The sequence below is a fragment of the Diplotaxodon limnothrissa genome, linkage group LG8, assembly GCF_057381915.1.
Source record: "Diplotaxodon limnothrissa isolate DT_005_m linkage group LG8, D_limnothrissa_male_GT1.1, whole genome shotgun sequence".
Classification (NCBI taxonomy): Eukaryota; Metazoa; Chordata; class Actinopteri; order Cichliformes; family Cichlidae; genus Diplotaxodon; species Diplotaxodon limnothrissa.
The window spans coordinates 14,466,273-14,527,220 of NC_140603.1; the positions used below are offsets into that span (position 1 = coordinate 14,466,273).

Below are 60,948 nucleotides of genomic sequence, written 5' to 3' on the forward strand. Positions count from 1 at the left end.
TTGTAAATGAACCGCCCCATGTTGTGTAGCTTTCTGGATTTTATACTTATTGGGCTACATATCAATTTACTATACAGGCTATACAGTAGATAAAATCTAACCTCACATGTTTTATGTAACTAAAGTGTTTAATCATGTGGGCTACAGACAGTAATCAAGTTATGGACTATATTGATATGAAAAACATGCATACTTAGTGCATTTGAATCATTTTAACCATATGTAACCACCTGCATGTCATGGTCCTGGGACTTCTACCTGGTTTTTTGTGTGTCTTGTATTGTTGTTGTTTGATGTCAGCTTTAGGGTCCCTCGGTTGTTCTGTTAAGATGTTGCTTATTTGATTTCCCCTCGTGACTTTACCCCCTGTGTGCCCCCTCTGTGTATCTGCCAGCCCCCATGCCTCGTTTCTCCTCCTTGTGTTTTATTCCATGTTTTCCCAGCCCGCTATGTCTGTGTTCTCTTCCAATCTGGTCTGCGTCTCTGTGTGCTTCCTGTTTTACTTTGATAGTCTCCCGTCAGTGTTGTGTTACTCCTGCCGTGTCTCGTTATGATTATCAGTGTCGCCTGTGTTCCCCGTGTGCTCCCACTTCCCTCGTTAACCCTCTGTGTATTTGTGTCCACGTCTCCTACATTACCTACATAATAGAGCTATAATAAATGTTTGTTTGGGGTTTTTTTAAGTACAGAAATCAGCTGCTAAAATAATTGTTTTGACTTTTTGGGAATGCTTTACGGTCTGTTCTGTAGGAACGCTGAATTAATATATTGACTGTCTGGCCCCTTCTGGCTATTTAATAGTTGCTGAAGGAGATTTTGTTCATCCCCAGCTAATCTCATCCATATTTATATAAAATCTAGCATACTCCACACCACACAAAGTCAGAAGCCAGTTAAAATCTGTATGTGGTACCTGAGGCGGTGCTGCACTGACCAGTTGTTTCTGGCTATTTGCTGGTTCAGCCTGCCTATCACTGCAACTCTTGGCTCTTATTGGTCAGGCTGGTGTGTGTGTGTGTGTGTGTGTGTGTGTGTGTGTGTGTGTGTGTGTGTGTGTGTGTGTGCGTATTGTAAAGACTTGATTCCCACAGTCCAAGTCAGGGTTTTAAAATGCGTTGCTGTCTCCATCCAGCATCAAAGCTGCATTGAAATTTCCTTCAATGAAATTTTGGCTCAAAGAAAAACAGTGTTGTTACTGTCAATCTCCAGTTAAAATAAAAGTGTAATTAAACCAAACGAAAGTAATGTACTAATGCTGGTCAAGACATTACCTGTAGCTGAGTGACATTTCCTCCAATTTCTGTTGGTGTCTGCAGTTTCCACTGGGGCTTAGTGTCTACTGCTACCCGACTGCACCACCATCCTCCACATTGCTATGCGTCCATTGGTGGTGCCAGCTGCTAGGATTTCTGAGTGTTGCAGAATTTTTAAAAAAGCAACGAGTTTTGTTTTTTTTAACCTATGCATTTGGAAACATTCAGGAATATGGTGATGGGAAAGAAAAAGGTGGTTTCCATGAAGTCTCCCTCTCGCATCCACCTTCCATACTGCCAAAGCTCCAGACTGTCAATAACAATAATAACAGTAATAGTTAACAGTTAATTTGCCTAGCACTTTCAAAACAGTTACAAAGTGTGTTAAAGAACACAATAAAATCTTAGTTAAAAACTCAAAAGAAAAGTTCAAAGAGTTAAAACATGAAACGGTTTGTTTTCTTTTTGCATTGAGCCAGGCTGCACGGACAGCTAAGAGTGTCTGATGTGCAGAATGCAGGCAGTGACTTGGTTCATAAAAAGTGACCAAATCTGTAACAAGGCTTGTACCCATGTATCGTATACCCAAAAGGTTGTGAGGAGGAGAATGATGATTTATTTCTTTGAATTTGTTATAAGTCTGGCAGCTGAGATTTAAATGAGCTGGAGGTGAAAGATGGACTTCTGGCTGAGATCCCAGTAGAAGGAATTACAATTATTCAAACACAATGAGATAAAAGGATTTAATGGGTGTGATAAATGTGGTTGCACTCACCTGTTCACGGCACCTGATGTTAATGAGCAGAAAGGTAGGGTGAGCATGAGGCGAAACCTTCTGTTGACTGCAGCTTGAGCGCAGCTTGAATCATTTTGATGCATCTTTTGGTTTATGTATACTTCTGCACTAAGTTATGCAATAGGCCAATGTTGAAATTTGGCATAGTAAATGGTGCAGTTATTTGTGCAGTCTGTGCATTTGTTTAATGGTTTGAGGCCGTGTGCCGATTTGTACAGTGGACAGTTGTATGTGGAATAAAAGTAGCAAATAGTACAGAGGTGTATCTCATGGGGCGATCGTGGCTCAAGAGTTGGGAGTTCGCCTTGTAATCGGAAGGTTGCCGGTTCGAGCCCCGGCTTGGACAGTCTCGGTCGTTGTGTCCTTGGGCAAGACACTTCACCCGTTGCCGCCTGGTGGTGGTCAGAGGGCCCGGTGGTGCCAGTGTCCGGCAGCCTCGCCTCTGTCAGTGCGCCCCAGGGTGGCTGTGGCTACATTGTAGCTTGCCATCACCAGTGTGTGAATGTGTGTGTGAATGGGTGGATGACAGGTTGTGTAAAGCGCTTTGGGGTCCTTAGGGACTAGAAAAGCGCTATACAAATACAGGCCATTTACCATTTACTGTTGCACGTCATCTGTGTCCTCATGTTTAGCCTGCCGCGGCCGTTGGTTGGAGGAGCCGCAGTAGTTTGGAAAGGGAGGAAGCAGTAAGGTCAGTTTCCATTCTGGGTTTTCAGCATTAATAAAGAAACCTGCAACAAGGTGAGTAATGTTTGAGGTCCAAAAGAAATCAACACAGAGAAATTTTTACAGTGCTTTTCTACTCTACCTGAACATTCAAAGCGCTCTATACAGGTTGCCTCATTCACACCTGTTCATAGAAGCCCTTTTTCTGTGCTTTCTACCTAACATTCACACACATTCATACTCTGATGAATGCATCAGAGAGTGACTTGGGGTTAATGTCTTGCCCAAGGACAGTTAGCATGCAGTCTGGAGCAGCCAGGGATCGACCCAAAAACCATCTGATTAGTAGATGACCTGCTCCACCTCCTGAGCCACAGCCACCCCTTTCAGAGGTAAAGAATGATTTAGAAAGTAAGTACAGTAATTTTTTGAGGTGATTTGATTTAAAAAAAAATCATTTTTGCTTCTAATTACATAATTAAGGTGTAATTACATCTTCCAACAAATTGATACATAAACGTATCATTTATCTACTAAAAATACATAGGAGCTGGCGTCATGTTGTGGAAGCTGCCATCTTGCCCCACCATCATACACTGGCTGAGATGGGCATTGCTGCGCCGCCTTTTCATGTTTTATGTAAGTGGATTTATACATTACTTTGAATTTAAAGATGTCAAATAGCTCTTTCACACTACATATGACTATTTCACATTTGTACATGTATATTTTGGTGATCTCTTTCTCAGTATGTTTTTCTTCTTATGGAAATAAGCTAATTTTAAACCAGTTAATGTTAGGCTCCAGTGTCCTAAGAAATCACACCTTTCCCCTGATAAACAAATTGATTGGATTCTCTCATTGTGTGGGAATTGATTATCAATTACAACTTCAATGAGCCACTTCAAAGAAAGTTTCACCCGCGTGGGCAGCAACAGAAAGTCCAGATGTGGAAACAGAAGGTTTCCACATTAAAATATCGATATTTGAATCATTTTGGGGTAAATTGTAGTTTTTCATTAACAGGAACACAGTGGAAAGAAACTATCATTCAGATTGTCTACATTGGAAAGAACTACTCCCTCTTCCGCCTTTTATAGTCATGTGTGAAATACGGCTGTATAAATGTGTGGCAGCCTGTGGCGTGCGCACTCACAACAATGGCTGAGCGTAACTGGAGTCATGTTTTACATCCACAAACAGCCCAGACGTGGTTTGCGATACATGTGGCAAGAAAGTGAGGTGTTGTGGCAACACCACTAACCTTGTCAAACACCTCAAAGTAAATCATATCACAGAATATGACGAGCTTATGTTGAGGCAAACTGAAGAGGAGGAGAAGGACGGGTGCTGCTAGGGTGAGACAGACGTCTCTCAGGGAGTCCTTTAGTGCTGCAGGCAGGCAAGGTGTTCACATAGTGCACAACTTCAGGTTTTTGATTTCTATATGATGAATTCTGCATTATTAAGTGATAAGAACAAGTAATCTGATGTCCTGTAATGATTATGACGCTATAATTTGAGATACAATAAAAGAGTAAAGTTTTAGTACAAAGTATCGGAGCAGTATCGTCGATACCACCCTGAATTTTACTTGGTATGGGATCGGAAAGGAAATCAGTGGTATCACACATCACTAGTGATCAAATGTCAGGCCAAGCTGGAACTGATTCCTGTCTTCTGTAACTTCTACAACACTGTCCAATAGAGACACATGAATGAAATGCAGCGTCATTAAAAACACTGATGATCTTTATTTAAAAATGTAATACATTTACATCTGAATAAACTTTTAGGCATTACGCTGACGGAGGGATGGATGGACCATGAATGCTTTCTCATCCTTCTTGTCATGCACCATGGAAGTGTCTGAGGGGCTTTTCCACTTGGAATGGGGATACTGTGTCCACACTTCAGAGGTGGAGTTTCCAGCATCTCACCTGGGCCTCATCTGCAAACAATCAGCAGGAGGGCTTCTTAAACCAGCGCTGCCTGCTACTCCTCGCCAGTTTGTTCTGCCATCTCCAGTGGTAACTAGGCTTCCCCTCTGCTCCAGTTCTGGCGTGCTCCTTCCCTGTGTTTAACCTTGTTTTCCCTGTGTTTAGGTCTCCTCTGCCAATGTACTCATCCTACCCTCAAACTCCCTTACCCGTCCAGCAACTTCTTCTCCCTCTGTTGCAGAATTCCCGTTGGATTGTTCCCATCAGGAGCCAGGTGTTCAGTCTCTCGATAGCTTTTCCTCTGGTTCCTGCTGTCTGCTGACACTCCTAGCTCGAGCCACGTTCTCCATTCCCTCTCTAAAGTCTCATAAATAGTTTAACCATGTGCATTGAATCTGCATTTGGGTCTAAGCTTTCTATGCAGGGAAGAAATCATCACAGTGACATCTATTTAATTTTCAATTCAATTTTATTTAAAGAGCGCCAAATGACAGCAACAGTCACCTGAAGGCGCTTTATATTGTAAGATATACTTACAAAGAAAACCCCAACAATCATATGACCCCCTATGAGCAAGCACTTTGGCGACAGTGGGAAGGAAAAACTCCCTTTTAACAGGAAGAAACCTCCAGCAGAACCAGGCTCAGGGAGGGGCGGCCATCTGCTGCGACCGGTTGGGGAGGGGCAAGGAAAATAGTATAAAGACATGGAACAGAGACAGAGGTTAATAACAAGTACCATTCAGTGCAGAGAGGTCTATTAAACATAGTGGGTGAAGAAGAAACACCCAGTGCATCATGGGAATCCCCCGGCAGCCTAATGCTGGGCATACACTGTGCGATTTTTGGCCCATTTTGAGCCGATTTTTCAGTCGTGCGATCGTTTTGGGGATCGTCCCGAGTTTGGCCTTGATCAAACTTCTCACCCCTGCGAGTCAATCCTACAGTTTGATCAGGAGCCGAATAACGCGACTGAAAAATCGCAGCACAGTGTATGCCCAGCTTATTGCAGCATAGAGGATTCAGGATCACCTGAGTAGGCCATCAGATTACTGAAAGGATACTGAAAAAACCCGTCGAAGTAGTCTTAGTCTTCATTGCTGCTGGTCGACTCAATTGAACACCTCTGAAGTTTGCACACAGGCAAGTATTCCTCTTCTTGCTCAAAATCCTCTCGGGAACGCTTCCTCGAGCCTCCAGTTTCGTGTTCAAGCTCTTCGTGCGCATCTTCAAATACTTCAGAGTCATCATCGCTCCATCTCATTCTTTTGTTTGCTCCTAAATCTTCTTCATCCCTCTCTCTAGACCTCTTCCTGGAAACACCTGGCTGAGGGTCCTCTTCTGGGATGTACTGGCGAACATCCATGCGGCCTTCAAATGCCTCCTCATTTTCAATGCCACCAACATTGAAAATGATCACAACCACAGCATCCCCGTGCTGTTCATCGTTGTCACCATTGGCATTATTGTCCCTCACATGAATATTTTGAACATCGTCGTCGTCGTCATCGTCATCGTTGCCGTCGCCGTCGCCGCCGTCATTGTCGTCATCGTTGTCGTCGTCGTCGTTGTCGTTGTCGTCGTCGTCGTCATCGTCGTTGTCGTCGTCGTCGTCGTCATCGTCGTCATCGTCGTCGTCGTCATCGTCGTCATCGTCATCGTCATCGTCTTCGTCCCCGTAAAGGTAATTGTCATATTGTGCCAGTACTGAAGCTATTAGCTCATCTAGATAGCAACAATATTCATGGAGAGCGCGATACAGTCTGTTCAGGAAGCCATTAGCAGGTTCCTGATCTCCATTTGCCAACATTCGTGGGTTAACCTGTTGGCCTGCAAGATCATTAAATCTTTTAATTAACATCCATAACTATCTGCTGAAAATCTGTTTTTCATCAATTTCAAGACTGAGTACATGTGCTTACCGTTTTGGTTATTTTGTGGTCCGTCTCCACTTGCACTCATTTTGACTACAAGGAACACAAAACAACAATGATCACTAAACCTCAACCCAGAATGTTCAGAGAATTTGCTTTTTTTGTGATGACTTTAGGCTGCGTCCAAACGTACACGGCTATGTTTGAAAACGGACAATTTTCCTTTTTCGTTTAAAAAATAATAATCCAGTCCACATGTGCAGTTTTGAAAAAATATCTCCTTCCACATCTAAACACTAAAAACAAAGTGAAACGCTGTCAAGAACACGCCAAATCTTAACCGTGTAGAAATGTTGGCCAATCAGAAGTCTAGAAGCCTGGGTGGGAAAACCTCATAAAACCTTACGTACTTCTGAGAAGTTTTTGTCTTTTTCTGGAAAAGCAGCTAATTTTGTGTTACTTTCACGTGCCTTCATCGTTTCAAATGTTAATAACTAAAGACAGACTCACAACTTTGGAATGGACTAAATGCATACAGCATACATAAATGTCATTTTTTTAAATTACATTTCTTCCAAACCGACGTCAGGATTTGGGTTGGGAGAGCGTCTGTGTTGAATGTAGAATCCACGTCTGATGTAAGCGTGTAAAAACTGCAGATACTAAGATTAACAGACACAGTATGTTGTCTACATCTGCCATTGTAGAAATTGATCTCACGTAAACAATAACGTGGCCACAGCGTGACTTCAACAGCGGCGCACACTTTTGACATTGCCTGAGTAAATGTCCGTTTTCCTCGTCCACACCTGAACACAAAAACGTGCTTTTTAAAAATCTCACCTTTCAGTGACTCAATCTGCTGTTTAGGTGTGGACGAAAGGCCCAAATGCAGAGACAAAGCTGCGCTTTCAAAAATAGCCGTGTACATGTGCACGTAGGCTCAGTTTCTCAGAAATTCTAATAGTTTGTTTGAGAACAAAACTTACGTCTTCTCTATTTTCCTAAATGAACAAAATAATCTGAGAAATAATCGTGTTAAAAAGAGCTTCTGTCACTCTAAGATATGATTAAGAACATTTTCTAATTTATGTATCATTTGTCAAATATTACATCAGCTGACAAATAGTTAAGTCTTCATTTGTTTTCCTGAATAATAGATCCACATCATCCTCTCTATGATGGAAAATATAGTCTAGTCTTGCACAATGTAAAGTACATAAATACTGTCCTGGCAAGCAGGGAAATCAGGCTTTATATATTTAAGTAAATGATCTTGAGTTTATAAACTGAAATTTGAGCTTACTTTAGTTCTTGGTAGATTACACAGCAGTTAATCCTCAGGGAAACGTCCAAATGTCACTAAATAGTGGTCTGCTTTCATTCGGTTGCAGTGTCTCTTCAGTTTTGTGTTCATATGCTGATGTTTTCATTCAAACATGTTTAAATGCTGTGATGTCACTTTAGCAGCAAAGACTGCGGAATGTGCAGAGATTCTTTTGACATCAAGTTGTTTGCTCAGATTTTGATATCTTTTAAATGGAGACAAAACAAAACGCTATGGCAACAAAACAACAAGCTGTTTCCAGTGCTTAATATTTAACATGTCTTTGTTATAAATTTTATTTGTACAAATCTGTGATGTTGATGTGCACAACGTGGGATTTAGACCTCGGAGGGTTAATCAACAAATCACGAAAAATTAGGTTTAAATTTCTGTTCATGACGGTGCAGATTTCTGACATTTTGTGTACTTGAAGCATTTAACAATTTGATTGTTTTCTAATAAAAACTGTGTGAAACTCAAGTTAGAACTGTGTTTGTAAATGAACCGCCCCATGTTGTGTAGCTTTCTGGATTTTATACTTATTGGGCTACATATCAATTTACTATACAGGCTATACAGTAGATAAAATCTAACCTCACATGTTTTATGTAACTAAAGTGTTTAATCATGTGGGCTACAGACAGTAATCAAGTTATGGACTATATTGATATGAAAAACATGCATACTTAGTGCATTTGAATCATTTTAACCATATGTAACCACCTGCATGTCATGGTCCTGGGACTTCTACCTGGTTTTTTGTGTGTCTTGTATTGTTGTTGTTTGATGTCAGCTTTAGGGTCCCTCGGTTGTTCTGTTAAGATGTTGCTTATTTGATTTCCCCTCGTGACTTTACCCCCTGTGTGCCCCCTCTGTGTATCTGCCAGCCCCCATGCCTCGTTTCTCCTCCTTGTGTTTTATTCCATGTTTTCCCAGCCCGCTATGTCTGTGTTCTCTTCCAATCTGGTCTGCGTCTCTGTGTGCTTCCTGTTTTACTTTGATAGTCTCCCGTCAGTGTTGTGTTACTCCTGCCGTGTCTCGTTATGATTATCAGTGTCGCCTGTGTTCCCCGTGTGCTCCCACTTCCCTCGTTAACCCTCTGTGTATTTGTGTCCACGTCTCCTACATTACCTACATAATAGAGCTATAATAAATGTTTGTTTGGGGTTTTTTTAAGTACAGAAATCAGCTGCTAAAATAATTGTTTTGACTTTTTGGGAATGCTTTACGGTCTGTTCTGTAGGAACGCTGAATTAATATATTGACTGTCTGGCCCCTTCTGGCTATTTAATAGTTGCTGAAGGAGATTTTGTTCATCCCCAGCTAATCTCATCCATATTTATATAAAATCTAGCATACTCCACACCACACAAAGTCAGAAGCCAGTTAAAATCTGTATGTGGTACCTGAGGCGGTGCTGCACTGACCAGTTGTTTCTGGCTATTTGCTGGTTCAGCCTGCCTATCACTGCAACTCTTGGCTCTTATTGGTCAGGCTGGTGTGTGTGTGTGTGTGTGTGTGTGTGTGTGTGTGTGTGTGTGTGTGTGTGTGTGTGTGCGTATTGTAAAGACTTGATTCCCACAGTCCAAGTCAGGGTTTTAAAATGCGTTGCTGTCTCCATCCAGCATCAAAGCTGCATTGAAATTTCCTTCAATGAAATTTTGGCTCAAAGAAAAACAGTGTTGTTACTGTCAATCTCCAGTTAAAATAAAAGTGTAATTAAACCAAACGAAAGTAATGTACTAATGCTGGTCAAGACATTACCTGTAGCTGAGTGACATTTCCTCCAATTTCTGTTGGTGTCTGCAGTTTCCACTGGGGCTTAGTGTCTACTGCTACCCGACTGCACCACCATCCTCCACATTGCTATGCGTCCATTGGTGGTGCCAGCTGCTAGGATTTCTGAGTGTTGCAGAATTTTTAAAAAAGCAACGAGTTTTGTTTTTTTTAACCTATGCATTTGGAAACATTCAGGAATATGGTGATGGGAAAGAAAAAGGTGGTTTCCATGAAGTCTCCCTCTCGCATCCACCTTCCATACTGCCAAAGCTCCAGACTGTCAATAACAATAATAACAGTAATAGTTAACAGTTAATTTGCCTAGCACTTTCAAAACAGTTACAAAGTGTGTTAAAGAACACAATAAAATCTTAGTTAAAAACTCAAAAGAAAAGTTCAAAGAGTTAAAACATGAAACGGTTTGTTTTCTTTTTGCATTGAGCCAGGCTGCACGGACAGCTAAGAGTGTCTGATGTGCAGAATGCAGGCAGTGACTTGGTTCATAAAAAGTGACCAAATCTGTAACAAGGCTTGTACCCATGTATCGTATACCCAAAAGGTTGTGAGGAGGAGAATGATGATTTATTTCTTTGAATTTGTTATAAGTCTGGCAGCTGAGATTTAAATGAGCTGGAGGTGAAAGATGGACTTCTGGCTGAGATCCCAGTAGAAGGAATTACAATTATTCAAACACAATGAGATAAAAGGATTTAATGGGTGTGATAAATGTGGTTGCACTCACCTGTTCACGGCACCTGATGTTAATGAGCAGAAAGGTAGGGTGAGCATGAGGCGAAACCTTCTGTTGACTGCAGCTTGAGCGCAGCTTGAATCATTTTGATGCATCTTTTGGTTTATGTATACTTCTGCACTAAGTTATGCAATAGGCCAATGTTGAAATTTGGCATAGTAAATGGTGCAGTTATTTGTGCAGTCTGTGCATTTGTTTAATGGTTTGAGGCCGTGTGCCGATTTGTACAGTGGACAGTTGTATGTGGAATAAAAGTAGCAAATAGTACAGAGGTGTATCTCATGGGGCGATCGTGGCTCAAGAGTTGGGAGTTCGCCTTGTAATCGGAAGGTTGCCGGTTCGAGCCCCGGCTTGGACAGTCTCGGTCGTTGTGTCCTTGGGCAAGACACTTCACCCGTTGCCGCCTGGTGGTGGTCAGAGGGCCCGGTGGTGCCAGTGTCCGGCAGCCTCGCCTCTGTCAGTGCGCCCCAGGGTGGCTGTGGCTACATTGTAGCTTGCCATCACCAGTGTGTGAATGTGTGTGTGAATGGGTGGATGACAGGTTGTGTAAAGCGCTTTGGGGTCCTTAGGGACTAGAAAAGCGCTATACAAATACAGGCCATTTACCATTTACTGTTGCACGTCATCTGTGTCCTCATGTTTAGCCTGCCGCGGCCGTTGGTTGGAGGAGCCGCAGTAGTTTGGAAAGGAAGGAAGCAGTAAGGTCAGTTTCCATTCTGGGTTTTCAGCATTAATAAAGAAACCTGCAACAAGGTGAGTAATGTTTGAGGTCCAAAAGAAATCAACACAGAGAAATTTTTACAGTGCTTTTCTACTCTACCTGAACATTCAAAGCGCTCTATACAGGTTGCCTCATTCACACCTGTTCATAGAAGCCCTTTTTCTGTGCTTTCTACCTAACATTCACACACATTCATACTCTGATGAATGCATCAGAGAGTGACTTGGGGTTAATGTCTTGCCCAAGGACAGTTAGCATGCAGTCTGGAGCAGCCAGGGATCGACCCAAAAACCATCTGATTAGTAGATGACCTGCTCCACCTCCTGAGCCACAGCCACCCCTTTCAGAGGTAAAGAATGATTTAGAAAGTAAGTACAGTAATTTTTTGAGGTGATTTGATTTAAAAAAAAATCATTTTTGCTTCTAATTACATAATTAAGGTGTAATTACATCTTCCAACAAATTGATACATAAACGTATCATTTATCTACTAAAAATACATAGGAGCTGGCGTCATGTTGTGGAAGCTGCCATCTTGCCCCACCATCATACACTGGCTGAGATGGGCATTGCTGCGCCGCCTTTTCATGTTTTATGTAAGTGGATTTATACATTACTTTGAATTTAAAGATGTCAAATAGCTCTTTCACACTACATATGACTATTTCACATTTGTACATGTATATTTTGGTGATCTCTTTCTCAGTATGTTTTTCTTCTTATGGAAATAAGCTAATTTTAAACCAGTTAATGTTAGGCTCCAGTGTCCTAAGAAATCACACCTTTCCCCTGATAAACAAATTGATTGGATTCTCTCATTGTGTGGGAATTGATTATCAATTACAACTTCAATGAGCCACTTCAAAGAAAGTTTCACCCGCGTGGGCAGCAACAGAAAGTCCAGATGTGGAAACAGAAGGTTTCCACATTAAAATATCGATATTTGAATCATTTTGGGGTAAATTGTAGTTTTTCATTAACAGGAACACAGTGGAAAGAAACTATCATTCAGATTGTCTACATTGGAAAGAACTACTCCCTCTTCCGCCTTTTATAGTCATGTGTGAAATACGGCTGTATAAATGTGTGGCAGCCTGTGGCGTGCGCACTCACAACAATGGCTGAGCGTAACTGGAGTCATGTTTTACATCCACAAACAGCCCAGACGTGGTTTGCGATACATGTGGCAAGAAAGTGAGGTGTTGTGGCAACACCACTAACCTTGTCAAACACCTCAAAGTAAATCATATCACAGAATATGACGAGCTTATGTTGAGGCAAACTGAAGAGGAGGAGAAGGACGGGTGCTGCTAGGGTGAGACAGACGTCTCTCAGGGAGTCCTTTAGTGCTGCAGGCAGGCAAGGTGTTCACATAGTGCACAACTTCAGGTTTTTGATTTCTATATGATGAATTCTGCATTATTAAGTGATAAGAACAAGTAATCTGATGTCCTGTAATGATTATGACGCTATAATTTGAGATACAATAAAAGAGTAAAGTTTTAGTACAAAGTATCGGAGCAGTATCGTCGATACCACCCTGAATTTTACTTGGTATGGGATCGGAAAGGAAATCAGTGGTATCACACATCACTAGTGATCAAATGTCAGGCCAAGCTGGAACTGATTCCTGTCTTCTGTAACTTCTACAACACTGTCCAATAGAGACACATGAATGAAATGCAGCGTCATTAAAAACACTGATGATCTTTATTTAAAAATGTAATACATTTACATCTGAATAAACTTTTAGGCATTACGCTGACGGAGGGATGGATGGACCATGAATGCTTTCTCATCCTTCTTGTCATGCACCATGGAAGTGTCTGAGGGGCTTTTCCACTTGGAATGGGGATACTGTGTCCACACTTCAGAGGTGGAGTTTCCAGCATCTCACCTGGGCCTCATCTGCAAACAATCAGCAGGAGGGCTTCTTAAACCAGCGCTGCCTGCTACTCCTCGCCAGTTTGTTCTGCCATCTCCAGTGGTAACTAGGCTTCCCCTCTGCTCCAGTTCTGGCGTGCTCCTTCCCTGTGTTTAACCTTGTTTTCCCTGTGTTTAGGTCTCCTCTGCCAATGTACTCATCCTACCCTCAAACTCCCTTACCCGTCCAGCAACTTCTTCTCCCTCTGTTGCAGAATTCCCGTTGGATTGTTCCCATCAGGAGCCAGGTGTTCAGTCTCTCGATAGCTTTTCCTCTGGTTCCTGCTGTCTGCTGACACTCCTAGCTCGAGCCACGTTCTCCATTCCCTCTCTAAAGTCTCATAAATAGTTTAACCATGTGCATTGAATCTGCATTTGGGTCTAAGCTTTCTATGCAGGGAAGAAATCATCACAGTGACATCTATTTAATTTTCAATTCAATTTTATTTAAAGAGCGCCAAATGACAGCAACAGTCACCTGAAGGCGCTTTATATTGTAAGATATACTTACAAAGAAAACCCCAACAATCATATGACCCCCTATGAGCAAGCACTTTGGCGACAGTGGGAAGGAAAAACTCCCTTTTAACAGGAAGAAACCTCCAGCAGAACCAGGCTCAGGGAGGGGCGGCCATCTGCTGCGACCGGTTGGGGAGGGGCAAGGAAAATAGTATAAAGACATGGAACAGAGACAGAGGTTAATAACAAGTACCATTCAGTGCAGAGAGGTCTATTAAACATAGTGGGTGAAGAAGAAACACCCAGTGCATCATGGGAATCCCCCGGCAGCCTAATGCTGGGCATACACTGTGCGATTTTTGGCCCATTTTGAGCCGATTTTTCAGTCGTGCGATCGTTTTGGGGATCGTCCCGAGTTTGGCCTTGATCAAACTTCTCACCCCTGCGAGTCAATCCTACAGTTTGATCAGGAGCCGAATAACGCGACTGAAAAATCGCAGCACAGTGTATGCCCAGCTTATTGCAGCATAGAGGATTCAGGATCACCTGAGTAGGCCATCAGATTACTGAAAGGATACTGAAAAAACCCGTCGAAGTAGTCTTAGTCTTCATTGCTGCTGGTCGACTCAATTGAACACCTCTGAAGTTTGCACACAGGCAAGTATTCCTCTTCTTGCTCAAAATCCTCTCGGGAACGCTTCCTCGAGCCTCCAGTTTCGTGTTCAAGCTCTTCGTGCGCATCTTCAAATACTTCAGAGTCATCATCGCTCCATCTCATTCTTTTGTTTGCTCCTAAATCTTCTTCATCCCTCTCTCTAGACCTCTTCCTGGAAACACCTGGCTGAGGGTCCTCTTCTGGGATGTACTGGCGAACATCCATGCGGCCTTCAAATGCCTCCTCATTTTCAATGCCACCAACATTGAAAATGATCACAACCACAGCATCCCCGTGCTGTTCATCGTTGTCACCATTGGCATTATTGTCCCTCACATGAATATTTTGAACATCGTCGTCGTCGTCATCGTCATCGTCATCGTTGCCGTCGCCGTCGCCGCCGTCATTGTCGTCATCGTTGTCGTCATCGTCGTTGTCGTTGTCGTCGTCGTCGTCATCGTCGTTGTCGTCGTCGTCGTCGTCATCGTCGTCGTCGTCATCGTCGTCATCGTCATCGTCTTCGTCCCCGTAAAGGTAATTGTCATATTGTGCCAGTACTGAAGCTATTAGCTCATCTAGATAGCAACAATATTCATGGAGAGCGCGATACAGTCTGTTCAGGAAGCCATTAGCAGGTTCCTGATCTCCATTTGCCAACATTCGTGGGTTAACCTGTTGGCCTGCAAGATCATTAAATCTTTTAATTAACATCCATAACTATCTGCTGAAAATCTGTTTTTCATCAATTTCAAGACTGAGTACATGTGCTTACCGTTTTGGTTATTTTGTGGTCCGTCTCCACTTGCACTCATTTTGACTACAAGGAACACAAAACAACAATGATCACTAAACCTCAACCCAGAATGTTCAGAGAATTTGCTTTTTTTGTGATGACTTTAGGCTGCGTCCAAACGTACACGGCTATGTTTGAAAACGGACAATTTTCCTTTTTCGTTTAAAAAAAAATAATCCAGTCCACATGTGCAGTTTTGAAAAAATATCTCCTTCCACATCTAAACACTAAAAACAAAGTGAAACGCTGTCAAGAACACACCAAATCTTAACCGTGTAGAAATGTTGGCCAATCAGAAGTCTAGAAGCCTGGGTGGGAAAACCTCATAAAACCTTACGTACTTCTGAGAAGTTTTTGTCTTTTTCTGGAAAAGCAGCTAATTTTGTGTTACTTTCACGTGCCTTCATCGTTTCAAATGTTAATAACTAAAGACAGACTCACAACTTTGGAATGGACTAAATGCATACAGCATACATAAATGTCATTTTTTTAAATTACATTTCTTCCAAACCGACGTCAGGATTTGGGTTGGGAGAGCGTCTGTGTTGAATGTAGAATCCACGTCTGATGTAAGCGTGTAAAAACTGCAGATACTAAGATTAACAGACACAGTATGTTGTCTACATCTGCCATTGTAGAAATTGATCTCACGTAAACAATAACGTGGCCACAGCGTGACTTCAACAGCGGCGCACACTTTTGACATTGCCTGAGTAAATGTCCGTTTTCCTCGTCCACACCTGAACACAAAAACGTGCTTTTTAAAAATCTCACCTTTCAGTGACTCAATCTGCTGTTTAGGTGTGGACGAAAGGCCCAAATGCAGAGACAAAGCTGCGCTTTCAAAAATAGCCGTGTACATGTGCACGTAGGCTCAGTTTCTCAGAAATTCTAATAGTTTGTTTGAGAACAAAACTTACGTCTTCTCTATTTTCCTAAATGAACAAAATAATCTGAGAAATAATCGTGTTAAAAAGAGCTTCTGTCACTCTAAGATATGATTAAGAACATTTTCTAATTTATGTATCATTTGTCAAATATTACATCAGCTGACAAATAGTTAAGTCTTCATTTGTTTTCCTGAATAATAGATCCACATCATCCTCTCTATGATGGAAAATATAGTCTAGTCTTGCACAATGTAAAGTACATAAATACTGTCCTGGCAAGCAGGGAAATCAGGCTTTATATATTTAAGTAAATGATCTTGAGTTTATAAACTGAAATTTGAGCTTACTTTAGTTCTTGGTAGATTACACAGCAGTTAATCCTCAGGGAAACGTCCAAATGTCACTAAATAGTGGTCTGCTTTCATTCGGTTGCAGTGTCTCTTCAGTTTTGTGTTCATATGCTGATGTTTTCATTTAAACATGTTTAAATGCTGTGATGTCACTTTAGCAGCAAAGACTGCGGAATGTGCAGAGATTCTTTTGACATCAAGTTGTTTGCTCAGATTTTGATATCTTTTAAATGGAGACAAAACAAAACGCTATGGCAACAAAACAACAAGCTGTTTCCAGTGCTTAATATTTAACATGTCTTTGTTATAAATTTTATTTGTACAAATCTGTGATGTTGATGTGCACAACGTGGGATTTAGACCTCGGAGGGTTAATCAACAAATCACGAAAAATTAGGTTTAAATTTCTGTTCATGACGGTGCAGATTTCTGACATTTTGTGTACTTGAAGCATTTAACAATTTGATTGTTTTCTAATAAAAACTGTGTGAAACTCAAGTTAGAACTGTGTTTGTAAATGAACCGTCCCATGTTGTGTAGCTTTCTGGATTTTATACTTATTGGGCTACATATTAATTTACTATACAGGCTATACAGTAGATAAAATCTAACCTCACATGTTTTATGTAACTAAAGTGTTTAATCATGTGGGCTACAGACAGTAATCAAGTTATGGACTATATTGATATGAAAAACATGCATACTTAGTGCATTTGAATCATTTTAACCATATGTAACCACCTGCATGTCATGGTCCTGGGACTTCTACCTGGTTTTTTGTGTGTCTTGTATTGTTGTTGTTTGATGTCAGCTTTAGGGTCCCTCGGTTGTTCTGTTAAGATGTTGCTTATTTGATTTCCCCTCGTGACTTTACCCCCTGTGTGCCCCCTCTGTGTATCTGCCAGCCCCCATGCCTCGTTTCTCCTCCTTGTGTTTTATTCCATGTTTTCCCAGCCCGCTATGTCTGTGTTCTCTTCCAATCTGGTCTGCGTCTCTGTGTGCTTCCTGTTTTACTTTGATAGTCTCCCGTCAGTGTTGTGTTACTCCTGCCGTGTCTCGTTATGATTATCAGTGTCGCCTGTGTTCCCCGTGTGCTCCCACTTCCCTCGTTAACCCTCTGTGTATTTGTGTCCACGTCTCCTACATTACCTACATAATAGAGCTATAATAAATGTTTGTTTGGGGTTTTTTTAAGTACAGAAATCAGCTGCTAAAATAATTGTTTTGACTTTTTGGGAATGCTTTACGGTCTGTTCTGTAGGAACGCTGAATTAATATATTGACTGTCTGGCCCCTTCTGGCTATTTAATAGTTGCTGAAGGAGATTTTGTTCATCCCCAGCTAATCTCATCCATATTTATATAAAATCTAGCATACTCCACACCACACAAAGTCAGAAGCCAGTTAAAATCTGTATGTGGTACCTGAGGCGGTGCTGCACTGACCAGTTGTTTCTGGCTATTTTCTGGTTCAGCCTGCCTATCACTGCAACTCTTGGCTCTTATTGGTCAGGCTGGTGTGTGTGTGTGTGTGTGTGTGTGTGTGTGTGTGTGTGTGTGTGTGTGTGTGTGTGTGTGTGTGTGTGCGTATTGTAAAGACTTGATTCCCACAGTCCAAGTCAGGGTTTTAAAATGCGTTGCTGTCTCCATCCAGCATCAAAGCTGCATTGAAATTTCCTTCAATGAAATTTTGGCTCAAAGAAAAACAGTGTTGTTACTGTCAATCTCCAGTTAAAATAAAAGTGTAATTAAACCAAACGAAAGTAATGTACTAATGCTGGTCAAGACATTACCTGTAGCTGAGTGACATTTCCTCCAATTTCTGTTGGTGTCTGCAGTTTCCACTGGGGCTTAGTGTCTACTGCTACCCGACTGCACCACCATCCTCCACATTGCTATGCGTCCATTGGTGGTGCCAGCTGCTAGGATTTCTGAGTGTTGCAGAATTTTTAAAAAAGCAACGAGTTTTGTTTTTTTTAACCTATGCATTTGGAAACATTCAGGAATATGGTGATGGGAAAGAAAAAGGTGGTTTCCATGAAGTCTCCCTCTTGCATCCACCTTCCATACTGCCAAAGCTCCAGACTGTCAATAACAATAATAACAGTAATAGTTAACAGTTAATTTGCCTAGCACTTTCAAAACAGTTACAAAGTGTGTTAAAGAACACAATAAAATCTTAGTTAAAAACACAAAAGAAAAGTTCAAAGAGTTAAAACACGAAACGGTTTGTTTTCTTTTTGCATTGAGCCAGGCTGCACGGACAGCTAAGAGTGTCTGATGTGCAGAATGCAGGCAGTGACTTGGTTCATAAAAAGTGACCAAATCTGTAACAAGGCTTGTACCCATGTATCGTATACCCAAAAGGTTGTGAGGAGGAGAATGATGATTTATTTCTTTGAATTTGTTATAAGTCTGGCAGCTGAGATTTAAATGAGCTGGAGGTGAAAGATGGACTTCTGGCTGAGATCCCAGTAGAAGGAATTACAATTATTCAAACACAATGAGATAAAAGGATTTAATGGGTGTGATAAATGTGGTTGCACTCACCTGTTCACGGCACCTGATGTTAATGAGCAGAAAGGTAGGGTGAGCATGAGGCGAAACCTTCTGTTGACTGCAGCTTGAGCGCAGCTTGAATCATTTTGATGCATCTTTTGGTTTATGTATACTTCTGCACTAAGTTATGCAATAGGCCAATGTTGAAATTTGGCATAGTAAATGGTGCAGTTATTTGTGCAGTCTGTGCATTTGTTTAATGGTTTGAGGCCGTGTGCCGATTTGTACAGTGGACAGTTGTATGTGGAATAAAAGTAGCAAATAGTACAGAGGTGTATCTCATGGGGCGATCGTGGCTCAAGAGTTGGGAGTTCGCCTTGTAATCGGAAGGTTGCCGGTTCGAGCCCCGGCTTGGACAGTCTCGGTCGTTGTGTCCTTGGGCAAGACACTTCACCCGTTGCCGCCTGGTGGTGGTCAGAGGGCCCGGTGGTGCCAGTGTCCGGCAGCCTCGCCTCTGTCAGTGCGCCCCAGGGTGGCTGTGGCTACATTGTAGCTTGCCATCACCAGTGTGTGAATGTGTGTGTGAATGGGTGGATGACAGGTTGTGTAAAGCGCTTTGGGGTCCTTAGGGACTAGAAAAGCGCTATACAAATACAGGCCATTTACCATTTACTGTTGCACGTCATCTGTGTCCTCATGTTTAGCCTGCCGCGGCCGTTGGTTGGAGGAGCCGCAATAGTTTGGAAAGGAAGGAAGCAGTAAGGTCAGTTTCCATTCTGGGTTTTCAGCATTAATAAAGAAACCTGCAACAAGGTGAGTAATGTTTGAGGTCCAAAAGAAATCAACACAGAGAAATTTTTACAGTGCTTTTCTACTCTACCTGAACATTCAAAGCGCTCTATACAGGTTGCCTCATTCACACCTGTTCATAGAAGCCCTTTTTCTGTGCTTTCTACCTAACATTCACACACATTCATACTCTGATGAATGCATCAGAGAGTGACTTGGGGTTAATGTCTTGCCCAAGGACAGTTAGCATGCAGTCTGGAGCAGCCAGGGATCGACCCAAAAACCATCTGATTAGTAGATGACCTGCTCCACCTCCTGAGCCACAGCCACCCCTTTCAGAGGTAAAGAATGATTTAGAAAGTAAGTACAGTAATTTTTTGAGGTGATTTGATTAAAAAAAAATCATTTTTGCTTCTAATTACATAATTAAGGTGTAATTACATCTTCCAACAAATTGATACATAAACGTATCATTTATCTACTAAAAATACATAGGAGCTGGCGTCATGTTGTGGAAGCTGCCATCTTGCCCCACCATCATACACTGGCTGAGATGGGCATCGCTGCGCCGCCTTTTCATGTTTTATGTAAGTGGATTTATACATTACTTTGAATTTAAAGATGTCAAATAGCTCTTTCACACTACATATGACTATTTCACATTTGTACATGTATATTTTGGTGATCTCTTTCTCAGTATGTTTTTCTTCTTATGGAAATAAGCTAATTTTAAACCAGTTAATGTTAGGCTCCAGTGTCCTAAGAAATCACACCTTTCCCCTGATAAACAAATTGATTGGATTCTCTCATTGTGTGGGAATTGATTATCAATTACAACTTCAATGAGCCACTTCAAAGAAAGTTTCACCCGCGTGGGCAGCAACAGAAAGTCCAGATGTGGAAACAGAAGGTTTCCACATTAAAATATCGATATTTGAATCATTTTGGGGTAAATTGTAGTTTTTCATTAACAGGAACACAGTGGAAAGAAACTATCATTCTGTCATGGTTGGCTGTGTGGCAGGCGGGCAAGCAGGAGTGGTGGATCCAAAATGCAGGACTCAGACACAGAAATTCAACTTAAAGCGCAGCTTTAATGCTGGAAAACCTCTTACTAACTAAACTCACCAAAAGACAAACAAAAACGCTGGTGGACTAAAACACTGAAGCACAAAACACTGAACTGGAAACAAAACACTGGCAACACAGAGGCAAAACACACACAGCTAGTTGAGGGTACGACGCAACACTGACACAGAGAAACACAGGGTCTAAATACACTGGGAAGTAACGAGGAGAATGAGACACAGAAGGAGAGCACAGCTGGGGGAAATTAGAACTGACGAGACAAGCAAAGCAGGACACATTCACATAAGTCACGGACCTTCAAAGTAAAACAGGAAGGATCACACAGAGACGCGAACTTGACACAGTGGAGACTGCAACTAAGAAACACAGACATAAACCATAAGGCAGAGGACTCTAAGAACCGAGAGACACAGAGGGGAACTCAAACATGCAGACACAGACTTACACAGAACAGAGGGGACATAGAGAAACATGAAGGGCAAGGGATCGAAACTAGAAACCATAGAAACTCACACAAGTACAATAATACAAAAATTACAAAGAACTGAAACGCTGGGTCAGGAGACCCAGGACCCTGACACATTCAGATTGTCTACATTGGAAAGAACTACTCCCTCTTCCGCCTTTTATAGTCATGTGTGAAATACGGCTGTATAAATGTGTGGCAGCCTGTGGCGTGCGCACTCACAACAATGGCTGAGCGTAACTGGAGTCATGTGCGCACGTATTTTACATCCACAAACAGCCCAGACGTGGTTTGCGATACATGTGGCAAGAAAGTGAGGTGTTGTGGCAACACCACTAACCTTGTCAAACACCTCAAAGTAAATCATATCACAGAATATGACGAGCTTATGTTGAGGCAAACTGAAGAGGAGGAGAAGGACGGGTGCTGCTAGGGTGAGACAGACGTCTCTCAGGGAGTCCTTTAGTGCTGCAGGCAGGCAAGGTGTTCACATAGTGCACAACTTCAGGTTTTTGATTTCTATATGATGAATTCTGCATTATTAAGTGATAAGAACAAGTAATCTGATGTCCTGTAATGATTATGACGCTATAATTTGAGATACAATAAAAGAGTAAAGTTTTTGTACAAAGTATCGGAGCAGTATCGTCGATACCACCCTGAATTTTACTTGGTATGGGATCGGAAAGGAAATCAGTGGTATCACACATCACTAGTGATCAAATGTCAGGCCAAGCTGGAACTGATTCCTGTCTTCTGTAACTTCTACAACACTGTCCAATAGAGACACATGAATGAAATGCAGCGTCATTAAAAACACTGATGATCTTTATTTAAAAATGTAATACATTTACATCTGAATAAACTTTTAGGCATTACGCTGACGGACGGATGGATGGACCATGAATGCTTTCTCATCCTTCTTGTCATGCACCATGGAAGTGTCTGAGGGGCTTTTCCACTTGGAATGGGGATACTGTGTCCACACTTCAGAGGTGGAGTTTCCAGCATCTCACCTGGGCCTCATCTGCAAACAATCAGCAGGAGGGCTTCTTAAACCAGCGCTGCCTGCTACTCCTCGCCAGTTTGTTCTGCCATCTCCAGTGGTAACTAGGCTTCCCCTCTGCTCCAGTTCTGGCGTGCTCCTTCCCTGTGTTTAACCTTGTTTTCCCTGTGTTTAGGTCTCCTCTGCCAACGTACTCATCCTACCCTCAAACTCCCTTACCCGTCCAGCAACTTCTTCTCCCTCTGTTGCAGAATTCCCGTTGGATTGTTCCCATCAGGAGCCAGGTGTTCAGTCTCTCGATAGCTTTTCCTCTGGTTCCTGCTGTCTGCTGACACTCCTAGCTCGAGCCACGTTCTCCATTCCCTCTCTAAAGTCTCATAAATAGTTTAACCATGTGCATTGAATCTGCATTTGGGTCTAAGCTTTCTATGCAGGGAAGAAATCATCACAGTGACATCTATTTAATTTTCAATTCAATTTTATTTAAAGAGCGCCAAATGACAGCAACAGTCACCTGAAGGCGCTTTATATTGTAAGATATACTTACAAAGAAAACCCCAACAATCATATGACCCCCTATGAGCAAGCACTTTGGCGACAGTGGGAAGGAAAAACTCCCTTTTAACAGGAAGAAACCTCCAGCAGAACCAGGCTCAGGGAGGGGCGGCCATCTGCTGCGACCGGTTGGGGAGGGGCAAGGAAAATAGTATAAAGACATGGAACAGAGACAGAGGTTAATAACAAGTACCATTCAGTGCAGAGAGGTCTATTAAACATAGTGGGTGAAGAAGAAACACCCAGTGCATCATGGGAATCCCCCGGCAGCCTAATGCTGGGCATACACTGTGCGATTTTTGGCCCATTTTGAGCCGATTTTTCAGTCGTGCGATCGTTTTGGGGATCGTCCCGAGTTTGGCCTTGATCAAACTTCTCACCCCTGCGAGTCAATCCTACAGTTTGATCAGGAGCCGAATAACGCGACTGAAAAATCGCAGCACAGTGTATGCCCAGCTTATTGCAGCATAGAGGATTCAGGATCACCTGAGTAGGCCATCAGATTACTGAAAGGATACTGAAAAAACCCGTCGAAGTAGTCTTAGTCTTCATTGCTGCTGGTCGACTCAATTGAACACCTCTGAAGTTTGCACACAGGCAAGTATTCCTCTTCTTGCTCAAAATCCTCTCGGGAACGCTTCCTCGAGCCTCCAGTTTCGTGTTCAAGCTCTTCGTGCGCATCTTCAAATACTTCAGAGTCATCATCGCTCCATCTCATTCTTTTGTTTGCTCCTAAATCTTCTTCATCCCTCTCTCTAGACCTCTTCCTGGAAACACCTGGCTGAGGGTCCTCTTCTGGGATGTACTGGCGAACATCCATGCGGCCTTCAAATGCCTCCTCATTTTCAATGCCACCAACATTGAAAATGATCACAACCACAGCATCCCCGTGCTGTTCATCGTTGTCACCATTGGCATTATTGTCCCTCACATGAATATTTTGAACATCGTCGTCGTCGTCATCGTCATCGTCATCGTTGCCGTCGCCGTCGCCGCCGTCATTGTCGTCATCGTTGTCGTCATCGTCGTTGTCGTTGTCGTCGTCGTCGTCATCGTCGTTGTCGTCGTCGTCGTCGTCATCGTCGTCATCGTCGTCGTCGTCATCGTCGTCATCGTCATCGTCATCGTCTTCGTCCCCGTAAAGGTAATTGTCATATTGTGCCAGTACTGAAGCTATTAGCTCATCTAGATAGCAACAATATTCATGGAGAGCGCGATACAGTCTGTTCAGGAAGCCATTAGCAGGTTCCTGATCTCCATTTGCCAACATTCGTGGGTTAACCTGTTGGCCTGCAAGATCATTAAATCTTTTAATTAACATCCATAACTATCTGCTGAAAATCTGTTTTTCATCAATTTCAAGACTGAGTACATGTGCTTACCGTTTTGGTTATTTTGTGGTCCGTCTCCACTTGCACTCATTTTGACTACAAGGAACACAAAACAACAATGATCACTAAACCTCAACCCAGAATGTTCAGAGAATTTGCTTTTTTTGTGATGACTTTAGGCTGCGTCCAAACGTACACGGCTATGTTTGAAAACGGACAATTTTCCTTTTTCGTTTAAAAAATAATAATCCAGTCCACATGTGCAGTTTTGAAAAAATATCTCCTTCCACATCTAAACACTAAAAACAAAGTGAAACGCTGTCAAGAACACGCCAAATCTTAACCGTGTAGAAATGTTGGCCAATCAGAAGTCTAGAAGCCTGGGTGGGAAAACCTCATAAAACCTTACGTACTTCTGAGAAGTTTTTGTCTTTTTCTGGAAAAGCAGCTAATTTTGTGTTACTTTCACGTGCCTTCATCGTTTCAAATGTTAATAACTAAAGACAGACTCACAACTTTGGAATGGACTAAATGCATACAGCATACATAAATGTCATTTTTTTAAATTACATTTCTTCCAAACCGACGTCAGGATTTGGGTTGGGAGAGCGTCTGTGTTGAATGTAGAATCCACGTCTGATGTAAGCGTGTAAAAACTGCAGATACTAAGATTAACAGACACAGTATGTTGTCTACATCTGCCATTGTAGAAATTGATCTCACGTAAACAATAACGTGGCCACAGCGTGACTTCAACAGCGGCGCACACTTTTGACATTGCCTGAGTAAATGTCCGTTTTCCTCGTCCACACCTGAACACAAAAACGTGCTTTTTAAAAATCTCACCTTTCAGTGACTCAATCTGCTGTTTAGGTGTGGACGAAAGGCCCAAATGCAGAGACAAAGCTGCGCTTTCAAAAATAGCCGTGTACATGTGCACGTAGGCTCAGTTTCTCAGAAATTCTAATAGTTTGTTTGAGAACAAAACTTACGTCTTCTCTATTTTCCTAAATGAACAAAATAATCTGAGAAATAATCGTGTTAAAAAGAGCTTCTGTCACTCTAAGATATGATTAAGAACATTTTCTAATTTATGTATCATTTGTCAAATATTACATCAGCTGACAAATAGTTAAGTCTTCATTTGTTTTCCTGAATAATAGATCCACATCATCCTCTCTATGATGGAAAATATAGTCTAGTCTTGCACAATGTAAAGTACATAAATACTGTCCTGGCAAGCAGGGAAATCAGGCTTTATATATTTAAGTAAATGATCTTGAGTTTATAAACTGAAATTTGAGCTTACTTTAGTTCTTGGTAGATTACACAGCAGTTAATCCTCAGGGAAACGTCCAAATGTCACTAAATAGTGGTCTGCTTTCATTCGGTTGCAGTGTCTCTTCAGTTTTGTGTTCATATGCTGATGTTTTCATTCAAACATGTTTAAATGCTGTGATGTCACTTTAGCAGCAAAGACTGCGGAATGTGCAGAGATTCTTTTGACATCAAGTTGTTTGCTCAGATTTTGATATCTTTTAAATGGAGACAAAACAAAACGCTATGGCAACAAAACAACAAGCTGTTTCCAGTGCTTAATATTTAACATGTCTTTGTTATAAATTTTATTTGTACAAATCTGTGATGTTGATGTGCACAACGTGGGATTTAGACCTCGGAGGGTTAATCAACAAATCACGAAAAATTAGGTTTAAATTTCTGTTCATGACGGTGCAGATTTCTGACATTTTGTGTACTTGAAGCATTTAACAATTTGATTGTTTTCTAATAAAAACTGTGTGAAACTCAAGTTAGAACTGTGTTTGTAAATGAACCGCCCCATGTTGTGTAGCTTTCTGGATTTTATACTTATTGGGCTACATATCAATTTACTATACAGGCTATACAGTAGATAAAATCTAACCTCACATGTTTTATGTAACTAAAGTGTTTAATCATGTGGGCTACAGACAGTAATCAAGTTATGGACTATATTGATATGAAAAACATGCATACTTAGTGCATTTGAATCATTTTAACCATATGTAACCACCTGCATGTCATGGTCCTGGGACTTCTACCTGGTTTTTTGTGTGTCTTGTATTGTTGTTGTTTGATGTCAGCTTTAGGGTCCCTCGGTTGTTCTGTTAAGATGTTGCTTATTTGATTTCCCCTCGTGACTTTACCCCCTGTGTGCCCCCTCTGTGTATCTGCCAGCCCCCATGCCTCGTTTCTCCTCCTTGTGTTTTATTCCATGTTTTCCCAGCCCGCTATGTCTGTGTTCTCTTCCAATCTGGTCTGCGTCTCTGTGTGCTTCCTGTTTTACTTTGATAGTCTCCCGTCAGTGTTGTGTTACTCCTGCCGTGTCTCGTTATGATTATCAGTGTCGCCTGTGTTCCCCGTGTGCTCCCACTTCCCTCGTTAACCCTCTGTGTATTTGTGTCCACGTCTCCTACATTACCTACATAATAGAGCTATAATAAATGTTTGTTTGGGGTTTTTTTAAGTACAGAAATCAGCTGCTAAAATAATTGTTTTGACTTTTTGGGAATGCTTTACGGTCTGTTCTGTAGGAACGCTGAATTAATATATTGACTGTCTGGCCCCTTCTGGCTATTTAATAGTTGCTGAAGGAGATTTTGTTCATCCCCAGCTAATCTCATCCATATTTATATAAAATCTAGCATACTCCACACCACACAAAGTCAGAAGCCAGTTAAAATCTGTATGTGGTACCTGAGGCGGTGCTGCACTGACCAGTTGTTTCTGGCTATTTGCTGGTTCAGCCTGCCTATCACTGCAACTCTTGGCTCTTATTGGTCAGGCTGGTGTGTGTGTGTGTGTGTGTGTGTGTGTGTGTGTGTGTGTGTGTGTGTGTGCGTATTGTAAAGACTTGATTCCCACAGTCCAAGTCAGGGTTTTAAAATGCGTTGCTGTCTCCATCCAGCATCAAAGCTGCATTGAAATTTCCTTCAATGAAATTTTGGCTCAAAGAAAAACAGTGTTGTTACTGTCAATCTCCAGTTAAAATAAAAGTGTAATTAAACCAAACGAAAGTAATGTACTAATGCTGGTCAAGACATTACCTGTAGCTGAGTGACATTTCCTCCAATTTCTGTTGGTGTCTGCAGTTTCCACTGGGGCTTAGTGTCTACTGCTACCCGACTGCACCACCATCCTCCACATTGCTATGCGTCCATTGGTGGTGCCAGCTGCTAGGATTTCTGAGTGTTGCAGAATTTTTAAAAAAGCAACGAGTTTTGTTTTTTTTAACCTATGCATTTGGAAACATTCAGGAATATGGTGATGGGAAAGAAAAAGGTGGTTTCCATGAAGTCTCCCTCTTGCATCCACCTTCCATACTGCCAAAGCTCCAGACTGTCAATAACAATAATAACAGTAATAGTTAACAGTTAATTTGCCTAGCACTTTCAAAACAGTTACAAAGTGTGTTAAAGAACACAATAAAATCTTAGTTAAAAACACAAAAGAAAAGTTCAAAGAGTTAAAACACGAAACGGTTTGTTTTCTTTTTGCATTGAGCCAGGCTGCACGGACAGCTAAGAGTGTCTGATGTGCAGAATGCAGGCAGTGACTTGGTTCATAAAAAGTGACCAAATCTGTAACAAGGCTTGTACCCATGTATCGTATACCCAAAAGGTTGTGAGGAGGAGAATGATGATTTATTTCTTTGAATTTGTTATAAGTCTGGCAGCTGAGATTTAAATGAGCTGGAGGTGAAAGATGGACTTCTGGCTGAGATCCCAGTAGAAGGAATTACAATTATTCAAACACAATGAGATAAAAGGATTTAATGGGTGTGATAAATGTGGTTGCACTCACCTGTTCACGGCACCTGATGTTAATGAGCAGAAAGGTAGGGTGAGCATGAGGCGAAACCTTCTGTTGACTGCAGCTTGAGCGCAGCTTGAATCATTTTGATGCATCTTTTGGTTTATGTATACTTCTGCACTAAGTTATGCAATAGGCCAATGTTGAAATTTGGCATAGTAAATGGTGCAGTTATTTGTGCAGTCTGTGCATTTGTTTAATGGTTTGAGGCCGTGTGCCGATTTGTACAGTGGACAGTTGTATGTGGAATAAAAGTAGCAAATAGTACAGAGGTGTATCTCATGGGGCGATCGTGGCTCAAGAGTTGGGAGTTCGCCTTGTAATCGGAAGGTTGCCGGTTCGAGCCCCGGCTTGGACAGTCTCGGTCGTTGTGTCCTTGGGCAAGACACTTCACCCGTTGCCGCCTGGTGGTGGTCAGAGGGCCCGGTGGTGCCAGTGTCCGGCAGCCTCGCCTCTGTCAGTGCGCCCCAGGGTGGCTGTGGCTACATTGTAGCTTGCCATCACCAGTGTGTGAATGTGTGTGTGAATGGGTGGATGACAGGTTGTGTAAAGCGCTTTGGGGTCCTTAGGGACTAGAAAAGCGCTATACAAATACAGGCCATTTACCATTTACTGTTGCACGTCATCTGTGTCCTCATGTTTAGCCTGCCGCGGCCGTTGGTTGGAGGAGCCGCAATAGTTTGGAAAGGAAGGAAGCAGTAAGGTCAGTTTCCATTCTGGGTTTTCAGCATTAATAAAGAAACCTGCAACAAGGTGAGTAATGTTTGAGGTCCAAAAGAAATCAACACAGAGAAATTTTTACAGTGCTTTTCTACTCTACCTGAACATTCAAAGCGCTCTATACAGGTTGCCTCATTCACACCTGTTCATAGAAGCCCTTTTTCTGTGCTTTCTACCTAACATTCACACACATTCATACTCTGATGAATGCATCAGAGAGTGACTTGGGGTTAATGTCTTGCCCAAGGACAGTTAGCATGCAGTCTGGAGCAGCCAGGGATCGACCCAAAAACCATCTGATTAGTAGATGACCTGCTCCACCTCCTGAGCCACAGCCACCCCTTTCAGAGGTAAAGAATGATTTAGAAAGTAAGTACAGTAATTTTTTGAGGTGATTTGATTAAAAAAAAAATCATTTTTGCTTCTAATTACATAATTAAGGTGTAATTACATCTTCCAACAAATTGATACATAAACGTATCATTTATCTACTAAAAATACATAGGAGCTGGCGTCATGTTGTGGAAGCTGCCATCTTGCCCCACCATCATACACTGGCTGAGATGGGCATCGCTGCGCCGCCTTTTCATGTTTTATGTAAGTGGATTTATACATTACTTTGAATTTAAAGATGTCAAATAGCTCTTTCACACTACATATGACTATTTCACATTTGTACATGTATATTTTGGTGATCTCTTTCTCAGTATGTTTTTCTTCTTATGGAAATAAGCTAATTTTAAACCAGTTAATGTTAGGCTCCAGTGTCCTAAGAAATCACACCTTTCCCCTGATAAACAAATTGATTGGATTCTCTCATTGTGTGGGAATTGATTATCAATTACAACTTCAATGAGCCACTTCAAAGAAAGTTTCACCCGCGTGGGCAGCAACAGAAAGTCCAGATGTGGAAACAGAAGGTTTCCACATTAAAATATCGATATTTGAATCATTTTGGGGTAAATTGTAGTTTTTCATTAACAGGAACACAGTGGAAAGAAACTATCATTCAGATTGTCTACATTGGAAAGAACTACTCCCTCTTCCGCCTTTTATAGTCATGTGTGAAATACGGCTGTATAAATGTGTGGCAGCCTGTGGCGTGCGCACTCACAACAATGGCTGAGCGTAACTGGAGTCATGTTTTACATCCACAAACAGCCCAGACGTGGTTTGCGATACATGTGGCAAGAAAGTGAGGTGTTGTGGCAACACCACTAACCTTGTCAAACACCTCAAAGTAAATCATATCACAGAATATGACGAGCTTATGTTGAGGCAAACTGAAGAGGAGGAGAAGGACGGGTGCTGCTAGGGTGAGACAGACGTCTCTCAGGGAGTCCTTTAGTGCTGCAGGCAGGCAAGGTGTTCACATAGTGCACAACTTCAGGTTTTTGATTTCTATATGATGAATTCTGCATTATTAAGTGATAAGAACAAGTAATCTGATGTCCTGTAATGATTATGACGCTATAATTTGAGATACAATAAAAGAGTAAAGTTTTTGTACAAAGTATCGGAGCAGTATCGTCGATACCACCCTGAATTTTACTTGGTATGGGATCGGAAAGGAAATCAGTGGTATCACACATCACTAGTGATCAAATGTCAGGCCAAGCTGGAACTGATTCCTGTCTTCTGTAACTTCTACAACACTGTCCAATAGAGACACATGAATGAAATGCAGCGTCATTAAAAACACTGATGATCTTTATTTAAAAATGTAATACATTTACATCTGAATAAACTTTTAGGCATTACGCTGACGGAGGGATGGATGGACCATGAATGCTTTCTCATCCTTCTTGTCATGCACCATGGAAGTGTCTGAGGGGCTTTTCCACTTGGAATGGGGATACTGTGTCCACACTTCAGAGGTGGAGTTTCCAGCATCTCACCTGGGCCTCATCTGCAAACAATCAGCAGGAGGGCTTCTTAAACCAGCGCTGCCTGCTACTCCTCGCCAGTTTGTTCTGCCATCTCCAGTGGTAACTAGGCTTCCCCTCTGCTCCAGTTCTGGCGTGCTCCTTCCCTGTGTTTAACCTTGTTTTCCCTGTGTTTAGGTCTCCTCTGCCAACGTACTCATCCTACCCTCAAACTCCCTTACCCGTCCAGCAACTTCTTCTCCCTCTGTTGCAGAATTCCCGTTGGATTGTTCCCATCAGGAGCCAGGTGTTCAGTCTCTCGATAGCTTTTCCTCTGGTTCCTGCTGTCTGCTGACACTCCTAGCTCGAGCCACGTTCTCCATTCCCTCTCTAAAGTCTCATAAATAGTTTAACCATGTGCATTGAATCTGCATTTGGGTCTAAGCTTTCTATGCAGGGAAGAAATCATCACAGTGACATCTATTTAATTTTCAATTCAATTTTATTTAAAGAGCGCCAAATGACAGCAACAGTCACCTGAAGGCGCTTTATATTGTAAGATATACTTACAAAGAAAACCCCAACAATCATATGACCCCCTATGAGCAAGCACTTTGGCGACAGTGGGAAGGAAAAACTCCCTTTTAACAGGAAGAAACCTCCAGCAGAACCAGGCTCAGGGAGGGGCGGCCATCTGCTGCGACCGGTTGGGGAGGGGCAAGGAAAATAGTATAAAGACATGGAACAGAGACAGAGGTTAATAACAAGTACCATTCAGTGCAGAGAGGTCTATTAAACATAGAGGGTGAAGAAGAAACACCCAGTGCATCATGGGAATCCCCCGGCAGCCTAATGCTGGGCATACACTGTGCGATTTTTGGCCCATTTTGAGCCGATTTTTCAGTCGTGCGATCGTTTTGGGGATCGTCCCGAGTTTGGCCTTGATCAAACTTCTCACCCCTGCGAGTCAATCCTACAGTTTGATCAGGAGCCGAATAACGCGACTGAAAAATCGCAGCACAGTGTATGCCCAGCTTATTGCAGCATAGAGGATTCAGGATCACCTGAGTAGGCCATCAGATTACTGAAAGGATACTGAAAAAACCCGTCGAAGTAGTCTTAGTCTTCATTGCTGCTGGTCGACTCAATTGAACACCTCTGAAGTTTGCACACAGGCAAGTATTCCTCTTCTTGCTCAAAATCCTCTCGGGAACGCTTCCTCGAGCCTCCAGTTTCATGTTCAAGCTCTTCGTGCGCATCTTCAAAGACTTCAGAGTCATCATCGCTCCATCTCATTCTTTTGTTTGCTCCTAAATCTTCTTCATCCCTCTCTCTAGACCTCTTCCTGGAAACACCTGGCTGAGGGTCCTCTTCTGGGATGTACTGGCGAACATCCATGCGGCCTTCAAATGCCTCCTCATTTTCAATGCCACCAACATTGAAAATGATCACAACCACAGCATCCCCGTGCTGTTCATCGTTGTCACCATTGGCATTATTGTCCCTCACATGAATATTTTGAACATCGTCGTCGTCGTCATCGTCATCGTTGCCGTCGCCGCCGTCATCGTCGTCGTCGTCGTCCCCGTAAAGGTAATTGTCATATTGTGCCAGTACTGAAGCTATTAGCTCATGTAGATAGCAACAATAATCACTGAGAGCGAGATACAGATCGTTCAGGAAGCCATTAGCAGGTTCCTGATCTCCATTTGCCAACATTTGTGGGTTAACCTGTTGGCCTGCAAGATCATTAAATCTTTTAATTAACATCCATAACTATCTGCTGAAAATCTGTTTTTCATCAATTTCAAGACTGAGTACATGTGCTTACCGTTTTGGTTATTTTGTGGTCCGTCTCCACTTGCACTCATTTTGACTACAAGGAACACAAAACAACAATGATCACTAAACCTCAACCCAGAATGTTCAGAGAATTTGCTTTTTTTGTGATGACTTTAGGCTGCGTCCAAACGTACACGGCTATGTTTGAAAACGGACAATTTTCCTTTTTCGTTTAAAAAAAAAAAAATCCAGTCCACATGTGCAGTTTTGAAAAAATATCTCCTTCCACATCTAAACACTAAAAACAAAGTGAAACGCTGTCAAGAACACGCCAAATCTTAACCGTGTAGAAATGTTGGCCAATCAGAAGTCTAGAAGCCTGGGTGGGAAAACCTCATAAAACCTTACGTACTTCTGAGAAGTTTTTGTCTTTTTCTGGAAAAGCAGCTAATTTTGTGTTACTTTCACGTGCCTTCATCGTTTCAAATGTTAATAACTAAAGACAGACTCACAACTTTGGAATGGACTAAATGCATACAGCATACATAAATGTCATTTTTTTAAATTACATTTCTTCCAAACCGACGTCAGGATTTGGGTTGGGAGAGCGTCTGTGTTGAATGTAGAATCCACGTCTGATGTAAGCGTGTAAAAACTGCAGATACTAAGATTAACAGACACAGTATGTTGTCTACATCTGCCATTGTAGAAATTGATCTCACATAAACAATAACGTGGCCACAGTGTGACTTCAACAGCGGCGCACACTTTTGACATTGCCTGAGTAAATGTCCGTTTTCCTCGTCCACACCTGAACACAAAAACGTGCTTTTTAAAAATCTCACCTTTCAGTGACTCAATCTGCTGTTTAGGTGTGGACGAAAGGCCCAAATGCAGAGACAAAGCTGCGCTTTCAAAATTAGCCGTGTACATGTGCACGTAGGCTCAGTTTCTCAGAAATTCTAATAGTTTGTTTGAGAACAAAACTTACGTCTTCTCTATTTTCCTAAATGAACAAAATAATCTGAGAAATAATCGTGTTAAAAAGAGCTTCTGTCACTCTAAGATATGATTAAGAACATTTTCTAATTTATGTATCATTTGTCAAATATTACATCAGCTGACAAATAGTTAAGTCTTCATTTGTTTTCCTGAATAATAGATCCACATCATCCTCTCTATGATGGCAGGATGGTACGGCGCAGAGCGGATGTGTTTGACTCCATTAGCTTTCAGGAACACCCTGAATTCCTCAGAACAGAACTGCGGTCCGTTATCACTCACCAGGACGTGGGGAATGCCATGGCGACTAAAGAGACCCCGTAGCACTTGTATGGTTTTACCAGCTGTGGTGCTATCCATAATATGCACTTCAGGCCACTTGGAATGTGCATCTACCACCACCAGGTACATGTGACTTTCAAATGGACCCGCAAAATCCACATGGATCCGTTCCCATGGACAGGAAGGCCACAGCCAAGGGTGTAAAGGCGCTAACCCAGGCTCTTTTTGCACACGCTGACAAGAGTGGCAGGCTTTAGCTTGAAGCTCAATTTGAGAATCAATGCCAGGCCACCAAACATAGCTGCGAGCTAAGCTCTTCATCCTCACCATCCCTGGATGTGCAGTGTGGAGCTCTTTCAGTACATGAGAGCGCAGCTTAGGTGGCACAACCACCCTCAAGCCCCACATGAGGCATCCCTGCTGTATTGTGAGTTCATGTCTGCGCATCAGATAGGGTGACAGCTCTTGATCTGTGTCCTTTGTTGCTGGAAAACGTCCAGTTATTACCATTTCCAGCACACGAGACAAAGTGACATCAGACAAAGTGTCACGTCTGATCTCGGCGACACTGACTGGTAATGTGTCCAGCTGAGATGCGTAGAATACCTCAACTGCTCCCTGTTTCTCTTTCTGTGCAAGGGGCAGAGGTAAACGTGACAGACCGTCAGCATTGGCGTGATGTGCCCCCTTCCGATACTGTAAGGTGTAATTATGTGCTGACAGAAGGAGCGCCCAACGCTGCATTCGCGCAAGTGCCATTGATGGTGTACCTTTTACTGGACTCAGAATTGAGGTCAGTGGGCGATGATCAGTGAGCAAGGTGAACTTGTTACCATGGAGATACTGGTGAAACTTGCGCACTCCAAAAACAATTGCCAACGCCTCCCTCTCGATCTGAGCATAGTTTCGTTCTGCTTTGCTGAGGGTTCGTGAAGCATAAGCAATTGGCCGTTCTTGGCCATCAGGCATGACATGTGAGAGCACGGCTCCAACGCCATATGGTGAAGCGTCACATGCCAAATGGAGAGGCAGTTCAGGATTGTAGTGGGTGAGTATTTTTGGTGAGGCCAGACGTTCTTTAGCATTCTGGAAAGCTGACTCGCAGGCTGATGTCCACTGCCATTTCTTCTCTTTACTGAGTAGCTCATTCAGCGGCTTCAGGACTGTAGCTAAATCAGGTATGAAACGTCCATAATAGTTGAGCATTCCCAGAAAAGAACGTAACTGGCTGACATCAGCTGGTGCTGGAGCTTCCATAACGGCACGCACCTTTTCTGGTGATTTGTGTAACCCTGCCGCATCAATTATGTGGCCCAGGTATTCCACCGATTCTTGGAAAAACAGGCACTTCTCCTGTTTGAGACGCAGGCCATAGTCCTCCAGCCTGCCCAAAACTGCCTTAAGGGATCTCAGGTGTGTCTCTTTATCTGGACCACTGACGAGGATGTCATCCAGATAACAATGGGTGTATGGTAGGCCGAGAAGCACTTGATCCATAGCCTTCTGAAACAATGCAGGTGAAGACGCCACTCCAAAAGGCAAGCGATTGAAACGGAACAGCCCTTTTTGTGTCGAAATAGTCAGCAGCTTCTTAGACTCCTCTTCTACCTCCATCTGTAAGTAGGCATTTGCTAAGTCTAGCTTACTGAAATGCTGACCTCCTGCTAGAGAAGCAAACAGGTCCTCAATGCGTGGAAGTGGGTACTTATCCACACAGAGCTGCGAATTAAGAGTGACCTTGAAATCACCACAGAGTCTCACTGAGCCATCCTTCTTGTTGACAGGGACCACGGGCGTAGCCCAATCACTATGCTCCACTGGTGTGATCACCCCAAGCTCAGTCAGGTGTTTCAGTTCTGCCTCCACCCGAGGGCGGGGAGCATAAGGCACGTTACGTGGTGGACAGAATTTGGGGACACTATCAGGCCTAAGAGTCAATCTGGCTTTAATTCCTTTCATTGTGCCCAGCTCCTTAGAGAAAACGGCAGAGTGTTTCTTTAGCACAGCCTCCAGATTGTCATTTCCGCTTTGCTCTCTGGCATGGACCATCTTTAAGTCTTTCCAGTTCAGCTTAATCACTCTCAGCCACTCCCTACCAAACAGTGGTGGAGCATCCACCTTTACCACGTACAAGGGTAGAGTTGCACGCTGCTTATTCAGTTCAACTTGCACCTTGATGACCCCTTCTGGTGCCAGCGGCTCCCCAGTGTACGTTTTCAGCATGATGTCAGTGGGTTGCAGCGGCAACTGACTCAGCATACTTTTATATTGTTCCCATGGAATCAAAGACACAGCAGCCCCTGTATCCAGCTCCATCTCCATTTTCTTCCCGTTAACTACAGGCATTAGGGAGATACGTGAATATTTCTCTTTTCGTGACAAAGAATACAGCTCCAACTCACTATCAGTGTTGGGTCTGGTTCCTTCACTTTCACTCTCCTCAGCGGCAACATGATGAATTCTCCTCTTTTTGTCCTTTGCTCTGTTTTTAACTGCATTGCCTTTCAGCTCACGTTTCCCCTCTTTCTCTTTCCTGTTCCAATCTTGGCTGCTTCTGGCTCTACCTTTGCACATGCGTTTCGTGTGGCCCTTCCTTCCACACTGGTGACAGTCACGGTCTTTGTACCAGCAGTCATCATCAGTATGATTCATTTTCCCGCAGCGGCGGCATTTTTCACCTCTTTGTGACAGCACTGCATTCACTTTAAGGGAACCACTCAACTGCTGCACTTCACGTGTTGCTGTCTCTGCCGACACAGCATAATCAACTGCTTTGCGAAACGTGAGATCCTTCTCAGTCAAAAGACGCTTCTGCACAGTTTCACACTTTAATCCACACACAAATCTGTCTCGTAGAGCATCTTCCAGATACGCACCAAACTCGCAATGTTCTGACAGTCTTTTCAGCACCGCCACATACTGTGCGACCGTTTCTTCTTCCCCCTGATTCCTCTTGTGGAACCGGAACCTTTCAGCTATTACCAGCGGTTTGGGAGCAAAATGAGCTTGCAAAACACCCACAATATTGTCATACTGCATTGTCCCAGGCTTGCTTGGCGCCACTAGATTACGCAGCAGACTGTACGTCTTGGGACCCATCACACTCAGCAGCACCGGGACCCGTTTCTCAGGCTGAATGTCATTAGCAAGGGTGTAATGCTCAAAACGTTCAATATACGTCGCCCATTGCTCACCAGCATCATCAAAAGGGTCCATCTGTCCAATCATTCCAGCCATGATGTATCCGCTGTCCACAGCCAACACTGTCGTTTTTGACTCGTCGGCGAAAAGCAGCTAGCAGCTAGCTCCGATGCTAATTCACCACGCGATCGTCCGTTTTCCGTCCGAACTCGGCCACGCAGTCAGTTCATGCTCAGTAGACAGCCAAGTCTTCCAGACGTCACAACTCGTCGCCAATTTATGTTATATTTCCACTGTAGTGTCAATACACTATTAAGGATTATGCCGAGTCAGACTGCACATACAACAGTTTGTTTACAAGTTGACTTCTTCTTTATTGGGATCACACAGAAGTAACATACACACATAACTGGGCGTGGTGCCCCCTACTGGCAATGGCTTGCATAGCACACAATAATTCTTGGTTCATACATAACAGCTACATTGTAGCTTGCCATCACCAGTGTGTGAATGTGTGTGTGAATGGGTGGATGACAGGTTGTGTAAAGCGCTTTGGGGTCCTTAGGGACTAGAAAAGCGCTATACAAATACAGGCCATTTACCATTTACTGTTGCACGTCATCTGTGTCCTCATGTTTAGCCTGCCGCGGCCGTTGGTTGGAGGAGCCGCAATAGTTTGGAAAGGAAGGAAGCAGTAAGGTCAGTTTCCATTCTGGGTTTTCAGCATTAATAAAGAAACCTGCAACAAGGTGAGTAATATTTGAGGTCCAAAAGAAATCAACACAGAGAAATTTTTACAGTGCTTTTCTACTCTACCTGAACATTCAAAGCGCTCTATACAGGTTGCCTCATTCACACCTGTTCATAGAAGCCCTTTTTCTGTGCTTTCTACCTAACATTCACACACATTCATACTCTGATGAATGCATCAGAGAGTGACTTGGGGTTAATGTCTTGCCCAAGGACAGTTAGCATGCAGTCTGGAGCAGCCAGGGATCGATCCAAAAACCATCTGATTAGTAGATGACCTGCTCCACCTCCTGAGCCACAGCCACCCCTTTCAGAGGTAAAGAATGATTTAGAAAGTAAGTACAGTAATTTTTTGAGGTGATTTGATTAAAAAAAAATCATTTTTGCTTCTAATTACATAATTAAGGTGTAATTACATCTTCCAACAAATTGATACATAAACGTATCATTTATCTACTAAAAATACATAGGAGCTGGCGTCATGTTGTGGAAGCTGCCATCTTGCCCCACCATCATACACTGGCTGAGATGGGCATCGCTGCGCCGCCTTTTCATGTTTTATGTAAGTGGATTTATACATTACTTTGAATTTAAAGATGTCAAATAGCTCTTTCACACTACATATGACTATTTCACATTTGTACATGTATATTTTGGTGATCTCTTTCTCAGTATGTTTTTCTTCTTATGGAAATAAGCTAATTTTAAACCAGTTAATGTTAGGCTCCAGTGTCCTAAGAAATCACACCTTTCCCCTGATAAACAAATTGATTGGATTCTCTCATTGTAATTGATAATCAATTCCCACACAACTTCAATGAGCCACTTCAAAGAAAGTTTCACCCGCGTGGGCAGCAACAGAAAGTCCAGATGTGGAAACAGAAGGTTTCCACATTAAAATATCGATATTTGAATCATTTTGGGGTAAATTGTAGTTTTTCATTAACAGGAACACAGTGGAAAGAAACTATCATTCAGATTGTCTACATTGGAAAGAACTACTCCCTCTTCCGCCTTTTATAGTCATGTGTGAAATACGGCTGTATAAATGTGTGGCAGCCTGTGGCGTGCGCACTCACAACAATGGCTGAGCGTAACTGGAGTCATGTGCGCACGTATTTTACATCCACAAACAGCCCAGACGTGGTTTGCGATACATGTGGCAAGAAAGTGAGGTGTTGTGGCAACACCACTAACCTTGTCAAACACCTCAAAGTAAATCATATCACAGAATATGACGAGCTTATGTTGAGGCAAACTGAAGAGGAGGAGAAGGACGGGTGCTGCTAGGGTGAGACAGACGTCTCTCAGGGAGTCCTTTAGTGCTGCAGGCAGGCAAGGTGTTCACATAGTGCACAACTTCAGGTTTTTGATTTCTATATGATGAATTCTGCATTATTAAGTGATAAGAACAAGTAATCTGATGTCCTGTAATGATTATGACGCTATAATTTGAGATACAATAAAAGAGTAAAGTTTTTGTACAAAGTATCGGAGCAGTATCGTCGATACCACCCTGAATTTTACTTGGTATGGGATCGGAAAGGAAATCAGTGGTATCACACATCACTAGTGATCAAATGTCAGGCCAAGCTGGAACTGATTCCTGTCTTCTGTAACTTCTACAACACTGTCCAATAGAGACACATGAATGAACTGCAGCGTCATTAAAAACACTGATGATCTTTATTTAAAAATGTAATACATTTACATCTGAATAAACTTTTAGGCATTACGCTGACGGAGGGATGGATGGACCATGAATGCTTTCTCATCCTTCTTGTCATGCACCATGGAAGTGTCTGAGGGGCTTTTCCACTTGGAATGGGGATACTGTGTCCACACTTCAGAGGTGGAGTTTCCAGCATCTCACCTGGGCCTCATCTGCAAACAATCAGCAGGAGGGCTTCTTAAACCAGCGCTGCCTGCTACTCCTCGCCAGTTTGTTCTGCCATCTCCAGTGGTAACTAGGCTTCCCCTCTGCTCCAGTTCTGGCGTGCTCCTTCCCTGTGTTTAACCTTGTTTTCCCTGTGTTTAGGTCTCCTCTGCCAACATACTCATCCTACCCTCAAACTCCCTTACCCGTCCAGCAACTTCTTCTCCCTCTGTTGCAGAATTCCCGTTGGATTGTTCCCATCAGGAGCCAGGTGTTCAGTCTCTCGATAGCTTTTCCTCTGGTTCCTGCTGTCTGCTGACACTCCTAGCTCGAGCCACGTTCTCCATTCCCTCTCTAAAGTCTCATAAATAGTTTAACCATGTGCATTGAATCTGCATTTGGGTCTAAGCTTTCTATGCAGGGAAGAAATCATCACAGTGACATCTATTTAATTTTCAATTCAATTTTATTTAAAGAGCGCCAAATGACAGCAACAGTCACCTGAAGGCGCTTTATATTGTAAGATATACTTACAAAGAAAACCCCAACAATCATATGACCCCCTATGAGCAAGCACTTTGGCGACAGTGGGAAGGAAAAACTCCCTTTTAACAGGAAGAAACCTCCAGCAGAACCAGGCTCAGGGAGGGGCGGCCATCTGCTGCGACCGGTTGGGGAGGGGCAAGGAAAATAGTATAAAGACATGGAACAGAGACAGAGGTTAATAACAAGTACCATTCAGTGCAGAGAGGTCTATTAAACATAGTGGGTGAAGAAGAAACACCCAGTGCATCATGGGAATCCCCCGGCAGCCTAATGCTGGGCATACACTGTGCGATTTTTGGCCCATTTTGAGCCGATTTTTCAGTCGTGCGATCGTTTTGGGGATCGTCCCGAGTTTGGCCTTGATCAAACTTCTCACCCTTGCGAGTCAATCCTACAGTTTGATCAGGAGCCGAATAACGCGACTGAAAAATCGCAGCACAGTGTATGCCCAGCTTATTGCAGCATAGAGGATTCAGGATCACCTGAGTAGGCCATCAGATTACTGAAAGGATACTGAAAAAACCCGTCGAAGTAGTCTTAGTCTTCATTGCTGCTGGTCGACTCAATTGAACACCTCTGAAGTTTGCACACAGGCAAGTATTCCTCTTCTTGCTCAAAATCCTCTCGGGAACGCTTCCTCGAGCCTCCAGTTTCGTGTTCAAGCTCTTCGTGCGCATCTTCAAATACTTCAGAGTCATCATCGCTCCATCTCATTCTTTTGTTTGCTCCTAAATCTTCTTCATCCCTCTCTCTAGACCTCTTCCTGGAAACACCTGGCTGAGGGTCCTCTTCTGGGATGTACTGGCGAACATCCATGCGGCCTTCAAATGCCTCCTCATTTTCAATGCCACCAACATCGTCATCGTCATCGTCATCGTTGCCGTCGCCGTCATCGGCGTCATCGTTGTCGTCATCGTCGTTGTCGTTGTCGTCATCGTCGTCGTCGTCATCGTCGTTGTCGTTGTCGTCGTCGTCGTCGTCATCGTCGTCATCGTCGTCATCGTCATCGTCTTCGTCCCCGTAAAGGTAATTGTCATATTGTGCCAGTACTGAAGCTATTAGCTCATCTAGATAGCAACAATATTCATGGAGAGCGAGATACAGATCGTTCAGGAAGCCATTAGCAGGTTCCTGATCTCCATTTGCCAACATTTGTGGGTTAACCTGTTGGCCTGCAAGATCATTAAATCTTTTAATTAACATCCATAACTATCTGCTGAAAATCTGTTTTTCATCAATTTCAAGACTGAGTACATGTGCTTACCGTTTTGGTTATTTTGTGGTCCGTCTCCACTTGCACTCATTTTGACTACAAGGAACACAAAACAACAATGATCACTAAACCTCAACCCAGAATGTTCAGAGAATTTGCTTTTTTTGTGATGACTTTAGGCTGCGTCCAAACGTACACGGCTATGTTTGAAAACGGACGATTTTCCTTTTTCGTTTAAAAAAAAATAAAAATCCAGTCCACATGTGCAGTTTTGAAAAAATATCTCCTTCCACATCTAAACACTAAAAACAAAGTGAAACGCTGTCAAGAACACGCCAAATCTTAACCGTGTAGAAATGTTGGCCAATCAGAAGTCTAGAAGCCTGGGTGGGAAAACCTCATAAAACCTTACGTACTTCTGAGAAGTTTTTGTCTTTTTCTGGAAAAGCAGCTAATTTTGTGTTACTTTCACGTGCCTTCATCGTTTCAAATGTTAATAACTAAAGACAGACTCACAACTTTGGAATGGACTAAATGCATACAGCATACATAAATGTCATTTTTTAAAATTACATTTCTTCCAAACCGACGTCAGGATTTGGGTTGGGAGAGCGTCTGTGTTGAATGTAGAATCCACGTCTGATGTAAGCGTGTAAAAACTGCAGATACTAAGATTAACAGACACAGTATGTTGTCTACATCTGCCATTGTAGAAATTGATCTCACGTAAACAATAACGTGGCCACAGCGTGACTTCAACAGCGGCGCACACTTTTGACATTGCCTGAGTAAATGTCCGTTTTCCTCGTCCACACCTGAACACAAAAACGTCCTTTTTAAAAATCTCACCTTTCAGTGACTCAATCTGCTGTTTAGGTGTGGACGAAAGGCCCAAATGCAGAGACAAAGCTGCGCTTTCAAAAATAGCCGTGTACATGTGCACGTAGGCTCAGTTTCTCAGAAATTCTAATAGTTTGTTTGAGAACAAAACTTACGTCTTCTCTATTTTCCTAAATGAACAAAATAATCTGAGAAATAATCGTGTTAAAAAGAGCTTCTGTCACTCTAAGATATGATTAAGAACATTTTCTAATTTATGTATCATTTGTCAAATATTACATCAGCTGACAAATAGTTAAGTCTTCATTTGTTTTCCTGAATAATAGATCCACATCATCCTCTCTATGATGGAAAATATAGTCTAGTCTTGCACAATGTAAAGTACATAAATACTGTCCTGGCAAGCAGGGAAATCAGGCTTTATATATTTAAGTAAATGATCTTGAGTTTATAAACTGAAATTTGAGCTTACTTTAGTTCTTGGTAGATTACACAGCAGTTAATCCTCAGGGAAACGTCCAAATGTCACTAAATAGTGGTCTGCTTTCATTCGGTTGCAGTGTCTCTTCCGTTTTGTGTTCATATGCTGATGTTTTCATTCAAACATGCTTAAATGCTGTGATGTCACTTTAGCAGCAAAGACTGCGGAATGTGCAGAGATTCTTTTGACATCAAGTTGTTTGCTCAGATTTTGATATCTTTTAAATGGAGACAAAACAAAACGCTATGGCAACAAAACAACAAGCTGTTTCCAGTGCTTAATATTTAACATGTCTTTGTTATAAATTTTATTTGTACAAATCTGTGATGTTGATGTGCACAACGTGGGATTTAGACCTCGGAGGGTTAATCAACAAATCACGAAAAATTAGGTTTAAATTTCTGTTCATGACGGTGCAGATTTCTGACATTTTGTGTACTTGAAGCATTTAACAATTTGATTGTTTTCTAATAAAAACTGTGTGAAACTCAAGTTAGAACTGTGTTTGTAAATGAACCGCCCCATGTTGTGTAGCTTTCTGGATTTTATACTTATTGGGCTACATATTAATTTACTATACAGGCTATACAGTAGATAAAATCTAAACTCACATGTTTTATGTAACTAAAGTGTTTAATCATGTGGGCTACAGACAGTAATCAAGTTATGGACTATATTGATATGAAAAACATGCATACTTAGTGCATTTGAATCATTTTAACCATATGTAACCACCTGCATGTCATGGTCCTGGGACTTCTACCTGGTTTTTTGTGTGTCTTGTATTGTTGTTGTTTGATGTCAGCTTTAGGGTCCCTCGGTTGTTCTGTTAAGATGTTGCTTATTTGATTTCCCCTCGTGACTTTACCCCCTGTGTGCCCCCTCTGTGTATCTGCCAGCCCCCATGCCTCGTTTCTCCTCCTTGTGTTTTATTCCATGTTTTCCCAGCCCGCTATGTCTGTGTTCTCTTCCAATCTGGTCTGCGTCTCTGTGTGCTTCCTGTTTTACTTTGATAGTCTCCCGTCAGTGTTGTGTTACTCCTGCCGTGTCTCGTTATGATTATCAGTGTCGCCTGTGTTCCCCGTGTGCTCCCACTTCCCTCGTTAACCCTCTGTGTATTTGTGTCCACGTCTCCTACATTACCTACATAATAGAGCTATAATAAATGTTTGTTTGGGGTTTTTTTAAGTACAGAAATCAGCTGCTAAAATAATTGTTTTGACTTTTTGGGAATGCTTTACGGTCTGTTCTGTAGGAACGCTGAATTAATATATTGACTGTCTGGCCCCTTCTGGCTATTTAATAGTTGCTGAAGGAGATTTTGTTCATCCCCAGCTAATCTCATCCATATTTATATAAAATCTAGCATACTCCACACCACACAAAGTCAGAAGCCAGTTAAAATCTGTATGTGGTACCTGAGGCGGCGCTGCACTGACCAGTTGTTTCTGGCTATTTGCTGGTTCAGCCTGCCTATCACTGCAACTCTTGGCTCTTATTGGTCAGGCTGGTGTGTGTGTGTGTGTGTGTGTGTGTGTGTGTGTGTGTGTGTGTGTGTGTGTGTGTGCGTATTGTAAAGACTTGATTCCCACAGTCCAAGTCAGGGTTTTAAAATGCGTTGCTGTCTCCATCCAGCATCAAAGCTGCATTGAAATTTCCTTCAATGAAATTTTGGCTCAAAGAAAAACAGTGTTGTTACTGTCAATCTCCAGTTAAAATAAAAGTGTAATTAAACCAAACGAAAGTAATGTACTAATGCTGGTCAAGACATTACCTGTAGCTGAGTGACATTTCCTCCAATTTCTGTTGGTGTCTGCAGTTTCCACTGGGGCTTAGTGTCTACTGCTACCCGACTGCACCACCATCCTCCACATTGCTATGCGTCCATTGGTGGTGCCAGCTGCTAGGATTTCTGAGTGTTGCAGAATTTTTAAAAAAGCAACGAGTTTTTTATTTTTAACCTATGCATTTGGAAACATTCAGGAATATGGTGATGGGAAAGAAAAAGGTGGTTTCCATGAAGTCTCCCTCTCGCATCCACCTTCCATACTGCCAAAGCTCCAGACTGTCAATAACAATAATAACAGTAATAGTTAACAGTTAATTTGCCTAGCACTTTCAAAACAGTTACAAAGTGTGTTAAAGAACACAATAAAATCTTAGTTAAAAACTCAAAAGAAAAGTTCAAAGAGTTAAAACACGAAACGGTTTGTTTTCTTTTTGCATTGAGCCAGGCTGCACGGACAGCTAAGAGTGTCTGATGTGCAGAATGCAGGCAGTGACTTGGTTCATAAAAAGTGACCAAATCTGTAACAAGGCTTGTACCCATGTATCGTATACCCAAAAGGTTGTGAGGAGGAGAATGATGATTTATTTCTTTGAATTTGTTATAAGTCTGGCAGCTGAGATTTAAATGAGCTGGAGGTGAAAGATGGACTTCTGGCTGAGATCCCAGTAGAAGGAATTACAATTATTCAAACACAATGAGATAAAAGGATTTAATGGGTGTGATAAATGTGGTTGCACTCACCTGTTCACGGCACCTGATGTTAATGAGCAGAAAGGTAGGGTGAGCATGAGGCGAAACCTTCTGTTGACTGCAGCTTGAGCGCAGCTTGAATCATTTTGATGCATCTTTTGGTTTATGTATACTTCTGCACTAAGTTATGCAATAGGCCAATGTTGAAATTTGGCATAGTAAATGGTGCAGTTATTTGTGCAGTCTGTGCATTTGTTTAATGGTTTGAGGCCGTGTGCCGATTTGTACAGTGGACAGTTGTATGTGGAATAAAAGTAGCAAATAGTACAGAGGTGTATCTCATGGGGCGATCGTGGCTCAAGAGTTGGGAGTTCGCCTTGTAATCGGAAGGTTGCCGGTTCGAGCCCCGGCTTGGACAGTCTCGGTCGTTGTGTCCTTGGGCAAGACACTTCACCCGTTGCCGCCTGGTGGTGGTCAGAGGGCCCGGTGGTGCCAGTGTCCGGCAGCCTCGCCTCTGTCAGTGCGCCCCAGGGTGGCTGTGGCTACATTGTAGCTTGCCATCACCAGTGTGTGAATGTGTGTGTGTGAATGGGTGGATGACAGGTTGTGTAAAGCGCTTTGGGGTCCTTAGGGACTAGAAAAGCGCTATACAAATACAGGCCATTTACCATTTACTGTTGCACGTCATCTGTGTCCTCATGTTTAGCCTGCCGCGGCCGTTGGTTGGAGGAGCCGCAGTAGTTTGGAAAGGAAGGAAGCAGTAAGGTCAGTTTCCATTCTGGGTTTTCAGCATTAATAAAGAAACCTGCAACAAGGTGAGTAATGTTTGAGGTCCAAAAGAAATCAACACAGAGAAATTTTTACAGTGCTTTTCTACTCTACCTGAACATTCAAAGCGCTCTATACAGGTTGCCTCATTCACACCTGTTCATAGAAGCCCTTTTTCTGTGCTTTCTACCTAACATTCACACACATTCATACTCTGATGAATGCATCAGAGAGTGACTTGGGGTTAATGTCTTGCCCAAGGACAGTTAGCATGCACTCTGGAGCAGCCAGGGATCGACCCAAAAACCATCTGATTAGTAGATGACCTGCTCCACCTCCTGAGCCACAGCCACCCCTTTCAGAGGTAAGGAATGATTTAGAAAGTAAGTACAGTAATTTTTTGAGGTGATTTGATTTAAAAAAAATCATTTTTGCTTCTAATTACATAATTAAGGTGTAATTACATCTTCCAACAAATTGATACATAAACGTATCATTTATCTACTAAAAATACATAGGAGCTGGCGTCATGTTGTGGAAGCTGCCATCTTGCCCCACCATCATACACTGGCTGAGATGGGCATCGCTGCGCCGCCTTTTCATGTTTTATGTAAGTGGATTTATACATTACTTTGAATTTAAAGATGTCAAATAGCTCTTTCACACTACATATGACTATTTCACATTTGTACATGTATATTTTGGTGATCTCTTTCTCAGTATGTTTTTCTTCTTATGGAAATAAGCTAATTTTAAACCAGTTAATGTTAGGCTCCAGTGTCCTAAGAAATCACACCTTTCCCCTGATAAACAAATTGATTGGATTCTCTCATTGTGTGGGAATTGATTATCAATTACAACTTCAATGAGCCACTTCAAAGAAAGTTTCACCCGCGTGGGCAGCAACAGAAAGTCCAGATGTGGAAACAGAAGGTTTCCACATTAAAATATCGATATTTGAATCATTTTGGGGTAAATTGTAGTTTTTCATTAACAGGAACACAGTGGAAAGAAACTATCATTCAGATTGTCTACATTGGAAAGAACTACTCCCTCTTCCGCCTTTTATAGTCATGTGTGAAATACGGCTGTATAAATGTGTGGCAGCCTGTGGCGTGCGCACTCACAACAATGGCTGAGCGTAACTGGAGTCATGTGCGCACGTATTTTACATCCACAAACAGCCCAGACGTGGTTTGCGATACATGTGGCAAGAAAGTGAGGTGTTGTGGCAACACCACTAACCTTGTCAAACACCTCAAAGTAAATCATATCACAGAATATGACGAGCTTATGTTGAGGCAAACTGAAGAGGAGGAGAAGGACGGGTGCTGCTAGGGTGAGACAGACGTCTCTCAGGGAGTCCTTTAGTGCTGCAGGCAGGCAAGGTGTTCACATAGTGCACAACTTCAGGTTTTTGATTTCTATATGATGAATTCTGCATTATTAAGTGATAAGAACAAGTAATCTGATGTCCTGTAATGATTATGACGCTATAATTTGAGATACAATAAAAGAGTAAAGTTTTTGTACAAAGTATCGGAGCAGTATCGTCGATACCACCCTGAATTTTACTTGGTATGGGATCGGAAAGGAAATCAGTGGTATCACACATCACTAGTGATCAAATGTCAGGCCAAGCTGGAACTGATTCCTGTCTTCTGTAACTTCTACAACACTGTCCAATAGAGACACGTGAATGAAATGCAGCGTCATTAAAAACACTGATGATCTTTATTTAAAAATGTAATACATTTACATCTGAATAAACTTTTAGGCATTACGCTGACGGACGGATGGATGGACCATGAATGCTTTCTCATCCTTCTTGTCATGCACCATGGAAGTGTCTGAGGGGCTTTTCCACTTGGAATGGGGATACTGTGTCCACACTTCAGAGGTGGAGTTTCCAGCATCTCACCTGGGCCTCATCTGCAAACAATCAGCAGGAGGGCTTCTTAAACCAGCGCTGCCTGCTACTCCTCGCCAGTTTGTTCTGCCATCTCCAGTGGTAACTAGGCTTCCCCTCTGCTCCAGTTCTGGCGTGCTCCTTCCCTGTGTTTAACCTTGTTTTCCCTGTGTTTAGGTCTCCTCTGCCAACATACTCATCCTACCCTCAAACTCCCTTACCCGTCCAGCAACTTCTTCTCCCTCTGTTGCAGAATTCCCGTTGGATTGTTCCCATCAGGAGCCAGGTGTTCAGTCTCTCGATAGCTTTTCCTCTGGTTCCTGCTGTCTGCTGACACTCCTAGCTCGAGCCACGTTCTCCATTCCCTCTCTAAAGTCTCATAAATAGTTTAACCATGTGCATTGAATCTGCATTTGGGTCTAAGCTTTCTATGCAGGGAAGAAATCATCACAGTGACATCTATTTAATTTTCAATTCAATTTTATTTAAAGAGCGCCAAATGACAGCAACAGTCACCTGAAGGCGCTTTATATTGTAAGATATACTTACAAAGAAAACCCCAACAATCATATGACCCCCTATGAGCAAGCACTTTGGCGACAGTGGGAAGGAAAAACTCCCTTTTAACAGGAAGAAACCTCCAGCAGAACCAGGCTCAGGGAGGGGCGGCCATCTGCTGCGACCGGTTGGGGAGGGGCAAGGAAAATAGTATAAAGACATGGAACAGAGACAGAGGTTAATAACAAGTACCATTCAGTGCAGAGAGGTCTATTAAACATAGTGGGTGAAGAAGAAACACCCAGTGCATCATGGGAATCCCCCGGCAGCCTAATGCTGGGCATACACTGTGCGATTTTTGGCCCATTTTGAGCCGATTTTTCAGTCGTGCGATCGTTTTGGGGATCGTCCCGAGTTTGGCCTTGATCAAACTTCTCACCCCTGCGAGTCAATCCTACAGTTTGATCAGGAGCCGAATAACGCGACTGAAAAATCGCAGCACAGTGTATGCCCAGCTTATTGCAGCATAGAGGATTCAGGATCACCTGAGTAGGCCATCAGATTACTGAAAGGATACTGAAAAAACCCGTCGAAGTAGTCTTAGTCTTCATTGCTGCTGGTCGACTCAATTGAACACCTCTGAAGTTTGCACACAGGCAAGTATTCCTCTTCTTGCTCAAAATCCTCTCGGGAACGCTTCCTCGAGCCTCCAGTTTCGTGTTCAAGCTCTTCGTGCGCATCTTCAAATACTTCAGAGTCATCATCGCTCCATCTCATTCTTTTGTTTGCTCCTAAATCTTCTTCATCCCTCTCTCTAGACCTCTTCCTGGAAACACCTGGCTGAGGGTCCTCTTCTGGGATGTACTGGCGAACATCCATGCGGCCTTCAAATGCCTCCTCATTTTCAATGCCACCAACATTGAAAATGATCACAACCACAGCATCCCCGTGCTGTTCATCGTTGTCACCATTGGCATTATTGTCCCTCACATGAATATTTTGAACATCGTCGTCGTCGTCATCGTCATCGTCATCGTTGCCGTCGCCGTCGCCGCCGTCATTGGCGTCATCGTTGTCGTCATCGTCGTTGTCGTTGTCGTCATCGTCGTCGTCGTCGTCGTCGTCGTCATCGTCGTCGTCGTCATCGTCGTCATCGTCATCGTCATCGTCTTCGTCCCCGTAAAGGTAATTGTCATATTGTGCCAGTACTGAAGCTATTAGCTCATCTAGATAGCAACAATAATCACGGAGAGCGAGATACAGATCGTTCAGGAAGCCATTAGCAGGTTCCTGATCTCCATTTGCCAACATTCGTGGGTTAACCTGTTGGCCTGCAAGATCATTAAATCTTTTAATTAACATCCATAACTATCTGCTGAAAATCTGTTTTTCATCAATTTCAAGACTGAGTACATGTGCTTACCGTTTTGGTTATTTTGTGGTCCGTCTCCACTTGCACTCATTTTGACTACAAGGAACACAAAACAACAATGATCACTAAACCTCAACCCAGAATGTTCAGAGAATTTGCTTTTTTTGTGATGACTTTAGGCTGCGTCCAAACGTACACGGCTATGTTTGAAAACGGACAATTTTCCTTTTTCGTTTAAAAAAAAATAAAAATCCAGTCCACATGTGCAGTTTTGAAAAAATATCTCCTTCCACATCTAAACACTAAAAACAAAGTGAAACGCTGTCAAGAACACGCCAAATCTTAACCGTGTAGAAATGTTGGCCAATCAGAAGTCTAGAAGCCTGGGTGGGAAAACCTCATAAAACCTTACGTACTTCTGAGAAGTTTTTGTCTTTTTCTGGAAAAGCAGCTAATTTTGTGTTACTTTCACGTGCCTTCATCGTTTCAAATGTTAATAACTAAAGACAGACTCACAACTTTGGAATGGACTAAATGCATACAGCATACATAAATGTCATTTTTTAAAATTACATTTCTTCCAAACCGACGTCAGGATTTGGGTTGGGAGAGCGTCTGTGTTGAATGTAGAATCCACGTCTGATGTAAGCGTGTAAAAACTGCAGATACTAAGATTAACAGACACAGTATGTTGTCTACATCTGCCATTGTAGAAATTGATCTCACGTAAACAATAACGTGGCCACAGCGTGACTTCAACAGCGGCGCACACTTTTGACATTGCCTGAGTAAATGTCCGTTTTCCTCGTCCACACCTGAACACAAAAACGTCCTTTTTAAAAATCTCACCTTTCAGTGACTCAATCTGCTGTTTAGGTGTGGACGAAAGGCCCAAATGCAGAGACAAAGCTGCGCTTTCAAAAATAGCCGTGTACATGTGCACGTAGGCTCAGTTTCTCATAAATTCTAATAGTTTGTTTGAGAACAAAACTTACGTCTTCTCTATTTTCCTAAATGAACAAAATAATCTGAGAAATAATCGTGTTAAAAAGAGCTTCTGTCACTCTAAGATATGATTAAGAACATTTTCTAATTTATGTATCATTTGTCAAATATTACATCAGCTGACAAATAGTTAAGTCTTCATTTGTTTTCCTGAATAATAGATCCACATCATCCTCTCTATGATGGAAAATATAGTCTAGTCTTGCACAATGTAAAGTACATAAATACTGTCCTGGCAAGCAGGGAAATCAGGCTTTATATATTTAAGTAAATGATCTTGAGTTTATAAACTGAAATTTGAGCTTACTTTAGTTCTTGGTAGATTACACAGCAGTTAATCCTCAGGGAAACGTCCAAATGTCACTAAATAGTGGTCTGCTTTCATTCGGTTGCAGTGTCTCTTCCGTTTTGTGTTCATATGCTGATGTTTTCATTCAAACATGCTTAAATGCTGTGATGTCACTTTAGCAGCAAAGACTGCGGAATGTGCAGAGATTCTTTTGACATCAAGTTGTTTGCTCAGATTTTGATATCTTTTAAATGGAGACAAAACAAAACGCTATGGCAACAAAACAACAAGCTGTTTCCAGTGCTTAATATTTAACATGTCTTTGTTATAAATTTTATTTGTACAAATCTGTGATGTTGATGTGCACAACGTGGGATTTAGACCTCGGAGGGTTAATCAACAAATCACGAAAAATTAGGTTTAAATTTCTGTTCATGACGGTGCAGATTTCTGACATTTTGTGTACTTGAAGCATTTAACAATTTGATTGTTTTCTAATAAAAACTGTGTGAAACTCAAGTTAGAACTGTGTTTGTAAATGAACCGTCCCATGTTGTGTAGCTTTCTGGATTTTATACTTATTGGGCTACATATTAATTTACTATACAGGCTATACAGTAGATAAAATCTAACCTCACATGTTTTATGTAACTAAAGTGTTTAATCATGTGGGCTACAGACAGTAATCAAGTTATGGACTATATTGATATGAAAAACATGCATACTTAGTGCATTTGAATCATTTTAACCATATGTAACCACCTGCATGTCATGGTCCTGGGACTTCTACCTGGTTTTTTGTGTGTCTTGTATTGTTGTTGTTTGATGTCAGCTTTAGGGTCCCTCGGTTGTTCTGTTAAGATGTTGCTTATTTGATTTCCCCTCGTGACTTTACCCCCTGTGTGCCCCCTCTGTGTATCTGCCAGCCCCCATGCCTCGTTTCTCCTCCTTGTGTTTTATTCCATGTTTTCCCAGCCCGCTATGTCTGTGTTCTCTTCCAATCTGGTCTGCGTCTCTGTGTGCTTCCTGTTTTACTTTGATAGTCTCCCGTCAGTGTTGTGTTACTCCTGCCGTGTCTCGTTATGATTATCAGTGTCGCCTGTGTTCCCCGTGTGCTCCCACTTCCCTCGTTAACCCTCTGTGTATTTGTGTCCACGTCTCCTACATTACCTACATAATAGAGCTATAATAAATGTTTGTTTGGGGTTTTTTTAAGTACAGAAATCAGCTGCTAAAATAATTGTTTTGACTTTTTGGGAATGCTTTACGGTCTGTTCTGTAGGAACGCTGAATTAATATATTGACTGTCTGGCCCCTTCTGGCTATTTAATAGTTGCTGAAGGAGATTTTGTTCATCCCCAGCTAATCTCATCCATATTTATATAAAATCTAGCATACTCCACACCACACAAAGTCAGAAGCCAGTTAAAATCTGTATGTGGTACCTGAGGCGGTGCTGCACTGACCAGTTGTTTCTGGCTATTTGCTGGTTCAGCCTGCCTATCACTGCAACTCTTGGCTCTTATTGGTCAGGCTGGTGTGTGTGTGTGTGTGTGTGTGTGTGTGTGTGTGTGTGTGTGTGTGTGTGTGTGTGTGTGTGTGTGTGTGTGTGTGTGCGTATTGTAAAGACTTGATTCCCACAGTCCAAGTCAGGGTTTTAAAATGCGTTGCTGTCTCCATCCAGCATCAAAGCTGCATTGAAATTTCCTTCAATGAAATTTTGGCTCAAAGAAAAACAGTGTTGTTACTGTCAATCTCCAGTTAAAATAAAAGTGTAATTAAACCAAACGAAAGTAATGTACTAATGCTGGTCAAGACATTACCTGTAGCTGAGTGACATTTCCTCCAATTTCTGTTGGTGTCTGCAGTTTCCACTGGGGCTTAGTGTCTACTGCTACCCGACTGCACCACCATCCTCCACAATGCTATGCGTCCATTGGTGGTGCCAGCTGCTAGGATTTCTGAGTGTTGCAGAATTTTTAAAAAAGCAACGAGTTTTTTATTTTTAACCTATGCATTTGGAAACATTCAGGAATATGGTGATGGGAAAGAAAAAGGTGGTTTCCATGAAGTCTCCCTCTCGCATCCACCTTCCATACTGCCAAAGCTCCAGACTGTCAATAACAATAATAACAGTAATAGTTAACAGTTAATTTGCCTAGCACTTTCAAAACAGTTACAAAGTGTGTTAAAGAACACAATAAAATCTTAGTTAAAAACTCAAAAGAAAAGTTCAAAGAGTTAAAACACGAAACGGTTTGTTTTCTTTTTGCATTGAGCCAGGCTGCACGGACAGCTAAGAGTGTCTGATGTGCAGAATGCAGGCAGTGACTTGGTTCATAAAAAGTGACCAAATCTGTAACAAGGCTTGTACCCATGTATCGTATACCCAAAAGGTTGTGAGGAGGAGAATGATGATTTATTTCTTTGAATTTGTTATAAGTCTGGCAGCTGAGATTTAAATGAGCTGGAGGTGAAAGATGGACTTCTGGCTGAGATCCCAGTAGAAGGAATTACAATTATTCAAACACAATGAGATAAAAGGATTTAATGGGTGTGATAAATGTGGTTGCACTCACCTGTTCACGGCACCTGATGTTAATGAGCAGAAAGGTAGGGTGAGCATGAGGCGAAACCTTCTGTTGACTGCAGCTTGAGCGCAGCTTGAATCATTTTGATGCATCTTTTGGTTTATGTATACTTCTGCACTAAGTTATGCAATAGGCCAATGTTGAAATTTGGCATAGTAAATGGTGCAGTTATTTGTGCAGTCTGTGCATTTGTTTAATGGTTTGAGGCCGTGTGCCGATTTGTACAGTGGACAGTTGTATGTGGAATAAAAGTAGCAAATAGTACAGAGGTGTATCTCATGGGGCGATCGTGGCTCAAGAGTTGGGAGTTCGCCTTGTAATCGGAAGGTTGCCGGTTCGAGCCCCGGCTTGGACAGTCTCGGTCGTTGTGTCCTTGGGCAAGACACTTCACCCGTTGCCGCCTGGTGGTGGTCAGAGGGCCCGGTGGTGCCAGTGTCCGGCAGCCTCGCCTCTGTCAGTGCGCCCCAGGGTGGCTGTGGCTACATTGTAGCTTGCCATCACCAGTGTGTGAATGTGTGTGTGTGAATGGGTGGATGACAGGTTGTGTAAAGCGCTTTGGGGTCCTTAGGGACTAGAAAAGCGCTATACAAATACAGGCCATTTACCATTTACTGTTGCACGTCATCTGTGTCCTCATGTTTAGCCTGCCGCGGCCGTTGGTTGGAGGAGCCGCAGTAGTTTGGAAAGGAAGGAAGCAGTAAGGTCAGTTTCCATTCTGGGTTTTCAGCATTAATAAAGAAACCTGCAACAAGGTGAGTAATGTTTGAGGTCCAAAAGAAATCAACACAGAGAAATTTTTACAGTGCTTTTCTACTCTACCTGAACATTCAAAGCGCTCTATACAGGTTGCCTCATTCACACCTGTTCATAGAAGCCCTTTTTCTGTGCTTTCTACCTAACATTCACACACATTCATACTCTGATGAATGCATCAGAGAGTGACTTGGGGTTAATGTCTTGCCCAAGGACAGTTAGCATGCACTCTGGAGCAGCCAGGGATCGACCCAAAAACCATCTGATTAGTAGATGACCTGCTCCACCTCCTGAGCCACAGCCACCCCTTTCAGAGGTAAGGAATGATTTAGAAAGTAAGTACAGTAATTTTTTGAGGTGATTTGATTTAAAAAAAATCATTTTTGCTTCTAATTACATAATTAAGGTGTAATTACATCTTCCAACAAATTGATACATAAACGTATCATTTATCTACTAAAAATACATAGGAGCTGGCGTCATGTTGTGGAAGCTGCCATCTTGCCCCACCATCATACACTGGCTGAGATGGGCATCGCTGCGCCGCCTTTTCATGTTTTATGTAAGTGGATTTATACATTACTTTGAATTTAAAGATGTCAAATAGCTCTTTCACACTACATATGACTATTTCACATTTGTACATGTATATTTTGGTGATCTCTTTCTCAGTATGTTTTTCTTCTTATGGAAATAAGCTAATTTTAAACCAGTTAATGTTAGGCTCCAGTGTCCTAAGAAATCACACCTTTCCCCTGATAAACAAATTGATTGGATTCTCTCATTGTGTGGGAATTGATTATCAATTACAACTTCAATGAGCCACTTCAAAGAAAGTTTCACCCGCGTGGGCAGCAACAGAAAGTCCAGATGTGGAAACAGAAGGTTTCCACATTAAAATATCGATATTTGAATCATTTTGGGGTAAATTGTAGTTTTTCATTAACAGGAACACAGTGGAAAGAAACTATCATTCAGATTGTCTACATTGGAAAGAACTACTCCCTCTTCCGCCTTTTATAGTCATGTGTGAAATACGGCTGTATAAATGTGTGGCAGCCTGTGGCGTGCGCACTCACAACAATGGCTGAGCGTAACTGGAGTCATGTGCGCACGTATTTTACATCCACAAACAGCCCAGACGTGGTTTGCGATACATGTGGCAAGAAAGTGAGGTGTTGTGGCAACACCACTAACCTTGTCAAACACCTCAAAGTAAATCATATCACAGAATATGACGAGCTTATGTTGAGGCAAACTGAAGAGGAGGAGAAGGACGGGTGCTGCTAGGGTGAGACAGACGTCTCTCAGGGAGTCCTTTAGTGCTGCAGGCAGGCAAGGTGTTCACATAGTGCACAACTTCAGGTTTTTGATTTCTATATGATGAATTCTGCATTATTAAGTGATAAGAACAAGTAATCTGATGTCCTGTAATGATTATGACGCTATAATTTGAGATACAATAAAAGAGTAAAGTTTTTGTACAAAGTATCGGAGCAGTATCGTCGATACCACCCTGAATTTTACTTGGTATGGGATCGGAAAGGAAATCAGTGGTATCACACATCACTAGTGATCAAATGTCAGGCCAAGCTGGAACTGATTCCTGTCTTCTGTAACTTCTACAACACTGTCCAATAGAGACACATGAATGAAATGCAGCGTCATTAAAAACACTGATGATCTTTATTTAAAAATGTAATACATTTACATCTGAATAAACTTTTAGGCATTACGCTGACGGACGGATGGATGGACCATGAATGCTTTCTCATCCTTCTTGTCATGCACCATGGAAGTGTCTGAGGGGCTTTTCCACTTGGAATGGGGATACTGTGTCCACACTTCAGAGGTGGAGTTTCCAGCATCTCACCTGGGCCTCATCTGCAAACAATCAGCAGGAGGGCTTCTTAAACCAGCGCTGCCTGCTACTCCTCGCCAGTTTGTTCTGCCATCTCCAGTGGTAACTAGGCTTCCCCTCTGCTCCAGTTCTGGCGTGCTCCTTCCCTGTGTTTAACCTTGTTTTCCCTGTGTTTAGGTCTCCTCTGCCAACATACTCATCCTACCCTCAAACTCCCTTACCCGTCCAGCAACTTCTTCTCCCTCTGTTGCAGAATTCCCGTTGGATTGTTCCCATCAGGAGCCAGGTGTTCAGTCTCTCGATAGCTTTTCCTCTGGTTCCTGCTGTCTGCTGACACTCCTAGCTCGAGCCACGTTCTCCATTCCCTCTCTAAAGTCTCATAAATAGTTTAACCATGTGCATTGAATCTGCATTTGGGTCTAAGCTTTCTATGCAGGGAAGAAATCATCACAGTGACATCTATTTAATTTTCAATTCAATTTTATTTAAAGAGCGCCAAATGACAGCAACAGTCACCTGAAGGCGCTTTATATTGTAAGATATACTTACAAAGAAAACCCCAACAATCATATGACCCCCTATGAGCAAGCACTTTGGCGACAGTGGGAAGGAAAAACTCCCTTTTAACAGGAAGAAACCTCCAGCAGAACCAGGCTCAGGGAGGGGCGGCCATCTGCTGCGACCGGTTGGGGAGGGGCAAGGAAAATAGTATAAAGACATGGAACAGAGACAGAGGTTAATAACAAGTACCATTCAGTGCAGAGAGGTCTATTAAACATAGTGGGTGAAGAAGAAACACCCAGTGCATCATGGGAATCCCCCGGCAGCCTAATGCTGGGCATACACTGTGCGATTTTTGGCCCATTTTGAGCCGATTTTTCAGTCGTGCGATCGTTTTGGGGATCGTCCCGAGTTTGGCCTTGATCAAACTTCTCACCCCTGCGAGTCAATCCTACAGTTTGATCAGGAGCCGAATAACGCGACTGAAAAATCGCAGCACAGTGTATGCCCAGCTTATTGCAGCATAGAGGATTCAGGATCACCTGAGTAGGCCATCAGATTACTGAAAGGATACTGAAAAAACCCGTCGAAGTAGTCTTAGTCTTCATTGCTGCTGGTCGACTCAATTGAACACCTCTGAAGTTTGCACACAGGCAAGTATTCCTCTTCTTGCTCAAAATCCTCTCGGGAACGCTTCCTCGAGCCTCCAGTTTCGTGTTCAAGCTCTTCGTGCGCATCTTCAAATACTTCAGAGTCATCATCGCTCCATCTCATTCTTTTGTTTGCTCCTAAATCTTCTTCATCCCTCTCTCTAGACCTCTTCCTGGAAACACCTGGCTGAGGGTCCTCTTCTGGGATGTACTGGCGAACATCCATGCGGCCTTCAAATGCCTCCTCATTTTCAATGCCACCAACATTGAAAATGATCACAACCACAGCATCCCCGTGCTGTTCATCGTTGTCACCATTGGCATTATTGTCCCTCACATGAATATTTTGAACATCGTCGTCGTCGTCATCGTCATCGTCATCGTTGCCGTCGCCGTCGCCGCCGTCATTGGCGTCATCGTTGTCGTCATCGTCGTTGTCGTTGTCGTCATCGTCGTCGTCGTCATCGTCGTTGTCGTTGTCGTCGTCGTCGTCGTCATCGTCGTCGTCGTCATCGTCGTCATCGTCATCGTCATCGTCTTCGTCCCCGTAAAGGTAATTGTCATATTGTGCCAGTACTGAAGCTATTAGCTCATCTAGATAGCAACAATAATCACGGAGAGCGAGATACAGATCGTTCAGGAAGCCATTAGCAGGTTCCTGATCTCCATTTGCCAACATTCGTGGGTTAACCTGTTGGCCTGCAAGATCATTAAATCTTTTAATTAACATCCATAACTATCTGCTGAAAATCTGTTTTTCATCAATTTCAAGACTGAGTACATGTGCTTACCGTTTTGGTTATTTTGTGGTCCGTCTCCACTTGCACTCATTTTGACTACAAGGAACACAAAACAACAATGATCACTAAACCTCAACCCAGAATGTTCAGAGAATTTGCTTTTTTTGTGATGACTTTAGGCTGCGTCCAAACGTACACGGCTATGTTTGAAAACGGACAATTTTCCTTTTTCGTTTAAAAAAAAATAAAAATCCAGTCCACATGTGCAGTTTTGAAAAAATATCTCCTTCCACATCTAAACACTAAAAACAAAGTGAAACGCTGTCAAGAACACGCCAAATCTTAACCGTGTAGAAATGTTGGCCAATCAGAAGTCTAGAAGCCTGGGTGGGAAAACCTCATAAAACCTTACGTACTTCTGAGAAGTTTTTGTCTTTTTCTGGAAAAGCAGCTAATTTTGTGTTACTTTCACGTGCCTTCATCGTTTCAAATGTTAATAACTAAAGACAGACTCACAACTTTGGAATGGACTAAATGCATACAGCATACATAAATGTCATTTTTTAAAATTACATTTCTTCCAAACCGACGTCAGGATTTGGGTTGGGAGAGCGTCTGTGTTGAATGTAGAATCCACGTCTGATGTAAGCGTGTAAAAACTGCAGATACTAAGATTAACAGACACAGTATGTTGTCTACATCTGCCATTGTAGAAATTGATCTCACGTAAACAATAACGTGGCCACAGCGTGACTTCAACAGCGGCGCACACTTTTGACATTGCCTGAGTAAATGTCCGTTTTCCTCGTCCACACCTGAACACAAAAACGTCCTTTTTAAAAATCTCACCTTTCAGTGACTCAATCTGCTGTTTAGGTGTGGACGAAAGGCCCAAATGCAGAGACAAAGCTGCGCTTTCAAAAATAGCCGTGTACATGTGCACGTAGGCTCAGTTTCTCATAAATTCTAATAGTTTGTTTGAGAACAAAACTTACGTCTTCTCTATTTTCCTAAATGAACAAAATAATCTGAGAAATAATCGTGTTAAAAAGAGCTTCTGTCACTCTAAGATATGATTAAGAACATTTTCTAATTTATGTATCATTTGTCAAATATTACATCAGCTGACAAATAGTTAAGTCTTCATTTGTTTTCCTGAATAATAGATCCACATCATCCTCTCTATGATGGAAAATATAGTCTAGTCTTGCACAATGTAAAGTACATAAATACTGTCCTGGCAAGCAGGGAAATCAGGCTTTATATATTTAAGTAAATGATCTTGAGTTTATAAACTGAAATTTGAGCTTACTTTAGTTCTTGGTAGATTACACAGCAGTTAATCCTCAGGGAAACGTCCAAATGTCACTAAATAGTGGTCTGCTTTCATTCGGTTGCAGTGTCTCTTCAGTTTTGTGTTCATATGCTGATGTTTTCATTCAAACATGTTTAAATGCTGTGATGTCACTTTAGCAGCAAAGACTGCGGAATGTGCAGAGATTCTTTTGACATCAAGTTGTTTGCTCAGATTTTGATATCTTTTAAATGGAGACAAAACAAAACGCTATGGCAACAAAACAACAAGCTGTTTCCAGTGCTTAATATTTAACATGTCTTTGTTATAAATTTTATTTGTACAAATCTGTGATGTTGATGTGCACAACGTGGGATTTAGACCTCGGAGGGTTAATCAACAAATCACGAAAAATTAGGTTTAAATTTCTGTTCATGACGGTGCAGATTTCTGACATTTTGTGTACTTGAAGCATTTAACAATTTGATTGTTTTCTAATAAAAACTGTGTGAAACTCAAGTTAGAACTGTGTTTGTAAATGAACCGTCCCATGTTGTGTAGCTTTCTGGATTTTATACTTATTGGGCTACATATTAATTTACTATACAGGCTATACAGTAGATAAAATCTAACCTCACATGTTTTATGTAACTAAAGTGTTTAATCATGTGGGCTACAGACAGTAATCAAGTTATGGACTATATTGATATGAAAAACATGCATACTTAGTGCATTTGAATCATTTTAACCATATGTAACCACCTGCATGTCATGGTCCTGGGACTTCTACCTGGTTTTTTGTGTGTCTTGTATTGTTGTTGTTTGATGTCAGCTTTAGGGTCCCTCGGTTGTTCTGTTAAGATGTTGCTTATTTGATTTCCCCTCGTGACTTTACCCCCTGTGTGCCCCCTCTGTGTATCTGCCAGCCCCCATGCCTCGTTTCTCCTCCTTGTGTTTTATTCCATGTTTTCCCAGCCCGCTATGTCTGTGTTCTCTTCCAATCTGGTCTGCGTCTCTGTGTGCTTCCTGTTTTACTTTGATAGTCTCCCGTCAGTGTTGTGTTACTCCTGCCGTGTCTCGTTATGATTATCAGTGTCGCCTGTGTTCCCCGTGTGCTCCCACTTCCCTCGTTAACCCTCTGTGTATTTGTGTCCACGTCTCCTACATTACCTACATAATAGAGCTATAATAAATGTTTGTTTGGGGTTTTTTTAAGTACAGAAATCAGCTGCTAAAATAATTGTTTTGACTTTTTGGGAATGCTTTACGGTCTGTTCTGTAGGAACGCTGAATTAATATATTGACTGTCTGGCCCCTTCTGGCTATTTAATAGTTGCTGAAGGAGATTTTGTTCATCCCCAGCTAATCTCATCCATATTTATATAAAATCTAGCATACTCCACACCACACAAAGTCAGAAGCCAGTTAAAATCTGTATGTGGTACCTGAGGCGGTGCTGCACTGACCAGTTGTTTCTGGCTATTTGCTGGTTCAGCCTGCCTATCACTGCAACTCTTGGCTCTTATTGGTCAGGCTGGTGTGTGTGTGTGTGTGTGTGTGTGTGTGTGTGTGTGTGTGTGTGTGTGTGTGTGTGTGTGTGTGTGCGTATTGTAAAGACTTGATTCCCACAGTCCAAGTCAGGGTTTTAAAATGCGTTGCTGTCTCCATCCAGCATCAAAGCTGCATTGAAATTTCCTTCAATGAAATTTTGGCTCAAAGAAAAACAGTGTTGTTACTGTCAATCTCCAGTTAAAATAAAAGTGTAATTAAACCAAACGAAAGTAATGTACTAATGCTGGTCAAGACATTACCTGTAGCTGAGTGACATTTCCTCCAATTTCTGTTGGTGTCTGCAGTTTCCACTGGGGCTTAGTGTCTACTGCTACCCGACTGCACCACCATCCTCCACAATGCTATGCGTCCATTGGTGGTGCCAGCTGCTAGGATTTCTGAGTGTTGCAGAATTTTTAAAAAAGCA

At 42.3% G+C, this 60,948-nt stretch overlaps 7 protein-coding genes across 7 annotated transcripts; all 7 read right to left on the reverse strand.

The window, feature by feature from the left end:
• Positions 1–5,741: 5,741 nt before the first annotated feature.
• Positions 5,742–6,616, reverse strand: LOC146626518 (uncharacterized). Its single transcript, XM_085360644.1, has 2 exons — positions 6,577–6,616; positions 5,742–6,484 (listed from the first exon to the last, which is right to left on the reverse strand). The coding sequence occupies exons 1-2, from the start codon at positions 6,614–6,616 to the stop codon at positions 5,742–5,744; spliced, it is 783 nt and encodes a 260-aa protein (XP_085216770.1).
• Positions 6,617–14,089: 7,473 nt separating this feature from the next.
• Positions 14,090–14,955, reverse strand: LOC146626519 (uncharacterized). The gene is made up of 2 exons (XM_085360645.1): positions 14,916–14,955; positions 14,090–14,823 (listed from the first exon to the last, which is right to left on the reverse strand). Exons 1-2 carry the CDS (start codon positions 14,953–14,955, stop codon positions 14,090–14,092), a joined length of 774 nt encoding a protein of 257 aa, XP_085216771.1.
• Positions 14,956–23,120: 8,165 nt separating this feature from the next.
• LOC146626520 (uncharacterized) lies at positions 23,121–24,001 on the reverse strand. Its single transcript, XM_085360646.1, has 2 exons — positions 23,962–24,001; positions 23,121–23,869 (listed from the first exon to the last, which is right to left on the reverse strand). Exons 1-2 carry the CDS (start codon positions 23,999–24,001, stop codon positions 23,121–23,123), a joined length of 789 nt encoding a protein of 262 aa, XP_085216772.1.
• Positions 24,002–31,466: 7,465 nt separating this feature from the next.
• On the reverse strand, positions 31,467–32,218 carry LOC146626521 (uncharacterized). Its single transcript, XM_085360647.1, has 2 exons — positions 32,179–32,218; positions 31,467–32,086 (listed from the first exon to the last, which is right to left on the reverse strand). Exons 1-2 carry the CDS (start codon positions 32,216–32,218, stop codon positions 31,467–31,469), a joined length of 660 nt encoding a protein of 219 aa, XP_085216773.1.
• Positions 32,219–40,263: 8,045 nt separating this feature from the next.
• LOC146626522 (uncharacterized) lies at positions 40,264–41,030 on the reverse strand. Its single transcript, XM_085360648.1, has 2 exons — positions 40,991–41,030; positions 40,264–40,898 (listed from the first exon to the last, which is right to left on the reverse strand). The coding sequence occupies exons 1-2, from the start codon at positions 41,028–41,030 to the stop codon at positions 40,264–40,266; spliced, it is 675 nt and encodes a 224-aa protein (XP_085216774.1).
• Positions 41,031–48,514: 7,484 nt separating this feature from the next.
• Positions 48,515–49,377, reverse strand: LOC146626523 (uncharacterized). The gene is made up of 2 exons (XM_085360649.1): positions 49,338–49,377; positions 48,515–49,245 (listed from the first exon to the last, which is right to left on the reverse strand). The coding sequence occupies exons 1-2, from the start codon at positions 49,375–49,377 to the stop codon at positions 48,515–48,517; spliced, it is 771 nt and encodes a 256-aa protein (XP_085216775.1).
• Positions 49,378–56,883: 7,506 nt separating this feature from the next.
• Positions 56,884–57,767, reverse strand: LOC146626524 (uncharacterized). The gene is made up of 2 exons (XM_085360651.1): positions 57,728–57,767; positions 56,884–57,635 (listed from the first exon to the last, which is right to left on the reverse strand). The coding sequence occupies exons 1-2, from the start codon at positions 57,765–57,767 to the stop codon at positions 56,884–56,886; spliced, it is 792 nt and encodes a 263-aa protein (XP_085216777.1).
• Positions 57,768–60,948: the final 3,181 nt, after the last annotated feature.

What these genes read in the sequence shown, in the direction of transcription:
- LOC146626518 (XM_085360644.1), bottom strand. Translation starts at nt 6,616, where the DNA reads ATGAGTGCAAGTGGAGACGGACCACAAAATAACCAAAACG. An exon ending in ACCACAAAATAACCAAAACG is followed by an intron (nt 6,485 to 6,576) that starts GTAAGCACATGT and finishes ATGATCTTGCAG; the next exon opens with GCCAACAGGTTAACCCACGA.
- LOC146626519 (XM_085360645.1), bottom strand. Translation starts at nt 14,955, where the DNA reads ATGAGTGCAAGTGGAGACGGACCACAAAATAACCAAAACG. An exon ending in ACCACAAAATAACCAAAACG is followed by an intron (nt 14,824 to 14,915) that starts GTAAGCACATGT and finishes ATGATCTTGCAG; the next exon opens with GCCAACAGGTTAACCCACGA.
- LOC146626520 (XM_085360646.1), bottom strand. Translation starts at nt 24,001, where the DNA reads ATGAGTGCAAGTGGAGACGGACCACAAAATAACCAAAACG. An exon ending in ACCACAAAATAACCAAAACG is followed by an intron (nt 23,870 to 23,961) that starts GTAAGCACATGT and finishes ATGATCTTGCAG; the next exon opens with GCCAACAGGTTAACCCACGA.
- LOC146626521 (XM_085360647.1), bottom strand. Translation starts at nt 32,218, where the DNA reads ATGAGTGCAAGTGGAGACGGACCACAAAATAACCAAAACG. An exon ending in ACCACAAAATAACCAAAACG is followed by an intron (nt 32,087 to 32,178) that starts GTAAGCACATGT and finishes ATGATCTTGCAG; the next exon opens with GCCAACAGGTTAACCCACAA.
- LOC146626522 (XM_085360648.1), bottom strand. Translation starts at nt 41,030, where the DNA reads ATGAGTGCAAGTGGAGACGGACCACAAAATAACCAAAACG. An exon ending in ACCACAAAATAACCAAAACG is followed by an intron (nt 40,899 to 40,990) that starts GTAAGCACATGT and finishes ATGATCTTGCAG; the next exon opens with GCCAACAGGTTAACCCACAA.
- LOC146626523 (XM_085360649.1), bottom strand. Translation starts at nt 49,377, where the DNA reads ATGAGTGCAAGTGGAGACGGACCACAAAATAACCAAAACG. An exon ending in ACCACAAAATAACCAAAACG is followed by an intron (nt 49,246 to 49,337) that starts GTAAGCACATGT and finishes ATGATCTTGCAG; the next exon opens with GCCAACAGGTTAACCCACGA.
- LOC146626524 (XM_085360651.1), bottom strand. Translation starts at nt 57,767, where the DNA reads ATGAGTGCAAGTGGAGACGGACCACAAAATAACCAAAACG. An exon ending in ACCACAAAATAACCAAAACG is followed by an intron (nt 57,636 to 57,727) that starts GTAAGCACATGT and finishes ATGATCTTGCAG; the next exon opens with GCCAACAGGTTAACCCACGA.